This window comes from Anoplolepis gracilipes, chromosome 4 (assembly GCF_047496725.1).
Source record: "Anoplolepis gracilipes chromosome 4, ASM4749672v1, whole genome shotgun sequence".
Lineage (NCBI taxonomy): Eukaryota > Metazoa > Arthropoda > Insecta > Hymenoptera > Formicidae > Anoplolepis > Anoplolepis gracilipes.
In genome coordinates, this window is record NC_132973.1 from 17,036,065 (window position 1) to 17,108,153 (window position 72,089).

The window sequence follows — 72,089 nt, forward strand, 5'->3', positions numbered from 1 at the left end:
TTAATAATATATTTATATACTAACAAGTAATTAAATTTTATTTTATTAATATAAACATTAATTTTCATAATCATATAACGTATTAACATAACGATTAATAGGATAAAGCTCCAGATCGCGCCTCCCTCGTGAACAAGAGAGTAGGCTTTGTCCGAGCGAGAGGGGGAGATACTAAGTACCTAAGCGCGAAATGCAAGGGACCGTGAAGCCATCAATTTAAACGTGCATTGGCGCCAGATCGCTAGAGCACTTAAATTTGGCAGAATCGACAGTCGACATTCGCTTGAGGCGAACTGGCGATATCGCGCGAATAAGGAAAGCTCTTCATCCGGCAGACTCCATACTTTGGACACAATTAATTGATTCTGTTAACCGAGAGGAAGAATTTATTATGAACAAAGGATACATTTTTAACGTCGGTTATCTCTTAAGAATGCCTTCAGTAAAACTTGCATTGCAAATATTTAGTTACTCGTACAATTATTACGCAAAAAAGTTTCAGTTGTTTTAAGGAATTTTTATAACAGTGAGATTTATTTTTTTTTTACATTGACGCAAAAAGTTTTAAGTTATTCCATAACATAACAGGGAAAAGATAAAGAATTTTGCAAGAAATAAATGCAAGTCTTTAGTGAGTAGTTTTAGTTGTATTCCACACAATAATATTGTTGATTATATATTCACAGTAATTTCTACAACTCTATACCTCCTATATATATATATAATGTACTTTTGACATATACAGTTATTAAATATTATCAATAGAATAAATTAAAATATGAATTAAAAAATTAAAACATAGATTAAGTCGATCCTCTCTTACTCTTTTCACTCATTTTATAATCATATAACGTATAAATATAACTTCTAAAAGAAATAAAAGGTTATAAATTTTTAATTGAAAATTATTTTATTTTATATTCAAGTGTCATCAAATGTGTATTATCCTCTTTGTATTAAATCTTATCGTGCACTAAGAAAAAAGTCATTTAACTTAACTAAATGTGTTTAGTTGGTCATTATTTTATTAGTTGAAATATTTAATTATTTAAGCCAAAAACATCGTATTGACTTAAATATTTAAATATTTTAACTAAAGAAATGATAACCGACTAAACACATTTAGTCAAATTAATGACTTTTTTTAGTATATATATGAGATAATCGTATATTATATAGGATTATATTAACGTATTATATACGAATATTTTGTTTTTAAATATAAACATATTATATAATACGATTATATAATCATATATAATACGTTTCCTTAAAAACAAAAATGTTTGTATATAATACGTTTATTCAATAATAAAAATCATTTAAAAGAATAATATAGACAACGTATTTTAAACGGGTATTGCAATACGTTTATATATATATATATACTCGTATATATATTCGTAAAAATTATGTATTCGTAAAATTTAGTTTATTCGTTTAGTAAATACGATTTTTATTGGTTGCAAAATGACATTTAAAAAACGAATAAATGTAATTTATGACAACGTATATTAGCCGGACATCACAACTAAAATTATACGGAACTAATATACGTTAAATCCATTACATTTAGACGCCGTAAATCCCAGATTTCAACGTATAATATACTATCGTGTTCTTATTGGGTATAATTCTTTAAAATCTGCTTTACACAAAAATCCTTTGGAAGCTGCTTTCACTGATAAAAATGATGATCGTATTACTTTTTTTAATGATTTCTTGTTATGGTTAATCAGTTGGAAAGCTTTGAACTTAAATTATGGTATTTTAACCAAAGACACTTTTGATGCTCTTTTCCAGAATGTGAATATAATGATAAATTTTATTAAATATTCATAAAATGAATTGAAAATTGTTTACGTATTACCTTGAAAATTGCAAACTGATAAGTTAGAAAATAGATTTAGTCGTTATCGACAGTTAACTGGTGTTAATTATTACATATTATTCACTTAAATTATCGAATCTGAAAAAAAAACAAGAACTAAAAGTGTTTTAGGACTTGATTCAGCTAAATACGGTCAAGTTGCATTCTCATTTGATGCTTTAACAGATACTATAGATGATGTAACTAATAATTCTATAACAGATGATCTCACTAGCTTCTCAGAAATTATTAACAAAAATTTCATTAATATAGTTGATTGTAATAATCCTGTATTGATATATATATTTGTGGTTATGCTGCATTTAATATTAAAGACCAATTATGTTATGATCTATGTCGCGAATTTGTTGAAACTAAGAATTATGATACTTTTAATTCATATTTCTTAGATTGAAACAGAAGTGGTTTAACAATTTCATCAGATACGATACTATTAGTTAATCAACATGTATATGGCATTATGCAATGTTTGATTTCAAATGAGTATGAAAATGCTTTTTTAAGTATTACATATCGACAGCAATTGCTGATAAGATTAACTATAAAAAGTTTAAATTCCAATAGTTTTACTGCAATATAATAGATGACATGTATCTGTGGCCACTCACATGCACAAATTATATTAAACATTATAAAATGTATGACAAATATATTATTAAATAATTATAGCAAGTTAAGAACTAATAATTGTTTAAAACACATAAATTTAAAAAAAAGAAAACTTAAAACATTATTATAATTTAATATTTGAACACGCGTTATTTATAACTACGCACGCACGCACGCACATACATGTATATATCCATTCAAACTATTATAATTAATGTTTTTGCAAGTGCAATATATTATATTAAATTTTATAATATAAATTTAACGTTTATTACGTTTCATTTAAAAAAGTTTATTTTTGTTTTATTAAGAAATGTATTTTTTTATAGTTTTAAAAATTTATTATTTTAAGTAAAAATTATTATATTAAATACAGAATATTGTATTAAATTATTGTATTAAATAGAAAAGAAAGATTTATTTTTATGTCACATGTTGATCTTATGTTTGTATTATATATATGTATGTATCAAAATAAAATATACTGATTCTAAATAATTTATTGTACTACATTTATTATTTATATTCTATTAACGGCGTAAGTAATCGACTGCAACAGTCGGCTACTAGCAGCTGATGCAAAGTTGCCACATTGGGTGCCACGGCCTTTTTTTTTTTTTAACGTAGGGAAAATGCATTCCACATCCTCCGGGGATCGGGAACTCCCTGGGGGTATGTGGGACTCTTCCTATTTAACGGGCATACCCACTAAAACCCCTACGAGTGCCTACGCTGACCATTCGCGGGGAGGGCGGGCCTCGCCAGCAGCATTATCCCGCGATCCTCTCCTGGCCTGAGTTCACCCCAAGGAGGAAACTCCCTTCACTGTGGCCCAGATGTTGTTGGGCCACATTTTCTTCACTGGCCTATTTAACGGTCCGATGGCAGAGTGTGCACCACTCCGCCGCCCTTCACTGGAGAGATTGGATGAAGGGAAACCCAGGTTTCCCTTCTCGAGTTCCCTTCCCTCTCTAGTGGAGGAGGGAGTCGAAGCCCAGAAGCGCACGCTTACGCGTTAGCTCGCCGTGCCCCGACCCCCCCGCCGCACGCGCCGCGGAATGGGTGTTCCGGAAGGAGGGAGACAGGAGGGGACACCGGGATGTGCCTTCCCCAGCGCCCCCCCCCCCACCCCGACCGGCTTTCGCGGCAGAGGGGCGAGGGATCGGCATATTAAATATACCGACCCCATGCTCACGGCCCCGACCGGGCCCTCCCCTCCACCCCCCACACCACTCCAACCCCATGGGACGCCCGCCGAAGTGGGATGCAGACACGTCACCACAGATTAATAGACAGATAGCCAAAGGCCCCTATAAAGATGAGACCTCCATTTTCGTGCGACAGAGTTTGCCCCTTACCGACACACTTTGCCCCTGGTTTGAGTCCGTGCTAAATTCCGCAAAAGACTTTGCCCCTGGTTCGAGTCCGTGCTAAATTCCGCAAAAGACTTTGCCCCTGGTTCGAGTCCGTGCTAAATTCCGTTGACTTTATCAAAAGACTTTGTCCCTGGTGCGAGTCAAGGCTAAACTCCTTTAATTTAGAAATAAATAATAGCTAGTCAGGCGAATCATATATAATAATTATATTGTTAATATTAATGTTTTACAATAAAAATTTTATAAATAACAAATTTTATTATATATTAATAAATATTTTTATTGTACTACTCTGTAAAAATTTATGTGAATATATAAAAGTTACAAATATAAAATATTTATTGTGTTATTTATAATTCATATATTCTTAATATATTTATAACCAAAATATTTTTATTAATATTTTTATTATCTTAATATATTGTATGCCAGCAATAACAAAATTGTAAAAAAATAAGAAATTGTAATTATTTATTTATTGATCATGTTTATGTATAACATAATATATATATATATATATATATATATATATACATATATATAGAAATGACATTTTATATAGGTATACTTAGAGTATTATATGACTATACAGTCATTCTTAAAACAAAAGTGCTAATAATAAATAAAAATATCGCGATAGTTTTAAAATAAGAAAATGATATTTTATGAATGACAGGGCTGAGATTGCGCGTGCTCAGGCACGACAAAATGACAAATAGGTAGCATATATAATAATAACCATTTTCATGATAATTAATATTGATTTAATTACAGCTGAAATCAAAACATATCGCAAATTGCTTGTAGAATCATTTTTATGTGTTTATACATACATTATTTGTAAAAAAATGTACTATTTCATACAATTCGAAACGTGGACATATAATAACAATGCTATTGTAAAATAAACATTATATTATAAAAAAAGCATTATTCATAAATTTTATTACTTGTCATTTCGTTATATCTAAACACACGAAATTTCAATCTTATCATTTGTGAAATATGATCATTTCTATTTAAAAACTATATAGCTTTATTTTTATATTAGAATTTTCGTTTTAAAATATTCTAAAGAATTTGCTGTAAAAAGATAATGACAGCACTTTAAGATATATCCTGTAAAAGAGATGAAGAAAAAAATTAGTCCTTTTAATGTATCAATGTAATTATAAATAAATGATTTAATTATTTTAATTAATGAATAATGAACAATTCAACGGATCGATTTAATTAGATATTATCAATATATGATCGAGATGGATATTGTAAATAAATTTGAATAGATGTAAAATAAATGTTCCTAATAGATTCGAATATATAGATTTGAAAAGAACAGTTGAAAGCGGGAATTAACTCCCAAACAGAAGAAACACGCATTTGCGTGTTGTTTCATTTATCGCTTGTTTTCGCTCAACTGCTCAACACTCATACATGTTCGGCGTTCTCGAGTGATCATGTCGAGTGTCTTATTGTTAGAAGTATATTGTGTTACTGAGCTATAATTTAGTGATTTTCAGTATCTTACAATTTTTTTATTGTAGTTACTGAAAAGTTACTGAAAACTTATCTTGTGATTTTTCTAAGTGTGGTGAAAAAATCACGAGATTAGTAGAAATTCGCTGAAATTTCTTTTTCGGTGTTTTTCTGTTCGCGCCCGGAGAGGTGTTTTTTTCAGATTATTTCAGATATTTTTCGTGAATGAAAATGGATAGTGATAGTGTGAAAAAGATTACGGTATTTGACAGATGTGCATATAAAAACTGTAATAATGTCAAATCAGAGAATTGTAAACTATTTCGTTTTTCACAAAGGACTGATATCAGATTTGACATTTGGATAAAAAACTGCAGTAAGTAAAAAATCAATACCAAAAATATTTAACAATAAATAAATAAAACTGAATTTTATTTTTAAAAAACAAAGAAATGACTGATAAGTCAAAAAAATTTCAAACAATTTTATGTAATAATTTAAACTTTTTAAATACATTTTAATAAAATAACAAACAATATAATTTTGTTAAAAATGTTCTTATTTCGAATTTCTGTGGTAGTATCATGTAGGATTTAAATATAATTGCGTTATACTAATTTTTGATTGTACTAAATTTGTTCATGTTGTACATACTGAGGAGATGTCGCGAAATACGAAATTGAATGAGCTGTAGTACATTCGATAGGGGCAATTGAGGATATAAAAAGTTTGAAAGGATTTAGGTGCATAGGCCTTAGCTTCTAACAAGGAAGTATATGACATGGTGGTCACCGATTAAAACGAGGATTTTTTTATGTGTAGTACTTAATTAGAAACAAGTTCTGTTAAAGCGAGAGAACACGCTTCTCAAGCATTCGTCTAAAAAAATGTTGAAGATTTGCCAGCATTTCTTAAGACGTTGCGATGAAGCATTATCGAAGCGCCCCGGTGACTCGGTTGATAGCGTTCTTCTTTAGTAACCACGAGATCCCTGGATCGAATCTCACCGTGTGTAACTATTTTTTTTTCTTTTATTTTTGTGTAATTTATTTTTTTTTGTTCCTAGGAATATTTTATAACATTAATAAATAAATATTACAGTTTTTTTAATAATTGACATTTTATTTTTAACATTTTTTTCCATATATTAAAAGAAAATTCGAATGCTTTCTGTCAAAAATATAATATAAGGAAATGTTTAATATACGAGAAATATATTACTACTAATAAAATAAATAAGTAAATTTACAATAATTATTTTTTTTCGTTAGCATATTAGTATTAATTGTAAATAATATATACAAGTCGAAATATATAAAGAACAAAAATAAATCAAAAAAATTTGTATAGCATACATTTTTTATTCTTACAACAAACGTTACATATTACAAAATTGTTATATCAAACAAAACTACAAAATTGTTATAAACTTTTAAATTACCAAAATATCCGCGTTATTATTGATAATTGTTATATACTTATTTATTTTATTAGTAGTAATATATTTCTCGTATATTAAACATTTCCTTATATTATATTTTTGACAGAAAGCATTCGAATTTTCTTTTAATATATGGAAAAAAATGTTAAAAATAAAATGTCAATTATTAAAAAAAACTGTAATATTTATTTATTAATGTTATAAAATATTCCTAGGAACAAAAAAAAATAAATTACACAAAAATTAAAAAAAAATAGTTACACATGGTGAGATTCGATCCAGGGATCTCGCGGTTACTAAAAAAGAACGCTACCAACCAAGCCACCGGGGCACTTCGATAACGCTTCATCGCAACGTCTTAAGAAATGCTGGCAAATCTTCAACATTTTTTTTAGACGAATGCTTGAGAAGCGTGTTCTCTCGCTTTAACAGAACTTGTTTCTAATTAAGTACTACACATAAAAAAAATCCTCGTTTGAATCGGTAATCACCACGTCGTATACTCCCCTGTAAGAAATTTGCACATAAAGTTAAAGTTCGCCAAGCTCTGTTTAAATACCTTTGACAGCGTCGTTAAAACGTGAAGCGCGTGACCGACTAGTCTAAGCCGCGCGATCATAATTTTATTCTTTGCAGCGAGTGAATTCAAGACTACGCGGTATCAACTTTTTTTTTAACAACTATTTTTCTATATTTTTTATTTTTCTATTTTTCTATGTGACTTGATAGCACTCAACGTAAAGATGGTGTGGTTCGGGTATTTGGGTCCGTATCAATCACGCTGCGAACTAGATTTCCGTCGCTGCAATTTTTTTTTCTCGTTTTTTTATTTTTTGTATGTAATTTTACTACAAATATTTATTTATCTAAAAACAAATTAATTTGTTTATAGATAAATAAACATTTGTGGTAAGATGTTGTAAGATTATGGGAAATACTACAATTTTTGTATAATATGTCATCTTATTGTAAAAAATAAAATTTTTTTATTGCGCATTTTATCGGTTTGGAAATAATTTTAATGAAATTTTTGTGATTAAAATGATACCAAATACAATATAAATCGGATATTTAATTAGAAAGATATTCATAATTATGACTATTGATTAATTAAAAATTATCCGATGTATGTCGTGTTTGGTGTCATTTTAATCGCAAAAATCTCATTAATCCATTAAAATTATTTTCAAATCGATAAAAGACAAAATAAAAAAAGTTTTATTTTCTGTAGTGAGATATATGATACGAAAAACAATGGATAAAGGAATCCTCGCGAGCAAGACTTCGGAACTCTTTGATGTCGTTTATCTCGCTTACTCCTTATTTGTTCTCTCTCTCGCTTTCGACGACTCACCAGTCTCGTGGAGATCTTATTTTATCTGTAATATAAATATCTTATAAAATAAAAATTCAAAATTTTGTTTCGTATTTTATCGGTTTGAAAATAAATTTAATGGATTAATGAAATTTTTGTGATTAAAATGACACCAAATACGATATAAATCGATATAATAATATTTAATTACGATATAGTAATATTTAATTAGAAAGATAATCGTAATTATGACAATTGATTAATTAAAAACCATCTATCATATTTCTTTTAAATAAATTTTCTCGAACACGGCTGAAGGTTACGCCTTTACTCAAATACTGTTCTAATAGAGTACTATACTAGAAAAAATCCCCGATCAAAATCAGTGACTTTAATTTCGCGCCTTCTCCTTGTCAGCCACGGCAATCTATGCTTTAATGACGCTGTCAAAAGTACTTGAGCAGAGCTCGGCGAATGCTTAACTTTATATACAAATTTCTCATAAATTAAGACCATGCACCCAAACCATCTTAGACTTTTTATATACCCTAGACCCCCGCTCTCTCCCTATCAAATGCACTGTAGCTCATTCAATTTTGTATTTTGAAGTTTGCGGCATTTCCTTAAAATTCTATTTAAATCTAAATCTCTTTATGGAAAATACGAAAATAATAATTTGTTTCAGATATTACATATTTATTTATATATTACAATACAATAACAGAGTGTATGCACACATTAAAAAACAATAAAATTTTTAATTAAGTTTCAATGACATTTTTTAATAAAAATTATTTTATTAATAAAATTAGAGTCATTTACGCAATGTGATTGGAAATATGTAATGTTTTTTCCCAGTGTATATACATCGTACATAAATAATATTTAAATAAATCTGATGTATTTAAACAGGTAATGAAAAGTTACTTAAGTGGTCCCCGGCATCAATTCAGAAAGCAGGATTATGTGCGGATCACTTTAATAAAGAAGATTTTATTAGCCGTACAAGATTGCATATTGGAAAAAATCCCATACCATGGGTTTTACAGGAGACTGCAAATTTTTCTGTCATTTCTGTTGAAGACAATGATAAAAGCATTGCAGAAGAAACTGGAATTATTAAAAAATTTATGCAGGATAATGTCGTTGACCATTCATCACAATCAAATAATCGAGATTGCACTCCGATGGAAGTCGATTACACCGACTTTCAAATAGACACCGCAGAAAGTACCAGAGATAACACAAATGAAGAAGTCGCAACAACAATGACAACTAAAAAGTGTTACCCTTCTGAAAAGGAACTTTTATGCAATTTTGGAAGTAACTTCACAGACGACGAGGAATGGCTCAATAAGGAAAATCTATTTCCATTATTTATTGACAATTACTCTCAAGGAGAAGTGGAAATAAAAACAAATGTGCAAAAGAAGCGAAAAAAACTGCAAAAGAAGTCTGCCCATCAAAAAGTGTATAACGAAGATGACATCACTGAAATCGAAAAATTAAAGAAAGAAAATTTGAGATTAAAAAAACTTCTTGAGAAAAAAAAGAAAACAAAAAAATATCATTGCTATGTTGCAACGTCGCAATTCTGAAGTTCGAAAAAGAAAGAGTGTTTGCAAACATAGTGTTAATGAATTTTTGGATGGAAAGAAGTGTCAAAAGCCACTTGCGAGAACAATGATTAAACTTCAATTACATAAAGGAACGTCAGAATATACAAAAAAAGAAAAAGATCTTGCGAAACAAATGTTTTATTATTCAGCAAGTGAATATTCACGGATGAGAAAGGCTGGATTAAATCTGCCATCAGTATCATCTGTCAGAAATTGAATTTCTGAAACAGAAATTCGACCAGGATTCTGCGAGGAAATATTTTCCAAAATTCAAGAAAGTTTATCTAAACTACCATCTTCTCAGACAGTTTGTTGTTTGAAATTTGATGAGATGTCGATAAAAAAATTTGAAGAATATAGTCGGAAATATATCTCATTGAAGGATTAATAGATCTCGGACCTTTGGGACGAAGCAATGAACCAGCGGGACATATTCTACTATTTTTGATAGCATTAATGCAGAAAATCCTTGGCGGCAAATAGTAGCATACTTTTTGACTAAAAGTTCAACACATAAGGAGATTATTGAACTCACCGAGATATATTTACAAAAATTTAAAAAAGTAGGGGCAAATGTACAGATAATCACATGTGACCAAGGTGGAGCAAATAGAAAAGCTTTTAATAATTGGAAAATTTCTCCACATGAACCGTCTTTCATTAAACAATGAAATTTATTTTGCTTCTTTTGATTGGCCCCATCTTATCAAACGGTTAATTAGCCAGTTGAGATCTCATAAGTATATTTATGTAAATAGCGAAATCATTACGTCTTTTTACGACTTATTTGCAACATGGCAATTTGACAAAAAATTAAATACTTCAAATTTATTGAATCACATTACCTACGCACACTTTTACCCAAACAATTTTGAAGTCATGAATGTGAAAAGAGCATTTCAAATGTTAAGTGCAAGATTTGCTGCAGCAATATCAACAGCAGGTCAAAGCAATACGTTAAAAAGTTTTTCATGGAAAGCATCTGCGGAATTTGTTTACAAAATGAATAAAGTAATAGATGCTATGAATGTATATCACATAAATAATTGGAAAGGAGAAAAGGATCCGTTATCAGATGATAATGCAATGGTTGAAGAATTATTAACGTCTTTCATTGAATGGTGTTCGAAGTGGAGTACTTCTCCCAACAAGATATCGAGACCTCCGTGCTTTGATGGAATGATTACTACTGTGGAAGCAATTTTATCAACGTATCGTTCCATCAAACAACATTATCCGGATTTCAAGCTTGCCACTGCACTATGCAACCAAGATTCTGTCCAACATACATTTGGAAAAATTAGAGGACGAGGAGGATTCAACCGTAATCCAACTGCCAGAATGGTACGGTTAACGTTGCAGCATATTTTATCAAGTGCATATATTTATGGAAGCGACAGAGGAAATGTAACTTGTCAAGAAACGTTTTCATTGACGGATGGTAAACCGGTAGTTCATGATGAAATAGAAAACAACAATATTCCATTACAAGAAGAATTTATTTGTTTAACTGAAATGGATGACGACTCTGATAATATCATTGCGACAGCCTTTGAAGAAATTATTAAACATTCAGAACAAAATTCCGACTCTTCGGATGAAATAACAAAGACCAACAAGGAGAACAACTTAAATTCAGAGGCATATGAAAAAAATGCAATTTCATATTTCGCAGGATATATTGCTCGTTACGGTTACAAGAATACAAAGTGCGACAGCTGCCGTGAAAAAAATTTGAAAACATCGATGGAAGAATTAAACGATAATGAAATCTATATTCAGCTACGTGAATATGAACATCAAGACGAAGATGATCCTGAAATAGAATGGCTATCAAGGCCAACAGATTCATTTTTGAAGATTATTACTCTACAACTTGAAGCAATAAATTTAAGTTACAAGACGTATTGGCATTTTAAAGATGTAAAGAAAAAGCTCTTTAAGATTTGTGTAAAGCACGTCCAGCATGCTGATGAAGATTGGTTTAACCAGAATAATGAGTGTTATCCATATAGAATTCAAATGTTAGACTTTATATTAAGAGTCAAGATATATGCAATTACAAAAAATAACAATGGAGGAAGAGAAGAAATAAATATAATATCTAAAAGATCAAAAGGAATAAAGATAAAATATCAAAAACTGAAGAACATAAAACATATGTAAAATCATCATTACATATATAAATAGATCGCGGCTCTTCGAGCGGTACGATCCGACTTATTTTACATTTACTTGCGGCATTTAATGCGGAACGAGTAAAACGATCGCGGCTCTTCGAGCGGTACGATCCGACTTATTTTACTTTTACTTGCGGCATTTAATGCGGAACGAGTAAAAAATATGTAAAAATTCGCGGCCTTATGACGGATCGAATAAAATGGGAGACAGTTAACTCGAAATTTTTTAAAATTAAAATATAATTTTTTACTTCTTTTATATATTAATTGTAGGTGCAAAATATTTACATTTTTTTATTTTAGCAACTATTATGTTCATATTATAAAGAATTCCGAGTTATGTGTCAATTGGCCTCCACGTGGCGTCTCCTGGAAATGCTCTATGAGCAGCTAACAATTGACACTTTAAGATTATTGTGTGTGTAATATTATACATATATATATATATATATATATATATATATATATATATTCATATATACGTAAAGGAGAGCTAGTCTCCTATGCTAAACCATAAGGAATCACGATAGAAAGGAATTATAAATTAAAATAACAGTACCAAATTGCATTAATTAAATCTTCCATATGGATTCTATAATAAAAGCAGATATGTCAATATAAAATATGTGATACAACAAAAGAGAAAATTAAAGGAAATTTAAATATAAAAGCATAAATTAATAAGAAAAGAAATATTAATGATGAGACATAATAATTTTGAGAATGAATATTAACTCTTGTTATAGTTAAATTAATAAGTCTCTCTTGCTGTAAAAAGAATTATAATATAAGAGTGCGAAATTATTTTATAATACAAAGAGCCTTTCATTCGCATGATGACGCAATAGGCGACGGCGAGAAAGACTCAGTGAAATCGAATATTATTCTTATCTCTTGACGCAGAAAGACTCAGTGAAATCGAATATTATTCTTATCTCTTGACGCAGAAAGACTCAGTGAAATCGAATATTATTCTTATCTCTTGACGCAGAGACCCGATGAAACCGAATATTATTCTTATCTATTGACGCAGAGAAACTAAATATTATAACAACGTGCCTTTTGATATTCATCGCTGAATATCAACTTAAGATTAAGAAGAGCTCACCGCTTCTGACGTCTTCGAAGGCGGAGAGTTCCCTCACCAAGATCTAGTATCCATCTCCACCAAACGAGTAGCCAACCCCGGAAGTCTTGGATCCACCGGACGCCTAGAGGGAGGTGACCCGAAAGTGGGGACGGACCGCAGAACGTCAGTCGAGCTTGCGGACGAAGTGAGTCGCATTATAACATCCGAAGTGAACAGTCGCCAACAACTCATCAACCTAATAAGTCACTTCAACATCTCTCCGAAACGTTAGTCCGAAGTCGTGAAAAGTCGTCTCTGTGTCTTTATACATTCACTGCGTCCTAAAATCAATTTTAACTTAATTTTCGTCAGCTACTTTGTGTCGTCAAGGTAGATCTTTAATAATACTTTACTTTCTCGTCTTCGCGACTCGTCTTGTATTATAATTTAGAGCTTCGACTTACTTTACATTATAATTAAGAATTATTACTTTATTGTTAATTAATTTCCAATTTCTGGTACAGTGCGGTTGTACCTTTTTACACCAACATTTGTAATTACTTGCAGTGTTTGTAAAATCTTCAAGCTTTTAAAATACATAGTCGCTTATTTCGAAATATTCACAAGTTCATTATTTTAATACAGTGTTCCTTCACTCCCAATCAGTATTTACTATATTTAATTTAATATCGATTAAATATTTAAAGTACGTCTGGATCTTGAGCGTTAGCGAGACCCGTGCCTGGGGATAGAGCAGAGTGACGTGCCCCTCGTGTTAGTTCGAGCAGAGCTGAGACTTAGTCGATGAGCTGCTTGAATGTCGCTTGATCCAGATTGTCAAACTGAAATGAATAACTTTTCAAATTAGAATAAAATTTTGATTATAATTTATAGTAAATGCCTGGTTCTCGTCGCGCCGGTAAACGACATAGACAACTACGTGCCGCTTTACGTCGACAGAGACAAATTTCGAACAGTGATAACGGCTTCAGCCAAGTAGAAAAAGACAATTCAATTAACGTACCGGACAATCAAAGGATTGTCGTAGAACTTTTTGATCAGCTTCCTGCATCTAACTCAATCGAAGTTCCCATCTCGCGAAGAACCTTTGAATTTATTGGCTGGCCCGGACCTTTGGTTGAAATCAAGCTGCATCCTGTCTCAACCTCTACCACTGACATCCCTGAGGGAGATCCACGACGTCCAGAGTATGAGGAAAAGGCTCAGGAAAATCAGCAAAACTAGAGACATTAATAAAGGTAAGTCACTATTTTAAATACATACACACACATGCGCATATGATCAATCAAGAAAAATATTACTATTTTAATAAAAAAGAAAACGCACTCATATTCCAACAAAATATAATAAAAAAGAAAAGAATTCCGAATTGAACCACTATTTATAACACATCGTGCTTGACATTTATATGACATCATATTACTTTAACGACTTCAATTTTGCAAAACAATTATAATTACAATCTAGACATATGCTTTTACGACTAATGCAATAAACTGTTCCACCTTCAAGCTCCGAAATAAAAATTTTCTACAGTTAACTAGATATACATACAAGATATATATATATATATCTCACTCTTTTGAATAACTCACAGTTCAGGCTATTGACTCTTATAAAATTACAAATTGACTCACATTCTGATATTACTCTCAAGAATTATAAAGTTAAAATACTATACTATCAAGAAATTTGCAAATTTAGAATGAAATTAAATAATCGATCTATCAATGTAAGAGAATTAACTACTCGTTATACTTAATTTAATAATAAAAATAACGGAGCATCCCTTGCTTAATCTCTTCTTCCTATTTTCCATCGGAGACAGTGATTTTGAAACAATAAATTATATCGCTGGCCTCCACCACACCATATTCCAGTGTACATTTCTTTATATGATACCTCCCTACACAGTGCAAAGAACCATACTCTTATTAATATATATATATATATATATATATATATATATATGAGCAATAACAATTTTAATAATCTTTTCTTATTACATGAATAGATGCATCAACGAAATTCATGAAAAATAAAATCATATTACAACAGTTGACTTTCTCTTAAGGAAAGAGATATCTACATTCAATATAAATCCAAATCATTTAAATTTCACAATTTAACTTTGTTCTTCATATTAAAGCAGTCATTAATTAATGAGAAATTTGCTCTTACATTATACAAGTCGTAAATTAAAACTTTCAAAATCAGTATATATTTGGAATTGCTGCGACGGTGAATTCTACCATACAACAACAGTAAGTACGTAATCCCTCATAATTACTATCACAAACCACCTTAATCCTTATCCCAATTCTAATATAATTGAAAATTAATCACAATCTATTTATAATTTCAAAACTGAAATTTTCTAATCATAATTATTGCTCCAACTTAAAATTGAATAAATTCAGAACTATTGCAGATATAATTTTAGAATTTTATATTTCTTTTTTTTTTTTTTCTCTTTCATCTTTAATTGACTCGAGTGTCATTGTGCGTCACGTTCATTGCATACGCGATAATTGTCATGGTGTCATGGAGTTCTTAGAACTTCCTCAGCTTCTCGTTGGTGCCGAGTGAATTGTATTCTGACCACCAGACTATATCAAATATACAATAACGGAATTCAACGCGTTTGCTTAACATTCTTAATCATTTTCAAATATATATGTCATAAATTTAATCGCTTTATTTTCAACTTTCTTAATTTTTCTTATCAAATAAAATAAAATAAATGAGGCCTCAGACAACTGATTCTGAATTTCAACAAAATCTCTTCGTTGACCCTGAAGTCATATTAGAAACTTTAATCCAATTTATAGAAGAAAACAAAGAAAACATTATTTACAATTTAGATAATATCATAAAAAATTTTTTAAATCAAGCCTCTATTATCATCATTCCTGATCAGTAAAAAAATTCCCCGATTTATTAATTCCTAGTACACATTGATCCTGCTCTCGGCGGAGCCCTGGGTATAGCCGATTTAGACAGATCATCCAAAAAACTAAATAGAGAGTAACCCTGTTATTGACACCTAGGTAGACGATAACAGTGGGTCACAGCACGTGACAGAATGTCTGCAACAGAGATCTCAGGAAGAAATAGTTCAATCTGCGCCAGTGGTCCAGGCCATCCAATGAACTCGAAGGTTCTTCGGGTGCTGACAATGTCAACTGGCTCTAAAGCCTGCGGCCACTCAAAGAGTTCAACAACGATCCTTTGATTATTTGGTATATCTATAGTAAGTTCTTCACTATTTCCAGTTATTTGATTAAAAGCATTAATTTGTTTTTGAAGTTGCCGTTGTTGGCGTAAAGCGGCGCGTAACTGTTTGTACCTTTTACCGGCGCGGCGAGTACCAGGCATCTACTATAAATTATCGTAAATTATTTTTTATTTTGCGAGATTAACATTTGTTAATAATCTGGATTAAACGACGCCCAGACGGCTCATCGACTAAGTCTCAGCTCTGCCTGAACTGTAACGAGGGGCACGTCACTTTGCTCTTTCCCAGGCTCGGGATTCGCTATCGCTTTATCCAGATAGAGTAAATGATAAAATTCTAATGGCTTTGATATTTAGTTAATATTGTAGTAATAATTTGTATAATATCTAATTGTTTATAGTAAATGTTGGCTCGGAAATGTAGGAACACTGGATCTAACAATTCACTTAAAGTAATGCAAGAATTAGCTGATATATTTCAAATATCAAAATAATTTTACAAAGTTGCAAGTATATAAGTTGCTATAATAATGTTATTAATTAAAACGAGAGTTACATCCGCACTGTATTGAAATTAAAGGTATCAATGGTAATATAGTATTAAATCTAAGTTAATTTAAAATGAGTCGCGGAGAAAAATCTTAAAATATTTAAAGACTCTACCTTGACGACACAAAGTAGTAGTCAGTAAAGCTAAGTTGAATTATATTTTAGGACGCAGCGAACAAAGACTCAGAGATTCTACAACTTAGGACGACTTCTTCACGACTCCTGAATTACGACTGTTTGCAGTCCATACGCTCAACTGACTCCTGAGGTTCGTCCCCACTCTCAATCTCTCCTTCCACTAGTTATCAGAAGGACTCAAGTTCCTTCTGGTTGGTTGATCTTGTTCGTATGGAGATGGACTTTGGTTTGGAGAAGGAAGTCTTTTCCTCTGGAGTTATTGGAACCGAGTGAGTTCTTCGATATCAATTTCGATAAGATGATACGAACTTTATAATTAAGTATCCGTTGTTATATTTCGAGGAAGCTCTCGCGATTATACTCAAGCGATTTCTTTATAATCACTTGCTTCAACTAAAATGGTAATCAAGTATTGGTTTATATATTCGATTAAGAAGAAGCTTCTTCGCTGATCGTCAGGATGTTTAGGCTACTTGATTATATGTGATTTCATGAGTCTTTGTGTCGCTGTTATCGCGTGCGTCATATTAATTATCGATTTTTCATACAACGCTAAGACTTATTCGTATTGCAGCGAGAGAGATTTAATGACTATTATGTTATATATATTTTATTCCTCAACATAATATTACTTATAAGAATTTTGAATACTTTCTCTCTCGTTGCATCACATTTGTTTTATTGATTAATTTTACATGTTTGAAAATATTTATATGGGAGACTATATTCTTATTTCTAGTATATTTTATTGAATTTATTTTGACATATGGTGCTTTTGTTTTTCTAATATTGATTTTATTCAGCTGCGAAAGTTAACTCTTGAGCAAATATTTAATTTTAATTTTGATAATACCCTTTTGACACCCAGTATATAAGATATATATATAAGATTTTTAATTTTAGTTCCAACAACCATTGCTTTGTAAAAAAAAAAAATAAATCTTCCATATAAATTTACATTTTTAGTGGACGCGGATTAATATCGGTAGTATTTATATATTTTGTACATATATATATATGTTTTATATATATATGTATACGGATAAATGTATTTTATTCGAGTATCGTCAGTGCGTCGTTTTTATATGTATTTAACTACTGGTTGTCCTTTTGAGAATAGGTGATTTTTACATCTAGTTTGATAAGTTTGGTCTAATTTTGTGAGAAGTTAATTTGTTTAAAATTTATATTTATCAATATAAATATATAAAAATATATATATTTAGAATATATATATATATATATATATATATATATATATATATAACCGTAAGAGACTTTGACTTTAATTTTTAATTAATACTTAATATAATATAATTGAATAACTATGATTGTATGATTAATTTTTATATTCATTAAGGACAATATTACTTAATTATGATTTTGTATAAGCAAGCATTTGGTAATATGCCGAATTGTATATATATATAGCGTACATTTTATAATTGAACAGTATATTTGTGTTTTTGAAAATTTTATTTTTGGCGGGACGTCACATCCCCCCCTCTTATTTAAGAACGAATTCCCGATGTTTTTCGTAGGGATTTGTTCTATATCATTTAATCGTTCGCGTAGATCGGTATAGACAGTGGGGATAGGGGTGGTCGTGTTTACCGCTGTGGTGTTGTTAATAGTGTGTTCGTCTTTTGGTGTTGTTGGTGTTGCTAAAAAGGATTCCGTCTGCCCTGGGGGAGATTGTCCTTCTTCCGGTTGTAGCTTTCGCCGATTTACGAGTCCTCGTGCCAGATGAAGTAAAAGATGTGTGAGGGAACTCCATACGGCGCCCAGCAGGTGCAGACTGCATCCATATACGGTGTGTAGTGCATAATCATGGATTGCCGTGTCGATAGTCAACTTAATAACTCTTATGACTATAAATACTCCGAGAATTCCGGCTGTCGCTGACCCGAAGGTTACGAATCCGCTCTATATCCTTGAGGCGGTATTTGAGGCTATTTTTTGGAGTGCCTTTTTGTCCAACAGGCTGTATAATGAGACTTCTCCTGGTACAACTGCTTGTCCTGTCATCCCACGAGCTACGAAGTTGAGAAGCGCTGGTTTCTCAGCAGGAAACATTATGTGATCTCGTAGCTTCTCTATCTTTTTCAGTGTATATTCCACTAATCGCCAATGGGCCTGGAGTGAGATATTTCCAACTCAAGGAGGTCATCGGATGTAATCGTTGTGGAGGTAATTGTCTGACTTGTGGATCGGGAGTAAGTTGAATCCATGTATCGTCTATGCGATAGAGTGTTGGTAGTTCGAAGCTACATTCCTTTTGAGTGCCAAATTTTGTGAGCACTCTAGATTTTGGCGTTAGAAATAATGAAGTATTTCTTACTGTTACAGGAAGTTCAGAGTAGCATTCCTTTGTTCTTCTGACTGTGGCGTCAACAGGAATATATTTTACTACATGTACTGCTTCTCCAGCTGTGACAGCCATGAATCCTGGTCCTTTCATTAATCGATGAGCAAACTCATCAGGCTGTAAGGTGGCGATTGATAAGGTGTTAGTTATTACGTTCTTTTCTAACTCGCATCTTTGTTGAATAACATTATGATAAAGAGATGTCATTTGATGTCTTATATGTTTTTCGACATATACGAATTTTGAATTCATATATGCAAAGATGTCGAGGTTATCGATTGGAATTGTTCCTCCTTCCGCGAAAACATCTCCCTTCTTTGTTTCCAGGATGAAAAGCTTGGGATGCTCTGTACGAAGAAGAGTATATCCGCACAATGGCTGTTCCCGGGTCTTTGTCAGTGCGAAGGTTATGTCTTGTGTTGTCAGACTATACACGATGGGTGACTTCCCTGCGCTGTTGTCGTCTGTAGTTTTGGTTGCAGGTCCTTCGTACAATACATCATATTGATGAAAATTGCATGAAGAGGTAGGCATTGGTTCCCAGTAAGTATATCCATCTTCTGAGTCAATGTTTGCAGGATTTTGATCCTTCGCTAAGTGTACAGACTGTTCCTGATTTTAACATTATCTTCCCTGTGTTTAGCTTAACGGGGACATAAGCTGTCTTCAAAGATATTTTTGCGACTGCTTGCACGACAACGTCGTCCCACGTTCCATAGAAGTCGGAGTACTGCGTGCCCTTACATTTTCCATCGTTGCTTATGCTTCCAGCCATGGTGATACTATAGGAGGAAGTCTGATTGACTCGGATCCCGTCGATTAAGACTCTCGCTCCAAGTGAAAGAGTACCGTCACGAAACATTCTTGTGCACTGTGCATGTCCGGTTTCATGCATATAATCGGCTCGTCCATTATGTACGACAGAAACGTGTGAATGCATGCCACAATAATATATTATTCTTGAAAGTTCAACTTTGCATTGCATTATATACGCATGATTATAGTCGGAATGCAGGAGTTGGATATAAGTTTCCGTGGAGTTAGGAATTTTATGCGGAAGGTTGCACTCTCCAACATCCAACAGCGATATCGAGGTTATATTTAAATGCCGCCTGCCGCAATCAAACCCGAGAAGAGCAAGGGAGGTTTGCGTAGTAATTAACAATATTAAATGATACATCATTCTGTAAGTAAAGAAATCAGAGTTTATTGTTTACATGTTTTCAGATTTCTGTTTCATTTGTTGTATCATACATTGTTATAGTCATTATTTTTTTATCAATACAGTCATATAAGAGTTCTGCTATGTTACAGGGATCATGTCCTTTGTTTCTTAATACAATACATATTATTAAATAATCTATAAAGCAAATAGTGCAATTTTTAATTGAAGTGTTTTCGACTATGTCATTTCCACAATTATGACATTTTTTCTCTTCGAATTTATCACTGAATATGCCGTGGAATTTTATAATTTCATATGTTTGAAATCTGCCCATAATTAATCGGAAGCAAGTTACACAGTATCTATTTTCCTCAGCCTTAACATGATACGTTTTATAGCATTGAAAAGTAAAGAATCCGGGGCAGTGTGTTAGAAAATAATGCAGTTTTGGTTTATAAGGTTTCGGCCTATACATTTTTATTGATTTTCGTGACTTATTGCGAATATATATATATGTGTGGTGTATATAAATGTGACTATTAATAAAAACCTTGCGACCAGGCCAAGCTCAGATCTGCAATCCCTCCAAGGAGTGGATTCTTCTACTGAAAAGATATGCAGATCGTGATATATATATATATATATTTTCTTAATTTAAAGCTTACGTATAATGTGATCTTATAGTATGTTCATATTAATGTGTTTACTTATATATGTATGTTTGTATTTCTTATATATATATTTATATATGTATATCTGTTTAGCTGCTAACATTAATACGGGCCTTTATAAAGGTTGTTTTGGTACAGTCGGACCCGAGTAAAGCAATGGAAATTTGTTTTGGGTGATAATATTGAATAATACATAAAAAGTGAGTAATTTTTTTTTTATATATATATATATATGTTTTTTCTTAATTTTCCATTTCATCAGTGTCGTCATATATTGTTAATTTGATAGTATCTTTAGTGATACTATCATATAATATTTCCTTAATATTGTTAGGATCAAACCCCCTTTCTCTTAATATTATACATATTGCTAAGTAATCTATAAAGCAGATTGTGCAGTTTTTAATGGATGTATTCCTCAGTAAATCAGTTCTACAAATAAGACACTGTTCCGTTTCAAATGTTCGATTACTTATTCCGTGAAATTTAACAATAAAAAACGTACGGTAATTGCCCTGGATTTGTGCGAAACAACTAGAGCAATATCTTTTTCCTTCTGCCTTAATATATAAAGCCTTATAGCACTTATAAATAAAAAGACCGTGACAATGAGTTAAAAGAAAATGGGGTTTAAATTTATATGGCTTGGGTCTACACATTTTTAATGATTTATAATAACTATATGGATATATATATATGTATTAACAAGAGTTGAATGACCAAGTCAGCGATTTCTTCCAAAAGTGGATTCATTCACTGAAAGAAAAATACATGTATATATTTATATTAAAGTATATGTATATGTCTAAGTACGTTCTATTAATGGGATGATAAAACTTATTACGTTCTAATTTATGATTGTAATCTTATAATTATTACTCTTATTGTATAGTATATATTCTTTATGTATTAATTTATTTTTATGTTTTATTTTTAATCATCATTTATTATTAGTATCACGGGGTCTTCATAATCATAAATATTATGGTATTGTTGTTCTATTTCGATGATGAATTCAAGATATCGATTGGCACATGGATTGCAATGAACTATAGGTCGAATTGTTTCTAGGTAATTTTCACAAATGTAGCATTTACTTCTATTAAATCTTGTGCCATCTACACAATGGTGTTTCTTGAATTCTTCGTAGTAAGGCTTTACGGATTCCAAAAGCAATGTATCGTAGCATCTAGGGCATAAAATGACATGCATATTATCTATTTTTTTATAAAAGCGTGTTTTGATACATTGTACTATATATAGTCTCTGAAGCGCTTCTGCAGAACGAGATGAGGAGTGTGATTGTGAAGGGGTTGGGGAATTCTGTGACGAGTGACACATCTTATATTCTTTTATTAGGGTACTAATAGTATCGAGAACCGCTCATGTGTAATATGAGTGGATTAGGGATAGTATTAAGGTCGATGTGTCTCTCATCGCAGTTTAACAAAAATTCTAAATATTTTAGAAGGCACTCATTGCATTGGTACATAAGTCTGGTTATTGTGATATTGGCGTTGCAACGTGCACAAATGATTTCGCGAAACCGTTCACCAGAAATCATGTGGTGTGACACTATCCATTCGTATTGACTTTGATATTGCGGTTGGAAAAGGCTATAACATTGAGTACAGTATGCGAATCCTGAGGCTATGTGTCGGTACCCAAGGGATTTAGTGCATCGTGTGATCGATAGTAATGAGAATAGGTCGGTATTAGGCTGTAATGCTGTGCTGAATTGTAGCCCTGTAGATTGACCTTGCGAGTTCATTCTATAAAGAGAAAAAGGGTAGTGCAGAAAGGGAAATTGACCGGTTTTTATTTATTCAAAGTATCCATGTATACGAACTAACACAGATTCTTCTGTATCAGTTTGTTCCTCATCTTCTAAATTTGTTAAGTAAGAAAAATATGTATCATGACATAGAGGGCATTCTCTTAATAATCTAATGTGACTAAAGGTACCTTACATATTTTGCATATTATTGGCTCATAATAACTTGTGATTATAAGATAATGGCATTTAAAATATTTATAAAACCATCTATAATATTCAGAAGGTAAAAAGTGGTAGCATTCTGTACAAATCAGATTTCCACGTTTGATATGGGAAAATCCGATAGCTCTAACGCACCATGTAATGTCTAATCGCTGTTGTACTTGTGAGAAAGCAGGTAACGATTTGTATATGGGATTTATTGTTGGTCGTTGGCGATGCCAACACATCTGAAACCAAAAATTTAGACTTAATGTATTTCATTCTGGCTCTATATGAGCGATTTTCAATTTGTCCGCGTGGACAATCTTTGTAGTATTTTTGAATAAAATTTTAATATTGTTTTTTGGTAGTAGTTCAAGTATTTCAAAAGGTCCAATATATTGGTTTGAAAATTTACCTTTATTTGGTTCTTTTAATAAAAATACATAATCTCCTGGTTTAAATTCTCATACATGAATACGTTTGTCATAATAATATTTGCTTTTGGTTTTAGATTGTATTAAGTTTTGTTGTGCTTCTTCTTACGTGTCATGCAATCGATTGAATAGGTTTGTTAAATATTCAGTGTATGTAGGGTCTATATTTTCTTCTATAATAGTATTAGACGAAGGTAATCGCGCTATTTTTCCGAAAATTAGTCCAAAAGGGGAAAATTTTGTGCTTTCATGTATACTTGTATTATATGAAAACGTGGCTAAAGCGATATGATTATCCCAGTTCGAGTCTTTATTAATTTGTGTTTTTAAATATTCCGTTAAAACGTGATGAGATCTTTCTATCGATCCGTTAGACTGGGGGTGATAAGCAGTTGTGCGGTATTGTTTAATTCTGAATTTTTTTGCTAAGTTCTTCATCAAGGCAGTTAGGAAATTGGATCCTTGATCGGTTAGAATGGCTTGGGGAGCTCCATAAATACAAATAAAATTTTTCGTAAAGGCGTCGGCTATGGTTAATGACGTGGCTTCTTTTAAGGGCACCGCGACTGAATATTTTGTTAATAAATCTTGTATCGTGAGTATATAAATATTTCCGTTATCGGATATGGGTAATGGACCTACAATGTCCATTACCCAATGTTGATATTTTGTCGAAAGCTGATCCGGGAGTGTCGGTTATTATCATTGGTTATTTTGTTTTTATTCTTGTTAATTTTTTTAATTGACAAGTCCGACAATTTCGAATAAAATTTTGAATGTCTTTTTTCATCGTATTCCAATAATAATAAGATCTTAATCTGTTATAGGTTTTAGTTATTCCTTTGTGGCCGCCAATTACTGAGTCATGATATTCACAGATAAGGGAAGATCTTTCTTCTATATTTGGCGTTTGAATAAGGTCTTTACATATAGTTATGCAAATATTTGTGTCATTTATATGTTTAATTAATTGTGATTCTACATAAGCCCATGGGACATTGTCAAAAAAATTAGTTTTCTTAATTGAAATGGATTCTAATTGCAATTCTTGTACGACATCCAGCAATGATTTGATACAGTTTTTTATATTATCTGGTTCTATTAAAGTGCGGTGGTTAAGTTTTAGGGGTAATGATATTAGAGTTTTTGAGCGTGTTGTATTTATTTTTGCCCTTTCATAAGTTATATCCTTATACATGGGTAAAAGGTTGGCTTCCTGTGTAGTTCTTTTGCTCCGTTATCGAGAGGTTCACCTTTCAATGTTATAAAAATTATATAGTTATCATTATGTTTTAGCAATCTTATTCGGGCTTTGACTTTATGCTTGGTAGGTACTTCCACGTAGGGTATATTGTCAGCGGATATTAATTCATCGTCACTTTCTTTGCTACTTGTTTCCAGGTCTTCATTACTAATTACGCTTTCGTTTTCGTCACTATTATATTCTTCAATAGTTAGGGGTTCCGTTACAGATATATCTACGTGTGTTAACAAGGAGGTATCTTCGTTTATTTCCTCTTCGGTCACAGGTGAAGGATTATGGGGGTTAATTTCTACATTGGTTTGAATCAGGGGTTGACGGGCTGAGAATAAAGATTCATCAGAATCGGAATCAGGGTCTGGAGGAAGAGGATAAGTTTTCTTAAAAGGTAAGATTTTAACAGTTGGGTTTCTAGATAGTGCATCGGCATTGTTATTTAGTGTTCCCTTTTTATATTGTATATTGTAATCATATTCAGCTAATTTAATTCTCCATTTTAAAAGTCTCAAAGAAGGATCTTTAATAGAATGTAGCCATACTAGTGGTTTGTGGTCTGTCACGATAATAAATTTAGTACCGTATAAAGTCTAAAATGGTTTGTACAGTATACCATTGCTAAACATTTCTTTTCGATAGTTGAGTAATTTTGTTCTGCTTTATTAAGTACTCTTGATGTATATGCGATGGGAAGATCTTTTCCGATTGGTCCCTGACTTAATACTCTGCCGATTGCATATCCGGATGCATCGGTAGTTAAATTAAAGGGTTTGCTAAAATCGGGATATTGTAATATTGGTTTGGTACATAATTGTTCTTTGAGATTATTAAAAGCGTATTCTTGATTTTTTGCCATTTGAAACAGTTGTTTTTCTTAAGCAAATCAGTTAAAGGTTTAGCAATTTTTGAGAAATTTGGGATAAATCGCCGATAGTATTCAACTAATCCGAGAAATTGTTTTATGTTTTTAGGATTTTTGGGGGGAGGAAAATTATGTACAGCTGTGACCTTTGTGGGGTCAGGTCGTACGCCGTCAATAAATTCACATTTATCGGATTGTAATTTTAAATTAGCTTCGCGCAATCTTTTCATTAGTTTGTTAAATTTCACTTCATGTTCTTTTAAAGATCGTGCATAAATAACTATATCGTCCATGTAAACGAAAAGTTCATTACCTTGTAACCCAGATAGGACATTATCCATTAATCTTTGTTGCAGGGGCATTTTTCAGTCCAAAAGGCATTCGTTTAAATTGATAATGGCCGTAAGGGGTGGAGAATGCTATTTTAGAAGCGTCATTTGGATTCATGGGTATCTGGTGGAATCCTGAAGCGAGGTCAAGAACGGAAAAATATTTAGCGCTTCCTAATTGATCAAGTATGTCGGTTATATTAGGAAGAGGGTAAGCGTCTCCTATTGTTTTTTCATTTAGAGTGCGGTAATCAATAACCATTCTCCATTTTTTATTTCCAGATAAGTCGGGTTTCTTAGGAACTATCCATACTGGTGAATTATAAAGTGAGAGTGAACATTCTATCATGTCGTCTCTCAGTAATTTAGTAACTTGTTTATCTATTTCTTCTTTGTGCATGGGAGGAAACCGGTATTTGGTGTGGATTGGAAAGTCGTCTGTAGTGTAAATGGAGTGGTGAGTCACGTGTGTGGTTCCTAGCTTATCGTCGGGCAAGTGGAATCTGTCTAGATTATTGGAGACTAATGTTTTAAGATTAGTCTTTTCTTCCTCATTTAAATGTTCCAATCTTAGGAGTTGTAGGGTAAGTTTCGCACGTTCTGGCGGCGTTTCAAAAAATATTTCTTCTAACTGAGACGGATTTTGGTTTAAAGGACAGTTCGCGCTTGTCTGATGCTCTTGTCACGTGCTGTGACCCACTGTTATCGTCTACCTAGGTGTCAATAATAGGGTTGCTCTCTATTTAGTTTTTTTGGTAATCTGTCTAAATCGGCTATACCCAGGGCTCCGCCGAGAGCAGGATCAATGTGTACTAGGAATTAATAAATCGGGGAATTTTTTTACTGATCAGTGATGATAATAGAGGCTTGATTTAAAAACTCTTTTATGATATTATCTAAATTGTAAATAATGTTTTTTTTATTTTCTTCTATAAATTGGATTAAAGTTTCTAATATGACTTCAGGGTCAACAAAAGGATTTTGTTGAAATTCAGAATCAATTGTCTGAGGCCTCATTTATTTTATTCTATTTGATAAGAAAAGAAATTAAGAAAGTTGGAAATAAAAAGAATAAATTTATGGCATATGTATTTGAAAATGATTAGGAATGTTAAGCAAACGTGTTGAATCTCATTATTGTATATTTGATATAGTCTGGTCAGAATACAATTCACTCGGCACTAACGAGAGGCTGAGGAAGTTCTAGGAACTCCATGACACCATGACAGTTATCGCGTATGCAATGAACGTGACGCACAGTGACACTCGAGTCAATTAAAGATGAAAGAAAGAAAAAAAAAATAAAAAAAAATAAAATTCTAAAATTATATCTGCAATAGTTCTGAATTTATTCAATTTTAAGTTGGAGCAATAATTATGATTGGAAAATTTCAATTTTTGAAATTATAAATAGATTGTGATTAATTTGACAAATTTTCAATTATATTAGAATTGGGATAAGGATTAAGGTGGTTTGTGATAGTAATTATGAGGGATTACGTACTTACTGTTGTTGTATGGTAGAATTCACCGTCGCAGCAATTCCAAATATATACTGATTTTGAAAGTTTTAATTTACGACTTGTATATAATGTAAGAGCAAATTTCTCATTAATTAATGACTGCTTTAATATGAAGAACAAAGTTAAATTGTGAAATTTAAATGATTTGGATTTATATTGAATGTAGATATCTCTTTCCTTTAGAGAAAATCAACTGTTGTAATATGATTTATTTTTCATAAATATCGTTGATGCGTCTATTCATGTAATAAGAAAAGATTATTAAAATTGTTATTGCTCTTATGTAATATATATATGTTAATAAGAGTACGGTTCTTTGCAGGTTCAGCACTGTGTGGTGAGGTGTCATATAAAGAAATGTACACTGGAATATGGTATGGTGGAGGCCAGCGATATAATTTATTGTTTCAAAATCACTGTCTCCGATGGAAAAAAGGAAAAAGAGATTAAACAAGGGATGCTCCGTTATTTTTATTATTAAATTAAGTATAACGAGTAGTTAATTCTCTTACATTGGTAGATCGATTATTTAATTTCATTCTAAATTTGCAAATTTCTTGATGTAGTATTTTAACTTTATAATTCTTGAGAATAGTACCAGAATGTGAGTCAATTTGTAATTTTATAAGAGTCAATAGTCTGAACTGTGAGTTATTTAAAAGAATGAGATATATATATATATTGTTACGTCCTGGATCGCGAGCGAGGTGCGGTTGCGGTGGTTGGTGTACGCGGATCGCGGTGGCCGAGCGGTAAACCTGTCACGATCAGCGTAGCGGTGCACCGGAAGCTAGCGGTCGGGACGTAATGGATAATGGGGAGGATGTGAAGTGAGTAGACAATGAGTACAGATTGTTTACGTATACTAATTTTTATATATTTATCATTATTTTATACTAAACATATACGTACAGTTATATTTTATTATATGTTACAAGACGATTAGACAACTAAATCACGGACGAGTATCGGGAGGCGAACTGATAGGTGCTTCAGCGGCCGGCAGGATGCATACTCGCCCGAAGAAAGGCTGGGAAGAAATGATCCTCGGTTGCGTAATCCCGAAGTCTATCAACGGCGGGGGCACGGGCCACGGACGGTATTCGATAGGCGGTAAGGGCCTATGTGAGGAAGCGACGGCCCCGCTATTGGATGCCGGTGGAGTGACAGCGTCGTGGAACGGGTCAGGAGCTGACGACTCCGCTGTATGGTTTCCCGGTGGAGGGTATGTGAAGTACCCGACGGATGCTGGGTTCTGACTATCTGGTAGAGACGCAGCCGTTCGGACCGTTAGATAGGAGCCGCCTTGGTATAGTGACCGGATGAGGCGCTTCAATTGATGAGCACGCCCTGCTCGACGTGACCGACCCATGACGCAGCTAAGGAGGTAAACGAAATTATAATCAACGCCATGGTTGAATACGCGGAGGGATATAGACAGGGATTAGAAATAGTAACGCCAGTGATGAAAAAGGAAAAAGAAAGAAGAAAAAAAAAACATATACGCGTTAACGTAAATTGCTAAACGAGTTGACCTTATCTGACGGGTTGCGGGGACAGGGTAAGTGATTAATGAGTTTACTTTAATTTAATATTTATTTTATATTTCAGACCAAGAAGAGCGATCGGAGGAATTGTGAGAGACGCTCTGAGAGAGGCGCGGTTCGTGGACTGAGAGGAGGCAGATCGCCCTGAGAGAGGCGCGCTGCACGCTAGGAGGCGGAATGCCCTGAAAGAGGCGCTCCTCGGAGATGAGAGTCGTTCGCCCTGAGAGAGGCGTGCGACATAGATAGAGGTAGTCCGGCCCTGAAGGAGGTGCACTACGAGGGATGAAGGCAGAGCCCTATAAGAGGCGCACTGCTAGAAGGGACGTAGAGTCGCCCTGAAAGAGGCGCACTACGTAGGAAAAATATAGATCGCCCTGGAAGAGGCGCCCTACGGTGTAGGTAAGGATGGTTATCGCTCTCTGTCTAATGACACTCCCTATGAAGACGTCCGAATAAAATATTAATCTCTTCAATTATAAGTTACAGATATCTGAGGCTCTGGGTATGTCAAGGCGGACGTCGCGGACCTTGCCACTGGTGAGCGGATAAGGAAAAAGAAAAGAAAAAAAAATAGAAGAAGCTATAAGGAATACAAGAACGCCCTGGAGGAGGCGCGCACCGACGCAGGATAACCGGAACACCCTGGGAGAGGCGCGCGTCGCCGCAGGATGAAAGAGAGAGCCCGATGTAGGCGTGAAGGAAGGATGACCTCGTCAGATAAGTAGCACTAATTTGCCCGATAATTTCAGTATTAAAATTAGAATAGAAAGCTTGTCTCTATATTTACAGGTGTGGACACGAGAGATTAACGGCGAGAAAAATTCACACCGAAAAGATGACTGACGCCCGGAATGGACAGGGGCCGCGAACTGACACAGGTATGTATATTTCGAGTAAATTACACGTAAACAATATGATTAATGATCACACGAATATATCTTAATAATAACGACAACGTACTCACTTCACTAAATTATTATGTGTTACAGGAACCACTGGGGAACACACTGTCACGCGGGTGTACACGAGAATGTGGATCTACAATAATGTTAGGGTTACAATATCAGTTAATAGAACCTTCCTTTGACTATAATTTCACGCGAGGACAGGTTTCGGACGCTTAAACGATATTAAATAGGCGGCATTAATAGTAATCTGATTGTCTGGAGAAGAAAAGATATAACGCTTATATTGTTGAAAGAGGTAATTTACTGCGAATGAAAATTAAGATAAAATGTCTTTGAAAGTGATAGAAGAATTCGATATGTATTGTGAGCGCCGTGAAAATCGAAAAAGAGAAAGAAAATATAATAGTGACAGTGGAAACAATTAATCAAGAATAAATTTATACGACAGTAAACGCAAGAAACTGAAAGCTAATTAATAGTATTCGCGATATGCTAGTCTCGAAGTCTCTCTGAGTTAATGATTTTGTGTGAATAATACCGAGTAATGAACTAGAAACACTGATTCGAAGATATAATATTAATTACACTGTGTGAAAATTTGCAAGAGTGTATGTATGACCGAATGCTATAAAGATAACCGATTATCAAATCGTATGAATGACTGTCTGTACAATGAATTTACTGAGTACTGTATGAATCGAGTATGAATACTGGGTAAACTGTCTAATTGATCGAATATTGACTGCTGATCGAATACTGACTATGCCGAATGAACTGTATGAATTAACTGTCGAAGCGTAAACTGAATGATCTGAACTGTCTGGGCGAGAACTGAATACTCAATATGAGCTGACCGAATACTGACTGAGCGAAAACTGAATTGTCAAAACGAACCGTACAAACTGATTTTACTGTCGGGGCGAAAGCCGAATAGTCATTGTTGAGCGCACTGTGCTCCCGTTTATATACCCGTGGTCGCTGAGGGCTCCCACCTTCTGAATTGTAGCGCGCGCAACGTGGTCCGATCCTGGTCACGCTTGTTTGTCACGGGTATTACGCGCCGGGCAATAGTAAGCGGTCACGGTGTTTGTCCGAAATTTTCACGTGATCCGGCGGTTCCTGAATGTTCTAGAAGCTTCGGGACCCAGCATTATAATATAATATTTATATCGTTATTTCTAGATATATCGCAATTATTACTAGCGTTACGATAACTTATCTGATTAATTACTTATCGCCGCATTGTATTATAGCGTTGTACTTAAATAATTGTAGAGATATGAGAGCATTTCGCTAATTAACTTATTAATTAACAATTATCTATAATGTCGCATAAAGTTATTCGTGGATTACAAGGTCTAAATTAGTCTACAGACGTTAAACTCGCTATTATATAACTATATGTATGTATATCATTATAACTAGTAGTAAAAGTTTATATATATATATATATATATATATATATATATATATATATATATACATATATATGTAAGTAATAGTGGTATAAATGCACATGTAATATGCCGGGATATATTTACAATGAATGGATGAGGAGTGTGTAAGTGTGTATAAATGCATAAATTTATGACAAGTTTATATTGTGAGAGATTGAGTGTGTAATTTAAATAATGCGTATGGAATATGTATGAATTAGCTATAAGATCCGGAAATATTGTGTTACCGTGTATATGATATGTTGATTATGCGTATGTTAATATATGAGTATGCCTGTAATAAGTTTATAATAGGTTTATTGAGAATGCGTCGTTTGTGCGTACTAATGCGTCACTATGTATATAAATTATTTATAGGGTGTGTGTATTTGCGTGTTACTGGGTGGATAATATGTCTATAATAGTCAGATACTGATTAAACATTGTGTAGATGATAAGTTTATAACGCGCGTATTTTTGTATCACCGGGTATATTAGGTGACAATTGTTATATAATTTTATGGTGTGTTTAATAAGGAGCGTGTATCTATGTAATTATTTCTGGGTGTTCATTATGCGTTTATACTTGGTTTATGTAGTGTATGATGTGTGTATTATTGTACCACCGTATATATATAGGTATAGTCATTTTGTTTATTATGCATATGTATACTGTAATTATCATTCATCCTCAATAAAATGATAAAGAAGTTTTGAGAATATTATCACGTTCAAGTTATTTCAGACACCTTGTATAAGTAAGTTTTTTTTTTTTTTTTTAATTAAGTAATTGTATATATTTGAGTGTGACTATCTAACTTTAGTTATCTTCCAGAGCTTTATTCGTTTTAAACTCTTTATGGGATATTTATATTGTTTTCACTATAATATGTATATATATATATATATGTATCATGAGTGGTTCATTTTAATTATTATTGGTTTTAATTGATCACTTAAATGTTGTCTGAGCCTCGAGGAGTTCTTGTCAGGTCATTATAATTTGCCTTTAAAACATCTGTGGATTATGATTTCTGCAGCGAGTCGCATATATATATATATATATATATATATATATATATATGTATATGTGCATGCACCGAGTTATCTCCATGGTTGATATATGAAATAATTATCAATGATAGCTGACCGGATTTTTATTGGCAAACCAAATTGGATTCATGGTAAGGAATTATTATGCAGATGATGGGTTTGATCGAATCTTTTATTGTTGTTAAAATTTGAATTTACTGAAATCACTGTGCTGCGGTGGAGTATGAGTAAAATTGACAAGTTATTATATTTGGGTGACAGAATCATTAGATATGTACGTTATTGTGGTATTAATTCGGCTTTGGGATATTAAACTGCATTTAATAGTGAAGGCATAATTATATATTGGAGGTGCGGATTAAAATAAATGAATTATTAAAGTTAAAAATATGAGGTGTTCCTGGAGTAAAATGGGTCTACAACAATGTGCGCTTAACTTTTTATGGCGGGGCTGTAGCCCTATAAGTTGCTACTTTTTTTGGTTTCTTATGAGTCAAGACGCCAGGAAATAATTAATTAAGGTCACTGGGCGGGTTTTTTATGTGATGTTTAAACCGTTAAAAATTGGGTGCTTTTCGATGTTGCGACAACTTTTGATATATTGAGAAAAGTGATTTAGACTGTGCATAGGAAGTTGCAATTGCACATACGAGTTACTTGGCTTGCTTAGTTTTAATAATTAATGAAAGTTTATATATAGGGTGTCCCAAAAAGTACCGATCGGAGTTTATCATATGAAGCTTATAGAATTTAACCAAATGAATCGGTCGGTTGTTAAACACTATTTTATACTAATGTTTGGATAATATGACAATGTTAGTTTATATACCGGGTGTCAATTTATTAAGGTGAACATATGTCCGGAGTTGTATTTCCGCTTATTCGCAGTTATGATCTTTTTCCTTGCGTGATTTTAGCTTGTTATATAGATTTTCTTTATATTTTTGTTATACCGGGTGGTGGTTAATTCTCGATGCGTGTCTATGGTGATGTGTACACGCACCGGCATAAATGGTGTCCGTCGGTAAATGTGTATGTACGTACGTGTATGACAACCGAGAGCGTCACATACACATGCAGCGCGTACGTACGTGTCACTTGAAGCGCGGCGGAGTTCATGCAGCGGAGGAGAAAAAAGTGAGAGGCAATTCGATGTTGCATCCTTAGCGCAAGCCGCACGATCGAGAGAGAAAGCATGACAAGACGTGATGCCGATTAGTGGTGTCCTGTAGCACTGCCTCACTCACTCTACGCTTGAATGCAGGAGGAATGAGCGAGAGAGCTATAGGACACCGCGTTGTCTCTATATGCGTCTCGTTCGCTCTCGCGCTTATGTCATGCTTTCTTTTTTATTCTTTCAAGAAACGTGGCTGAACTCTGCGCATCGAATGCCGGCATTCGTAAAATTATAATTATATTATATTAATATTAGAAGTTCGGTTTCACATATATCAAAAAAATATGATTATTCTAATTAAATATTAATTTATTTATGATTGCGTATTTTTTTTTCTATTTATGTAAAAAAATTTGCTAAAAAATATATATATACATGTATCATTATGAGTAATTTTGAGATTCACTAGAACAGTAATTGTAAACTTGCATCCGTTTGTAATTAAATTTATAATTACTTATAAATAAACGTGTAGAAATGATAATTCGTGATATAAAATATTTTTCGTAATTGTATTATTACAAAACTCAAATTTTAAATTCCCGATAAAAAATTTCTTATGTATAGTTATACAGAATTGAATATTATTATACAGGATTCAACACAATTGTGTAAAAATATGTATAATTATTATAGATGACACCGTAAAAAACGTTACGTATATTTATATATAAATGGATTGATAGCTACAATTAGAATTATGTATATGTAAGCTTATACATACTTATACACAATGCCTGCAACATTTTATTTATAATTATTAATAATTATATATAATCATATATAAAATGGACAAATTTCGTATATAAATTTGTATAATTAGATACGACTATTTTTGTCTGATTATATATAAAAATTTTTTACCGGGTTTATAACACAATATCGATATCTGATCGAATTCATGGTTTGTCACAAATGAACCAACGAGCATTTAACTGTAAATTTACAATACTTATATAAAAATGTAACTAATTTAGGGAAGATAACGTTATGCTGCGTAATATTACAAAAATTTAGATATCTTCATAAAAAAGTTTTTTAAATATTAATGATTAAATTATACATATATTAATATTAAATATTAATTTAAAGTAAATTAAAAACTCTATTTATTTTCTCTCTTTTTTTATTTATTTTCATAAATACATATATATATATATTTTTACATATAATTATATATAAAATATAAAATAAAAAAAAAATATATATATATATATATATAGAGAGAGAGAGAGAATTTATATATAAAAAATAATACGAATAAAATAATTACGAATGCCGGCATTCGATGCGCAGAGTTCAGCCACGTTTCTTGAAAGAATAAAAAAGAAAGCATGACATAAGCGCGAGAGCGAACGAGACGCATATAGAGACAACGCGGTGTCCTACAGCTCTCTCGCTCATTCCTCCTGCATTCAAGCGTAGAGTGAGTGAGGCAGTGCTACAGGACACCACTAATCGGCATCACGTCTTGTCATGCTTTCTCTCTCGATCGTGCGGCTTGCGCTAAGGATGCAACATCGGATTGCCTCCCACTTTTTTCTCCTCCGCTGCATGAACTCCGCCGCGCTTCAAGTGACACGTACGTACGCGCTGCATGTGTATGTGACGCTCTCGGTTGTCATACACGTACGTACATACACATTTACCGACACCATTTATGCCGGTGCGTGTACGTGTATGTTTGTGTTTAGTAAGAGTGATGACGGCGAGGTGGAGTGAACATTGACTTATATTATCGCTATTACTTAATTTATGCTATTCTATTGACGCGTACTTAATATTATGTTTCCTTTTTATTTTTCACGTACTGCAACTAGAGTGACAAAACTAAATGGGTAATTATAATAAAATTAAGATGTTCGACCGATTTGGCAGGCCGTTTCTCTTCCCTTTTTCAGGTGCTGAGGATGCGGACTAGAAGGTGATATACCGGGTGGCCGGAAAATAGGTAAGAATTTTCATTAGACAACTAATTAATTATTTTCCTTTATTTTTAGGTAGGTGATAGGGGAGAACCAGTGATGGGGATAAAACAAGAAAAAGAAAAAAAAATGTTCTAGCCGGAAACATAATAAAAAGGTATTTATCGGCTTAATCTAATTTTGATAATAACTATATGTATATATATATAAGAAGAAAAAGAAAAAAAATTTTTATAGGTGCTTAACGCTTACTATGTCTACTTAACAGGTGGCGTATGGAGTCAACGGACAGCGACTGGTGTCAAGCGGAGGCGTTGGACGTGACATACATATACAGGGTGTCCCAAAAATGTCGGTAATATATTTTAATGGCAGGTTCTTTAGAACATTTTAAGGCGAAAAATTTAATACAAAAATGTCGAGGCTACAATAGTTTTCAAATTAAAAAGATTTAAAGATCACGAATGACAGGACTAGAATTTCGTGCGCTCAGGTACGGCAAAATAACAAGTGATAAAAGAATTAGATAAATTAGATATATTCATAGAAGCACTCCTGTCATTCGTAATCTTTAAATCTTTCTATATTGAAAACTATTATAGCCTCGACATTTTTGTATTAAACTTTTCGTTTTAAAATGTTCTAAAAAACCTGCCGTTAGAATATTTATCGGTCATTTCGGGACATCCTGTATATAAAAGAAAGATGTAAGTTGAAGAATAAGAGATTAAATTTAAAAAAAATTTAATAATAAAAATCCACTCTTGGCCAATATACACGTTTTTTTCTTGTAAAAAATTATTTACAAATAATATTAATAAAAAAATAATATTAATAATAAATACTCTTAATAATTTTAATAACAAAACTTTTCTAATAATATCTATCAATTTTATATGGGCAACAACGTATGTATATGTTGTTGCTCAACGGAAACCGCGAGAAGGTGGTGGTTTCCGTCAAGAAGAAATATAAAAAAAATTCCTTTCATTATTATATTAAATATAATAAAATTACACACACACGCACGCACGCACGCACACACGCACGCACATATTATATATGTAAGTGCCGTCTGTCTGTCTGTCTGTATGACCGCGAACTACTTCCACATTTGTGGACCGATCTCCACGAAACAGGTGTCAAAATGTTCCTAATTCTTCTGGGATTATGACGATGTGGTTTTTTTTAATTTTCATTCCACCCACGCGTCCACTCACGCATCCACCTATGCGCATTTATGGACCGATTTTCGCGAATTTGGTACCAAAATTTCGCAAATTTTTTGAAGAAAGTTGCTGTGTGTTTTTTTTTAATTTTCATCCAACCCACGCGTTCACCCACACATCCACCTACGCTCACATATTTATGGACCGAGCGAGCGCGCATTTATGTTACCGATTTGTACGAAATCGGTACCAAAATTTTGCAAATTTTTAGAAGGTTGCTATGTGGTTTTTTTTTTTAATTTTCATTTTACCCGCGCATCCACGAACTACTTCCATATTTATGTTTTCCTCAAAAAAAATTTTTTATTTAATTTTTTTAAAGATTTTTGTGCAGATGTGTTTAAAATGTTTCGAAATATCGAGATATATCACATTTTCATATATATAATTTTTTATTTAATTTTTTTAATTATAGGAGGCTGTAAAAAAATTTTTTCTAAGCACTCACAAATTTAAGGCACAAAATAACGTCTGTATATATAGATGATATCAGTTATTGATTAGTAATTTCATAAATAATTATATGTATATATAAGTGTATATATACAAATGTATATATACAAGTTGATAAATTCAGACAGTAAATATCAGTTGATAATTTCAATACTAACTGTCATATGGAAGTGAATAGTCAAATAAAATGGAAAACGGTATGATTAATAAAAAAGAAATAAATGGACAACATGGGAAAGAAGTGGATGAAAAAAAAGGTAAACTATTATTAATTGTTATTAATAACTATTAATAATTATTATTTTAAATCTATAATAATTTTTATTCTTTAAAATTTTAGTACCTGAGGATGAAAATCATTCAGAAATAAATAGAAAGCAAAAAGAAATAGACGAATATAAAAATGGTAAATGACTTTTATAACAATAAAAATTAGAATAAAAATTAAAATGTGATATATATATATATATATATATATATATATATATATACAGGGTGGACCATTTTAATCCATCCAGTCGAATATCTCGAAAACCAAGCTTGGGAGAGAAAAATGTTTCAGACAAAAGTTGTGTGGTTTCGAGGGGACCATAAGATGGTACCATTGGTTTGACCTTGAAAAGTCATTTGAAGGTCATGTAAAGGTCACTTTAAGTTTTTTAAATGGAACGCCCTATATATTTTTACATATTCTTGTAGCTCATCTCGAGAGCTTTCCAAAACATTTATGACAAAGTATTTTTCATTAAGTATTTTTTGAGTTATAAGGCTTCAAAGTTGCAGTATTTTGACATAAAATACAAGATATCTCATAAAATATTCATTTTTTGATTATCTTACTCTAATACTTTTATGCACAGAATAACTGATTTTTCAAAAAATTTTTTGTAAGTGATTTAATGCTTGAACATGTTACGATATATGTAAGATTAGTGGATAAATAATCCATTATACTCAAACTTTGTTATTTATTTTATCATAGATTGAGTGTATTTACCTTAGTCAGGACACATTTTTGCTCTCTATCGCCGTTTACATTTTATACTTTAGTTTATATTTAAGAGAGCACTGAATTTATTTATTTAATAAATTTAATGTTGTCCTTTCGAAAAATCCTCAAAATAATCAAAAAAGATACAATGCTTCACAAGTTAATGAAATAGCTGTAGTTTTTCAGAATGTAGATGGTGAGCCTCCATTTGAAAGAGACATTCGGATTTATAATAAAAATTCGAACGATGTTCAACAAATATCAATTTTGGATAAAAGATGTGATCCAATGTGTTAGGTTAGGTTAGGTTAGGTTATCCGTTGTTGTATCCATACGGATGGTATTCAGAACTTAAATCATATAATCCTAAATATCCAGAAACTCAATCGATTATTATGCTCACCTGTTAGCACCAAAAGCTGAATTTAGTCAATTTAATCATTTAAAAAAGCAGGAAGGTTGAGGTATCAATTTATACTTGATGCCTATATGAAAACTGAAGCCAATAGACTTAATTATATTAAATTAAATCAACCTCAATTAAGAGCAGAACTTTATTCAGGATTAATGGATTGTCTTGATAATCGAGCAGAAAATGAGGGAATTAAAATTGGTGTACCTGTTATATTATTATCTTCATTTATGGGTAGTCATGGCAAGGAACATGCAAGAAAGTTACCAAGATGCCATGTCTTTGGTGAGAAAGTTTGATAAACCAGACATTTTTCTAACCATGACTTGCAATCCTCAATGTCCCGAAATTAAGGATAACCTTGATGGATGTCTAATAGAGTTTCGACCTGATTTAATCGTTAAAACATTTAATTTGAATGTAAAAAAGGTTTTAAAAGATTTAATTCAAAATAAAATTTTTGGAAAAATTATAGCTTATGCAGGTGTGATTAAATTTTAAAAAAGAGGACTTCCACATTTGCATTTACTTGCAATGTTAAGCGATGAAGATAAACCTTGACTTCAAGAGGTCATCGACTGATGATATGGGCTGAAATTCCTAACGAAAAAAAATATCGAAAACTTAATAAAAAACTTTTGGAACACATGATTCATGGTCCATGTGGAGATCCCTCGAGGAGATATCCTTGCATTGGGGATGATGGAAAATGTTCTAACGGTTTTCCAAAAGAATTTTGTGATGAAACTAATGTAAATGTAAATGGATATCCTATGTATCAACGTAGGAATACTAGAAAAAAATACATCGTTAGAAATAAAGAGATTGATAATCGATGAGTGGTGCCATATTCACCATATTTAATCATGAAATATAATCGACATATCAATTTAAAAATATGTTCATCAGTGAAGAGCGTAAAATATCTATATAAATATATTCATAAAGGATTTGATTGTGCTGCAATTGAGGTGCAAGCACGAGATGGTACAAGATTCATTAGAATAGATGAGGTTAACTCATTCCTGGATGCAAGATATGTTGCTTCAGAAGCAATGTGGAGATTTAACGGATACGATCTATTCATGAAGTCTCACACAGTAATAAGATTGGCAGTTCATTTGCCTGATCGCCAAATAGTTTATTTCCGAGCAGGAAATGAGGAATAAGCTGTTCAAAGAGAGCTCAATCGAGATACTACATTGACTGCATGGTTCAAACTGAATCAATATGATGAAAATGCAATGCATTTTCTTTACACAGATATTCTTTATTATTATGTTTATGACAAGAAAATTACTAAGTGGAAGCCACACAAAAAAGGTGGTGAGAAAATAATTTCAAGGCTATATACAGTGAGCATAAAAAATAATGAAAGATTTTATCTACGTCTCCTTCTCCTACATGTGAGTGGAGCTAAATGTTTTGAAGATTTAAGAACTGTAAACAGAGTTATATATAAAACATTTAAAGATGCAGCAATTGCGAAGAATTTAATAGAAACTGACGATCTATGGGCACAAACATTAGAAGAAGCAACAGAATAAAAAATGCCTGCACAAATTCGAGAGCTATTTACCTATATTTGCATATTTGGAAATCCAACAGATGTACCAACTTTTTGGAATAAATACAAAGATCAAATGAATGAGGAGGATTGTAAACAACAATGTTGTCGACCCTGATAATATGGCTTTAAATCATATACAAGAAATTCTGAAAAATAATGGAAGTAGTTGTGAAAACTTTGAATTGCCAAATCCAATTCCAGTGAATATTTACGAAACAGAATATAATGTGGATGAAGAAAAAAGACGTGGTGATTATTTATTATCAACATTAAATGATGAACAAAAACACGTATATGATATAGTCATTAGAGCAATTTACAATGAGAACGAACCTCAGCGGTTATTTTATATTGACGGGTTTGCAGGAAGTGGAAAAACTTATCTATTTAACACATTTTTGAGTGTTATTCGAGAAAAAAACGAGATGATTATTCCATGTGCTTCAACTGTCATTGCTGCAACACTTCTTAAAGGAGGAAGAACTTATCATTCTCTGTTTAAACTTTCAATTCCAATTGATGATGGAGCTAAATCAAATATCAGAGGAAACTCTCAGGCTGCACGAAAATTGATCTCTGCAAAACTCATCATATGGGATGAAGTGAATATGACTGTTGGACATGCCTTAACAGCAGTTGATAAACTCTTGAAGGATCTAATGAAGAATCAAAGACCATTTGGAGGAAAAGTAATTTTATTTGCAGGAGATTTCAGACAAAATCTTCCCGTAGTGCCACATGCACAAAAAGCAGTTATAATTGAATCTGTAAAATACAATCCTATATGGAGGAATGTAACTGAGATTAAATTAGAGCAGAATATGGGGAGCAGAGAACTGGAGAAGAAAAAGATTTTGCATATTGGCTAATGCAACTCGGAGATGGTAAATTATCAAATATTGATGGACTAGATCTCGATACAATTGAAATACTCCAGGATTTTATATCAAAAGAATCTCTTAGTACTGAGATTTTTGGTGATAGAATCACCATGGAGCGTATTAGAGAAAATCCAGATCGAGCAATTCTTTGTCCTAAGAATGAAGATACTTTCATAATTAATGACGAAATTCTTTGTCTAATGGAAGAAGAAAAAAAGAATATTTATCAATTGACTCTATTGTAAGTGATGATCCACAGAAACAATTAAATTTTTCAACTGAATTTTTAAACTCTGACACCTTCTGGAATGCCAATTCATCGGCTTAAAATAAAAATCGGTGTTACAATAATCTTATTAAGGAATTTAAATATTAAAAAAGGATTATGTAATGGAACAAGATTCATTGTTACTAATCTGAAAAATAATTTAATTTATGCGGAAGTTTTAACAGGTCCTGCTCGAGAACAGATTGTTATCATTCCAAGGATAGATTGAATTACAAATGATTTTGAACTGCCATTTAAATTTAAACGAAGACAGTTTCCTATTCGATTATCATTTGCTATGACAATAAATAAATCCCAAGGACAAAGTTTAGAAAAAGTTGGAATTTATTTACCACATCCTGTATTTGCTCATGGTCAATTTTATGTGGCATTTTCTAGAGCAACCAATAGGGAAGTGTAAAAATTAAGATTGATGAATTGAGTAATCAAGGACATCTAATTGAAGGAAGTGAAAAATGTTTTACAAAAAATATAAGATACAGAGAAATTTTGTAAATTGAGAAATTAAAAAAAATTGTACTAATTAAAGCAAGTGAAAAATGTTTTAAAAAATATGTTATATAGAGAGAAATATATAATAATATAATATAATATAGTAATAATATAATATAGTATAATAATATAATAAAAATATATAATATAGAGAGAAATATTATACGCTTTGCGCGGTCCAAATAAAAAGGCTTTGAGGACCGCGTCAAGCGCGGTCCGAAAAGCTAGTATATATATATATATATACAGCTATTGATAAAATTATTAGGCACCCTTAAATTTTCCGTGTTTCTTATTTTGTTAACAGTATATAAATACTAAAAAGATTAAAAAATTTTTAAAAACTATCGATAGCACATTAAAACTGAAATTTCAAGCTTTAAAATGTTTTTCTAATTTTTCGACGAGTATCGACACATATCTGAAAAACACGGGCGGGCGTGCGTGTATGTGTGTGTGTAATTTTATTATATTTAATATAATATTGAAGGAAACATTTTTTTACATTTCTTCTTGACGGAGAAAACCACCACCTTCTCGCGGTTTCCGTTGAGCAACAACATATACATACGTTGTTGCCCATATAAAATTGATAGATATTATTAGAAAAATTTTGTTATTGAAATTATTAAGATTATTTATTATTAATATTATTTTTTTATTAATATTATTTGTAAATAATTTTTTACAAGAAAAAACGTATATGTTGGCCAAGAGTGGATTTTTATTATTAAATTTTTTTTTAAATTTAATCTCTTATTCTTTAACTTACATCTTTCTTTTATATATATGTATGTACATATATATATATATATATATATATATATATATATATATATATTATTATATATATTGTGACCGTGTAGACTTTTTCGGTTAATTACCGCGTACGCTCCTTGATACAATTTTTGGCCGACTGGCCTACGGCACACCTTCGGCGCGATCGCTTAATTGATCGTAGTTCGGCTCTATCGGAACGATAATGTTTGGGCGCCAGGCGCGAAAATTCGCGCCGTCTCCAATTAAGACAATATTGGCAGGTAACTCAAAATCGTGAAGCAATTACGATCGCGACGGTAACTAAAGTGGCTAGTCGATACTTAAGCGGCAGAGGGGGGGGGGTTGCGTAGGAGCTGAACGGGATCGAGAATCGATATTTAGTAAGCAAGGAAATCTCCCGGAAAACAGACACAATTATTAAATTTAAGAATAAATATATTTGACAAGCATTCGGGAAGTAAATATAGTATACAAGAAAACTCTCGGTGTGGAACAAGAAAGCCTTCCGGAGAAATTATTATAAATGCGACAACTAGACATGTACGTCGCACGCTCGTCGCATACGAAGGGCGCGTGACGGCGCGATGTCGCGACCGAGGTATCGAATTATGCGTGATTTCAGAGGAATTTAGACTTCTTCACAGATCGCTCGCGACTTGTTAAGGTCGTGGCGATCGTAAAGATACATTATTCAATAATATGCGGCAGATCTCGACCACGAATCGCCCTCTAATCGCGCTAATCGATTTACGCTAAAACTTCGGGAACATACGTAAACATGCGCGGTCGGCACGCATCGACCTCCGCCATCGATCACCACGGTACTTATAGCATGTGTTATACGGCGTGGGAAATTCTCCCAATAAGCGGGATGCAGATTCGATGTCCTTGTACACAAAATTATACTCGACGAAATTACGTTACGTGTATTGTTCCCGGATCGCAAGTCGATAAATGGCGCGGAACGTAAAGTCGCACGCGACACGCGGTATACGAGCTCGCTTCCCGACGGATACAATTTATCATGCGGTAACAAATTTCGACAACTAAACGATACGTAATACGGTAACACAATAATGACTATCGGCGGCGACTATTGAGAGAGACGTTATGCCCTTTTACGACTCGGACGAAATGCGGCCCTCACAAATCTCAACAACGATACGGCAACAAATACGCGACGGCAGAATAAAATCTCCCCGTGAATCGCGACAACTAAAATTACGATAATTATAACAGGGCGCTTTCGTCCGAATCGTACGAGCTACCGGTTTGGCGGTCTTTCAATCCTTCTTCTTCTCCGTCATCCGGTCTCGCACGATGATCTTGGGTAGTCGGGTCGATAGGCCTGTCGTCCTCGATCGCTCGCCGAACAGTGACGAGCGTGAGGCTTGCGGGAGACACGCCGGTGACCTCGTACGTAATCAGGCCACCTGCGGCGCTATCGTGGTCCTTAGGGCCAATCGCGGCCGCTCCTTATCGCGGCCCGTTCGATTCGGGTTATCGACCTTGTGATCCTTCGGTCTCCGCGAGACAACTTCTCGGTGCGGCTTACCAGTAGCTTCCGGTCGGCTCGGTCCGGTGCCCTTGGCTTCCCCGGACCCCATGGTTGAGTCCAACCTTCTAGCTCCATAGTCGAGGCTCCGATGTTCAACATATCGGGAGTGGCCATCCCCTTGACCGTGCCTTTCCCGGTCCTTCGCTCTCGGTATGCTCCTGCAGATTTAAACCTTTTAACGGCAGTCGATGTTTCCGCCGATTTATGAATTATCAGATAAAATGTACGGTCCTTACCGGGCGTGATCTCTCCGCATTCCTTCACCTCCACTCGCCGTCATAACCAGGCTCCTCGGACCCGCGTAGCTGTCGACTAGAGGTTGTTGTCGCCAAACTCGCAAATAACGCGCGAAAATAAAAAGTAAATCTCGCAGGGCGCTCTCTCTATTATTCGAGGACGCAGATCCCGCGAAAATCCTTCCCGATCGGGCCTTTCGACTCTTGTGATGGACGAAAGAAAACGTCACGTCACAATATATATTAAATACGGAAAACATTTTTTTTATCGTGATACTCTTTCTTCAGACATATTTATTTATAATCTTTATACAATTAAAACTTTGATAAATATAAGATATTGCATAAGTGAAACTAATTTTTCTATTATTATATATATAATTAAAAATAATTTTTTATAATTGAGACTTTATTAATTCTAGTTTAATTAATTATAGTTGAAAAATTTACTTTGGGAGGGCAAAAACATTGTTCAAAGTAACATTTCATTATAATTAATTAACTTAGAATTATCAAAATCTCATATTTAATAAATCTTAGTTTCAATTACATAAATTTTAAAAATGTCTAAAGAAAAAGTATAAAAGGTAAAAAATATTTTCTGTATTTTATTATATCAATAAAAAATAATTTTATTATATTATTTATTATGATAATAATACAATATATTTTTTCAAATTATGTGAATATAACAATATGTGTATGTATGTACATGTATAAATTCTCGAATCTCGAGCCACTAGCCGCTACTGCTAACATCATTCTAGAGACATTAGCTATAGCTCTCTCTCTCGAGAGAGAGAAAAGGACAGATCGTATGTCTGTCCTTTCCTACTTCTCGAAGTTTGCCAAGCGCCGGGCGACACACGTACACGACTCTTTTGTTGTGTGTGTGGCCCTACCACGCGGCCCGCTTGAAGGCAATCAGCCAAGAATTGGCATCTCTGGAGGGGTTGGCTATAAATCTTTTATTTATTAATTCTCTGATGGTAGCAGGATTTATTACTAAGGAACGGGGACCTATATCGGTATCGATAGGATGTATGGAATTGTCTTTACAATCTATTATATAAGAAGGATAATCTTGATTAGAAGAGGAAGATTCGATAAGGGGAGTTTGTTCAGAATCTTGTTTAGTATTAAAATATTGAGCGATTATTCTTTGCATTAAATGTTTTCCTACCAGCACGTCGGGTTTTTGGCATAACTACTTTTAATGGTGTTGCTTTCACAAGTCTTTAGTATGAGATTCGCTTCGGCAGACAATCTGAATTTAACACCGGGGATTGTGTGTCGTAAGATCGTGCGGCCTGGACGTATGTCCTTATCCAGCATCTGAACTCACTACACAAATCCGGTTTATTATTGCTGAATACATTTGATTCAATAAGCTGAATGAACTGGGTAGATTGAAAGAATTTAGGGATTGAATATTCTGTTGCAATTATTTATTCTAATTTTGGTTTATGTTGCTTCCGCTAATCTCTATATACGAAGTTGCTTTGGCGATCACAAATCGAATTCTATCACCGGAGATTATGTGCTTTCACAAGTTCAACTATTTGATTGAAGCTTGCTTCCGTCGTGAGATCGTGCGGCCTGAACGTATGTCCTTATCCAGCATCTAAACTCACTACGCAAATCCGGTTTAATGTTGTTATCTAGTTAAGGCTGAATATGCCGTGAGATCGTGCGGCCTGGATGTGTATCCTTATTCAGCATCTAAACTTACTGCGCAAATCTAGTCAAATGATTTTAGTTAATCTTGAACGAGTTGGATAAGTTCGTATAAGTATAAATCGAATATTCAATTATTTGATAAGTACGTGTTATAATAATAGAATTTAGAAAAGAAAAATCACTGTCATTCGGTATTGCAATAAATCTCTGTTATCACCAAATAGAGAAGATGACCCTATGAGGAAAAGCGTAAGTCACTGCTAGTCAGTAACGATTCAGGAACTAGTATCTCGAAGGCCTGCAGGCGCAACGCCACTGTAGGAGCTTACTCTACACCTTTTTATTGCTTAGGTGGATGCGACACGCTGAATCAAATCTCGTTTTTGTATGTTTGATATAGGGTGGTCAGAATACAATTCACTTGGCACTAACGAGAAGCTGAGGAAGTTCTAGGAACTCCATAACACCATGACAAATATCATATATACAATGAACGGACGCACAGAAGTGACCTTAAGACAGGATATCATTGAAATAATTTAATAATTCAAAGGTTGAGTTATATTCAACTGTGAAATAATTTAAAGTAAACCAGAATAATTTGAAATTATGTTATAACGACTGAAAAGAAAAGAAGGTGATATTATGTTATAAGGTAGATGGTAATATAGGATAAGAGTATAGGATACAAGTATCGACTGAAGATCAGTGAAGGCTGAAATATTATCATGTATGATGTAAAGAATAAAATAATATAAGTATCGGTATAAAATACAAGTATTAATCGTAAAAATGTAACATTGAATCTATAAAATTAAAGTATTATTCATGAAATAATTCTATCTCAGAATTATTTTATCAAAGGAGTCAGTCAAATAGTATAAGTATAAGATTCAATGGATTCAGTGGCATAAAACAGTATAACTATTAGCATGTATGAAAATATTCTAAGTCCGAAGAGTATAAAATATTTCTAAGTCCGAAGAGTATCAAAATATTTCTAAGTTCGAAATATGAAAATTTTATAAGTCTTTATTCAGTATAATACTTAGTACAATTTTACTTACAAGTATTTAGCTGCTAAGAGAGTTCTACTGCTGCTGGTTAGTTGTTGCTGTCTTGAAAATTTTTAACTGAATGTTCTGGCTAGGTGTTTCTTCCTTAGTTGCTGTCAACTGAATGTTCTTCCTAGTTGTTTCTTGTTCAAAATTTGCCGACTGAATGCTCTGGCCGTCCGCGGACACGCCTTATATTCAGATGAAGTGTAGGCCGCGGGGATCGGAGGGTCGCGAGCTAGGCCCCTCGGTATGTGCAGAGGTAATTCTTAGGACTAAGCGCGGCAGCTTACAAAGGGATGCCGCCGTCTAATCAATCTCGCAAGATAATGCTCGTGCAGCATGTAACCTGATACCTTTTCTCGCACTAAGGCCTTATAATATTTAATACATGATTTCTTTTATAACGCTAATTTTCTTTTTGTATTAGCAGGGAAACCGTTAATAATTTTATAAATATATATATGTATATGTATAAAGTCAAGAATTTTTACTCTACATTTTGATATAAAAATTAAATAATTATTCCGACATTTAATGTTTTGTAGTATACTGAAGGTTATTTGTTATAAGCATATAATATTTTAGCATGTGAGTTGTTTTTATAACTCTAATTTTCTTTTTCTTATATTAAAGTAATTGTCAGTTATTTTATGAACATATATATATATATATATATATATATATATATATATATAAAGTCAGGAATTTTTACTCAACATTTTGATATAAAAATTAAATAATTATTCCAACATTTAATTTTTTGTATTGGGATGTTGAATAAGTTCTCGCTGTTTTTTCGTGAAAATTATTGCTTTATTTAAAAAAATCAGTAAAAAACCTGTCACTGAAAGTATTGTCCATCGTTAGCCACTACTTTTTCCCATCTTTCTGGCAGCATTTGAATTCCACGTCGGAAAAACGATACGTCTTTTGAGGTTATCCAAGAGTCGACCCATTTTTTGGCATCTTCATAAGAATAGAAGTGCTGCTCAGCCAGGCCATGTGCCATCGATCGGAACAAGTGGTAGTCGGAAGGGGCAATGTCCGGTGAATACGGCGGGTGGGGTAGGACTTCCCATTTAAGCGTTTCCAATTAGATTTTCACCGGTTTTGCAACATATGGCCGAGCGTTGTCATGCTGCAAAATCACTTTGTCGTGTCTCTGCTCGTATAGTAGCCGTTTTCCCTTCAATGCTCGGCTCAAACGCATCAATTGTAGTCGGAAGCGATCTTCCGTGATGGTTTCATTCGGTTTGAGCAGTTCATAGTAAACTGCACCCAGCTGATCCCACCAAATGCAGAGCAGAAGCTTGGATATTCGGCTTTGCCGACGATGTTGATGCATGGTCAGGCTTACCCCACGATTTTCTTAGAATTATCGTAGTGTATCCATTTTTCATTGTGTCACGTCCATCGCCTCCGCTTGACACCAGTCGCCGTCCGTTGACTCCATACGTCACCTGTTAAGTAGACATAGTAAACGTTAAGCACCTATAAAATTTTTTTTTTTCTTTTTATATATATACATATAGTTATTATCAAAAATAGATTAAGCCGATAAATACCTTTTTATTATGTTTCCGGCTAAAACATTTTTTTTTCTTTCTTTCTTGTTTTATCCCCATCACTGGTTCTCCCCTATTACCTACCTAAAAATAAAGGAAAATAATTAATTAGTTGTCCAATGAAAATTCTTACCTATTTTCCGGCCACCTGGTATATCACCTTCTGGTTCGCATCCTCAGCAACTGAAAAAGGAAAGAGAAACGGCCTACCAAATTGGTCGAACATCTTAATTTTATTATAATTACCCATTTAGTTTTGTCACTCTAGTTGAAGTACCTGAAAAATAAAAAGGAAACATAATATTAAGTACGCGTCAATAGAATAGCATAAATTAAGTAATAGCGATAATATAAGTCAATGTTCACTCCACCTCGCCGTCATCACTCTTACTAAACACAAACATATACGTACACATCACCATAGACACACGCATCGAAAATTAACCACCACCCGGTATAACAAAAATATAAAGAAAACCTATATAACAAGCTAAAATCACGCAAGGAAAGAGATCACAACTGCGAATAAGCGGAAATACAACTCCCGACATATGTTCACCTTAATAAATTGACACCCGGTATATAAACTAACATTGTCATATCATCCAAACATTAGTATAAAATAGTGTTTAACAACCGACCGATTCATTTGGTTAAATTCCATAAGCTTCATATAATAAACTCCGATCGGTACTTTTGGGACACCCTATATATGAACTTTCATTAATTATTAAAACTGAGCAAGCCAAGTAACTCGTATGTGCAATTGTAACTTCCTATGCACAGTCTAAATCACTTTTCTCAATATATCAAAAGTTGTCGCAACATCGAAAAGCACCCAATTTTTAACGGTTTAAACATCACATAAAAAACCCGCCCAGTGACCTTAATTAATTATTTCCTGGCGCCTTGACTCATAAAGAACCAAAAAAAGTAGCAACTTATAGGGCTACAGCCCCGCCAAAAAAGTTAAGCGCACATTGTTGTAGACCCATTTTACTCCAGGAACACCTCATATTTTCAACTTTAATAATTCATTTATTTTAATCCGCACCTCCAATATATAATTATGCCTTCACTATTAAATGCAGTTTAATATCCCAAAGCCGAATTAATACCACAGTAACGTACATATCTAATGATTCTGTCACCCAAATATAATAACTTGTCAATTTTACTCATACTCCACCGCAGCACAGTGATTTCAGTAAATTCAAATTTTAACAACAATAAAAGATTCGATCAAACCCATCATCTGCATAATAATTCCTTACCATGAATCCAATTTGGTTTGCCAATAAAAATCCGGTCAGCTATCACTTATAATTATTTCATATATCAACCATGAAGATAACTCGGTGCACACACATATCATATATATATATATATATATATATATATATATATATATATATATATATATATACATATTATAGTGAAAACAATATAAACATCCCATAAAGAGTTTAAAACGAATAAAACTCTGGAAGATAACTAAAGTTAGATAGTCACACTCAAATATATACAATTACTTAATTAACTCTTACTTATACAAGGTGTCTGAAATAACTTGAACGTGATAATATTCTCAAAACTTCTTTATCATTTTATTGAGGATGAATGATAATTACAGTATACATATGCATAATAAACAAAATGACCATACCTATATATATACGGTGGTACAATAATACACACATCATACACTACATAAACCAAGTATAAACACATAATGAACACCCAGAAATAATTACATAGATACACGCTCCTTAATAAACACACCATAAAATTATATAACAATTGGCACCTAATATACCCGGTGATACAAAAATACGCGCGTTATAAACTTATCATCTACACAATGTTTAATCAGTATCTGACTATTATAGACATATTATCCACCCAGTAACACGCAAATACACACACCCTATAAATAATTTATATACATAGTGACGCATTAGTACGCACAAACGACGCATTCTCAATAAACCTATTATAAACTTATTAGGCATACTCATATATTAACATACGCATAATCAACATATCATATACACGGTAACACAATATTTCCGGATCTTATAGCTAATTCATACATATTCCATACGCATTATTTAAATTACACACTCAATCTCTCACAATATAAACTTGTCATAAATTTATGCATTTATACACACTTACACACTCCTCATCCATTCATTGTAAATATATCCCGGCATATTACATGTGCATTTATACCACTATTACTTACATATATATGTATATATATATATATATATATATATATATATATATATATATAAACTTTTACTACTAGTTATAATGATATACATACATATAGTTATATAATAGCGAGTTTAACGTCTGTAGACTAATTTAGACCTTGTAATCCACGAATAACTTTATGCGACATTATAGATAATTGTTAATTAATAAGTTAATTAGCGAAATGCTCTCATATCTCTACAATTATTTAAGTACAACGCTATAATACAATGCGGCGATAAGTAATTAATCAGATAAGTTATCGTAACGCTAGTAATAATTGCGATATATCTAGAAATAACGATATAAATATTATATTATAATGCTGGGTCCCGAAGCTTCTAGAACATTCAGGAACCGCCGGATCACGTGAAAATTTCGGACAAACACCGTGACCGCTTACTATTGCCCGGCGCGTAATACCCGTGACAAACAAGCGTGACCAGGATCGGACCACGTTGCGCGCGCTACAATTCAGAAGGTGGGAGCCCTCAGCGACCACGGGTATATAAACGGGAGCACAGTGCGCTCAACAATGACTATTCGGCTTTCGCCCCGACAGTAAAATCAGTTTGTACGGTTCGTTTTGACAATTCAGTTTTCGCTCAGTCAGTATTCGGTCAGCTCATATTGAGTATTCAGTTCTCGCCCAGACAGTTCAGATCATTCAGTTTACGCTTCGACAGTTAATTCATACAGTTCATTCGGCATAGTCAGTATTCGATCAGCAGTCAATATTCGATCAATTAGACAGTTTACCCAGTATTCATACTCGATTCATACAGTACTCAGTAAATTCATTGTACAGACAGTCATTCATACGATTTGATAATCGGTTATCTTTATAGCATTCGGTCATACATACACTCTTGCAAATTTTCACACAGTGTAATTAATATTATATCTTCGAATCAGTGTTTCTAGTTTATTACTCGGTATTATTCACACAAAATCATTAACTCAGAGAGACCTCGAGACTAGCATATCGCAAATACTATTAATTAGCTTTCAGTTTCTTGCGTTTACTGTCGTATAAATTTATTCTTGATTAATTGTTTCCACTGTCACTATTATATTTCCTTTCTCTTTTTCGATTTTCACGGCGCTCACAATACATATCGAATTCTATCTATCACTTTCAAAGACGTTTTATCTTAATTTTCATTCGCAGTAAATTATCTCTATCAACAATATAAGCGTTATATCTTTTCTTCTCCAGACAATCAGATTATTATTAATGCTGCCTATCTATAATATCGTTTAAGCATCCGAAACCTGTCCACGCGTGAAATTATAGTCAAAGGAAGGTTTTATTAACTGATGTTGTAACCCTAACATTATTGTAGATCCACCTTCTCGTATACACCCGCGTGACAGTGTGTTCCCCAGTGGTTCCTGTAACACATAATAATTTAGTGAAGTGAGTACGTTGTCGTTATTATTAAGATATATTCGTGTGATCATTAATCATATTGTTTACGTGTAATTTACTCGAAATATACATACCTGTGTCAGTTCGCGGCCCCTGTCCATTCCGGGCGTCGGTCATCTTCTCGGTGTGAATTTTTCTCGCCGTTAATCTCTCGTGTCCACACCTGTAAATATAGAGACAAGCTTTCTATTCTAATTTTAATACTGAAATTATCGGGCAAATTAGTGCTACTTATCTGACGAGGTCATCCTTCCTTCACGCCTACGTCGGGCTCTCTCTTTCATCCTGCGGCGACGCGCGCCTCTCCCAGGGCGTTCCGGTTATCTTGCGTCGGTGCGCGCCTCCTCCAGAGAGTTCTTGTATTCTTTATAGCTTCTTCTTTAATTTTTTTTTCTTTCTTTTTCCATATCCGCTCACCAGTGGCAAGGTCCGCGACGTCCGCCTTGACATACTCAGAGTCTCAAATATCTGTAACATATAATTGAAGAGATTAATATTTTATTCGGACGTCTTCATAGGGTGTGTCATTAAACAGAGAGCGATAACCATCCTTACCTACACCGTAGTGCGCCTCCTCCAGGGCGATCTATATCCTTCCTACGTAGTGCGCCTCTTTCAGGGCGACTCTACGTCCCTTCTAGCAGTGCGCCTCTTTCAGGGCTGTTCTGTCTTCATACCTCGTAGTGCGCCTCCTTCAGGGCTGGACTACCTCTATCTACGTCGCACGCCTCTCTCAGGGCGAACGACTCTCATCTCTGAGGAGCGCCTCTTTCAGGGCATTCCGCCTCCTAGCGTGCAGCGCGCCTCTCTCAGGGCGATCTGCCTCCTCTCAGTCCACGAACCGCGCCTCTCTCAGGGCGTCTCTCACAATTCCTCCGATCGCTCTTCTTGGTCTGAAATATAAAATAATATTAAATTAAAGTAAACTCACTAAGGCTCACCCTGTCCCCGCAACCCGTCAGATAAGGTCAAGTCAACTCGTTTAGCAATTTACGTTAACGCGTATATGTTTTTTTTTCGTTCTTTTTCCTTTTTCATCACTCGCGTTACTATTGCTAACCCCTGTCTATATCCCTCCGCGTATTCAACCATGGCGTTGATTATAATTTCGTTTACCTCCTTAGCTGCGTCATGGGTCGGTCACGTCGAGCAGGGCGTGCTCATCAACTGAAGCGCCTCAACCGGTCACTATACCAAGGCGGCTCCTATTTAACGGTCCGACCGGCCGCGTCTCTACCAGATAGCCAGAACCCAGCATCCGTCGGGTACTTCACATATCCTCCATTGGGAAACCATACAGTGGAGTCCTCAGCTCCTGACTCGTTCCACGACGCTGTCACTCCACCGGCATCCAGTAGCGGGGCCGTCGCTTTCTCATATAGGCCCTTACCGCCTATTGAATACCGTCCGTGGCCCGTGTCCCCGCCGTTGATAGATTTCGGGACCGCTGAAGCACCTATCGGTTCGCCTCCCGATATTCGCCCGTGATTTAGTTGTTTATTCGTCTTGTAAAATATAAGAAAATATAACTGTACATGTATGTTTAGTATAAAATAATGATAAATACATCTAAATTAGTATACGTAAACAATCTGTACTCATTGTCTACTCACATCACATCCTCCTCACCATCCTTACCCATTACGTCCCGACCGCTAGCTTCCGGTGCAACGCTGATCGTGACAGGTTTACCGCTCGGCCACCGCGATCCGCGTACACCAACCACCGCAACCGCACCTCGCTCGCGATCCAGGACGTAACACACGATACGATGCAAAAATCCTTTCCTTTTCTGCCGTTGAAGCAGCTGTTTACACGTGAAAAGACGCCGTTCGACGTCTCTCGGCTTCAACTGGTATGGCACCCAATGACCTTGCTTTTGAAGCATTCCTAATGCTTTCAAACGTTTAGAAACTGTTGTGTGATCAACTCCTAATGATTCTGCAAGTTCAGCTAGCGTCTGACATGAGTCTTCATGAAGTAATGCCTCCAATTCTTCGTCTTCAAACTTTTTCGGTGCGCCAGAGCGTTCTTTATGTTCAACATCAAAATCATTATTTTTGAAGTATCTAAACCAATCTCTGCATGTTGTTTCCGACAGAGCATGGTCGCCGTAAGTCTCAACAAGAATTCTGTGTGCTTCAACTGCAGATTTTTTTTTAATAAAATAGTGCAGTAAAGTTCACCGCAAATACTCTTTTTTTGGCACGAAATTTTACATGTTTAACACTATGAAAAACAAAGTTGTTTACACTTTGGCGAAATGACATACAGTGATGCCAGAAGTCCGACGAGAACAACGCACAACTACAAGCGAAAACAGCGTACGTGTGAGCTCGGCGCTTCGGCTAGCTTCAGATCGTAGAAGAAGATAGATATATCGTTTTCTATCTCCTTCTTACCAAGCCTTCGCGCGTCGCCCGTCGCTTTCGTGTCGGCTTGGTAAGAAGGAGATAGAAAACGATATATCTGTCTTCTTCTACGATCCGAAGCTAGCCGAAGCGCCGAGCTCACACGTACGCTGTTTTCGCTTGTGGTTGTGCGTTGTTCTCGTCGGACTTCTGGCATCACTGATGACATACACTGAATTTCAAGCTTGCTTTTAGTACTTCTATATAGATGCGTCACCATCTTAAACTACACGCAAGCAGTTCTGGTAACGCCATCAGTTGGAAAACAGCGAGAACTTATTCAACGTCCCAATAGTATACTGAAGGTCATCTGTTATAAGCATATAATAGTAGTAGTAGTTAGTAGTAGACGCTTATTTGGGTCCCCTTGGGGTTTCCAACTCATACAACTTTACATGTGTGTTTTCTGGGGAACACCAACCCCTTACAACCTCCTTCTTATTCTCCCTTCTATACATTTCCTCGTCCTATTTACATCTATGTATAATTCTATTTCTCATAAATCCCCCTCGCACCTCATCCCCTCTCACTATATACCCTCTCTCTTCTTACCTTCTCTCTCATACTTTCTTATGTCTAGCCACCCACTCCTGCATACATACATACGTTTAAAATCTCCCCACGCGGTCCTGGCCTTGAGCGACCTCACATTTTGAAAACCCCTCTCTCTACCCCCGTTCTGTTCCTCTCGCTCTTCGGCCCTCTCTCTACCCTCTCCCCCTGCATTACCCGCTTCTCTCTAGAAAACCTCTCTCTCATATCCCATCTTCCTCCTCTCTCTCCCTCTCTCCCTCTCTCTCTCTCTCTCTCTCTCTCTCTCTCTCTCTCTCACCCTCTCTCACTCCTTTTCCTCTCTCTCCTTCTCTCTCTCACTCTCTTCCACATTCTCTCACTTTTTCTCCCTCTTACCCTAGCTCATCCTCACGTTCACCTATCTTGCCCATTATAAACCATAATTACGCCCCTTTCCTCTCCGTGTTTGGCCCTTTTTCGACCTTACATACTGATCCCCTCTCCCTCCCTTCGGCCCACCCTTTCTCTATCGTTTCTCTATCCCTTCCCTTCTCCCCTCCCTTCTCTCCTCTTTCCCTCTCACCCTTTCTCTCACACTACCGCTCCTCATAACCTCTCATCACATGCATCTCCTATCTGCGCCTGTCAGCTCCCATCCGAATTGTACATTTTGTATCAATGATGAGATCATAAAAGATCGAATATATGTAAGAGACTTTAGACAAAGCAAATATTAAATAATATAAAATTAATTTACGTATTATTTGTAAGCAATGATAATGTTAAAATGAAGAAAAGTCATTGCACGAGAACTTGTAATGTTTAAAATTTAATTACACTTGGGATGCGTACATAATAAACAGTCTTTTCGATTAAGAAATCTTCAAATAATTTGAAAAAGAAATCATAAAAAATCTCTTACGTAATAAAACAAACTTTAAAACCGTTAATTAGGCTAATATGAAATATTGTAATATATAAACACTTTCACTGTGGTTACAGAAAATGAAAAATAAAGAAGCAAAGCAAAATATATCGAATTACTTTTTCTTTTTTTACATTATTGGCTCGGGTCAATCCATTCTATGCGTCCATTATGAATAATAATGCTCATTAAATAAATGACGTTAGAGCAAGATGATAAAGAATAATAGATAATAATAGAAGATATAATAATATAAAATGCTAAGAAATTCTTTCAAGGAGGAATGAACTTAAAACAATGGATGTACGCATGACGAGCTTGGACACGTCCGAACTCGAGCAAAGCAACACGTCCCCCCTCCAAACTCTAAATATAAAAATATAATAAGTTTTTACCTTTGGAACTGCTGTTGAAACTCAATCACTCTGATTTTTGAGAATCGTACGAATCTCCAACAAATACAATGGCTGCAAACTCACTCGTTCCTTGTCTTAATAGGTTAATAGGCTTAAAACGATTTCTTCACTCTCAATTCACTTCACGAATATTAATGGAAAATGCCAAAATGCACAAATACACTTATACGACACAGTTAAACAAAATAAAATATAAAATCCAGCAAAATTTTAGGCTTTAGGAACACTTCGATGCAGAGATTCTGAGCTCTACCTTTACAACGCAAAGCCGCCGTGCTAATACCATTGCCGTTGTGATATGGAAGAGACAAGAGAATAACGCACACAGCAAACTGCGTACGCCGCGTATATGGCGCCTAGCGACAAACTGTTCTGTGCATTATTGTTCTCGCTTGTATGCGTTAAAAATTTTTTTTATAAATTACATATGTTTTTAAACGTTTTTTCATTACATAAATATACGATTACATAAATATACGATTTTAAGAAGTAAAATAGACGTAGATTCAGTCTAGAAATTAAATTTTTTTTCGTATACTTGTATACTGTTTTTCAACGCATAAAATCCGTTTTGTATTATATATAAACATAATAAAAACCGATAATGGTATAATTTATATTTATAAAACGGCAATTCATTAACGTTTTAAAAACATAAATTATACCATTTGTATAATAGTATTTTTTAAACGTTTATAAATAAAATTTTTTTATAAATTATATACGTTTTCAATAAACGTTTTTTAAATTACATATATACGATTTTAAGAAATAAAATAGGCGTAGATTCAGTGTACAAAGTTAAGGTTTTTTTTCGTATATACGTATACTATTTTTCAACGTATAAATTCCGTTTTGTATTATATAAACGTAATATAAATATATATCATTGTCGTATATTATACAATAGTATAAAAACCATAAAAATTTTAACGTTTATCTAATATACTTATACCATTTTTATACTAACTTTATGTTTAATAAACGCTTAATATACCATCATGCGCTTATTGGATATTAACATTCACTATTGTCCACCACTTTAATATAATTTCCAAAAATTTTGCTGTTCCTGATTCAAAACCATATTTTTGATTGATCGCAGCAAGTGTAGTTTCATGAAATACATTATTTACTAAATTTACTTTTTATCGTTCTAATGTACTTGGAAAAATAGTTTTAAAATTCAATTTAGGTGCTAACTTAAGTAATTGATTACATTCTTTATGATACAATTCTTTTATGTGTGAAAATTTTGCTCATAGAATGAAGGAAACACGTGTGTATAAAGCTGGCGTATTATTTCGTGGAAACTCATAAATAATTAAAAGTTCTGACTTTATTTTCAATAGTTCTAGAGTTCCTGATAGTTTAAACAAATAGTCCTGGCAATTAAAGCAAAAAAAATGCCTTCGGACAAACTGAGATGCCAACTTCACGCAGCATCTCACTTTGTCCTACGACATTTTCGCTATCAGTAATTATAAAAAATTGAAAGATAAAATAAAAATAAAAAACAAGTCCCATAGATACAGATATCGAGGTGAAACGTTGGTCGATTATTAAGAGTTCTGCTCAATATAAAACAGTTCTCATATAATTATGGGCTTGTACAATGCCTTTTCAAAGAGTTCTGACATTTAAAATAATTAGATAATTTTTTTATTAATTATTTTACCCGAAAAACGCATAATTTCATATATAAAAATGAGATGCCGGTGGATTATCAAGAGTTCTGCTCAATATAAAATAGTTCTCATATAGTTCTGGGCTTGTACAATGCCTTTTCAAAGAGTTCTGACATTTAAAATGTTTGGATAATTTTTTAATTAATTATTATACCCGAAAAACGCGTATTTTCATATATAAAGGTGGGGAAGGAAAGATGACGGGTAGAGAGCGTGAGCGATAGTGAGAGAGTGGAGAAAATTTGGAGTGTTTTAAGAGGAAAGGGAAAGTTGTGAGTGGAAAGAAAGGGTGGAAGGAAAAGTGGAGGGCCAGTGTCATGTGAAAAAGTGGAGTGGAGGAGGAGGGTGAACGGAGATGAGCAAGATAAGGTCTGGAAATTTGGAATGAAAAGATGGGAGAGGATGACGTGGGAGAATTGGTGACGGGAAGAATGAGAAAGCTAGTAGGGCGAGGAGAGAGACGGGGATCAGAAGGCGGAGGGACGATAGTGAAGAAGAGAATAGAGGAAAGAGGCAGTGAAGAAAGGAAGAGAAAAAAATAGTGAATGATGTGATAAAGGAAATAAGTGGAGGAACGGGGTGACGAAGAGAGTGGAGTGGATGGCAGAGAGCGGTCGGTACGCCGAGAGCGGTGTGCTGGAGCGGGCGGCAGAGAGAAAGGAGTTCAGGGTGACAGATGGCGGCAGGTGGGAGATGGAAGGCGTATCGTCGAAGAAGATAACTGATAGATCAATATCGGAAAAAGAGGCTGGCCGAGATATCGATTTGATAGGGGCGAGCAAGCGTAATAAGGAGGTGCACGTGGTAACAGGTGCAGGTTAGGAGAGAAAGTGGTTAAGGAAAAGAGAAGGAAGGATAAGAGTGGGAGAGCAGAGTAAAAGAAAGAAGAAGGGAAGTGGAAAGAAAGAGGAAAAGGTCAAAGAGAGATGGAGGAATTAAGACAGATGAAGAACGAGGTGAAAGAGATGAGAGAGTGTATGGTGGAAATGTTGGCGGTGATGAGCAGGATTTACGAGGAATTAGAGGCAATGAGGCAGATAGCAGGCAGATACTCCTCTACGGTCCTGGTAGAGAGTAGATCTGCTTTAGGGACACGCCCCTGTCTATGCGAGCCATGGTTTTCCTCACAACACCAAATACCTCGTGAGGGAAGTCATGTCCCAACCTCCCTTCCTCCAAACCACCACATACATCCCTACCCATCACAAACCACTCTTCCAACCCGTCCGGCCAACGTGGAAGAAAACTGGCTAAAAACCTCTCAATATGGCGATTTTAAAAAGAAAAGGAAACATACCCTAGGTGGGTGGATCAAAGAATGATAAATCCCACACCTCGAAAAGGGTCTGCCTCAAGGATTTTGGGGGAGGCAAAAAGTCGCCTTTACCATAAAAATACCAAACCGTACCATCATAAAAAACACCTAATATATGTAGCAACATACAATGCTAGAACACTTTCAACAGATGACAAATTACTGAAACTAGAAGAAGAACTTTCAAATATCAAATGGGACATACTAGTCTTAAGCGAAGTCCAGCGCATAGGAGAAAACCAAGTCACCTTAAATAACGGGAATATCCTCTACTATGCAGGAGAAGAAAAGGCAGTAAGAGGGATAAGATTTTTAGTCCATAAAAGACACGTCACAAGAATTGCAGACATCAAAAGAATAAGCTCCCAAGTTATATACATGACCATTCAACTCAACAAAAAATACTCTCTGAAAGTTATTTAAACCTACGCATACTTACAAACGATCACTCAGAGGATGATATCGAATGCTTCTACGAAGATATAGCCATAGCTATACAAGACAGAAAATCACACTACACCTTATTAATTGGAGATTTTAATGCTAAAATCGGAAGTAAAATTGATGAAGCTGAAACCGCGGTAGGACAACATGGATTGGGCGAGAGAAATGAAAGAGGAAACACTTTAATAGATTTTTTACACAGTAACAACCTCTACGCAATGAACACCTTCTTTCAAAAAAATGACAACATAAAGTGGAACATGGGCAAGCCCAGACGGTAAAACTAAAAACGCTATTGACTTCATATGTAGCAACAGGAAAGATACTGTCAGCGACGTAGATGTCCTGAATAGATTCTCGACAGGCAGAGTTCACCGCATCGTAATAGCCAAAGTAGAATTAAACATAAGAAAAGAAAGAAAAAAATATAGTCCTTAAAAAGAATCGCAAAATGTGGAGTGCTCCTAAAAACACAATGCTCCTGAATGCACAAATATGAAGAACAAATATCTAAGTCCCTAAACGTAAATAACAATACGACTATAGACACAATATATGAAAACATTACAGGAAGCGTAAATACAGCAATCGAAAAATGCTGCAAAAGCAGAGACAAAGATCAAAAACTAAATATAAGGACAAAATCTTTAATGAAACAGAGAAGAGAAATGACAGACAAGACTACCGAAGAATATAGAAATATCAACAGGGAAATAACTAAAGAAATAAGAAAAAACAAAAGAGAAAAGAATACAGAAACCATAAAAATTACAATAGAAGAAAATAAAAGTTTAAAAGTCTTAGCAAGAAAAAATGCGATAGGGAGAAGCAATATAAGTCAAAAACAATGGTAGCACGGTAACGAACAAAAAAGACATAACACAAGCCATAGAAGTTTTTTATAGACAGTTATACTCAACACCGAATAAAAAACCAAATGTCAGTATCCCGAAAATTCTAAATCAAGGCTCAAAAGATCTTCAAGAAATCAGTGAGGAAGAAATTACATCAGCTTTAAAAGATATAAAAAACAATAAAGCACCTGGCGAAGACGGCCTCCTGATAGAAAGCCTCAAAATGGGTGGACGAAACATCATTAAAGCCCTTAAAATCCTATTTAACAAATGCCTTATCGAAGGAACAACACCATCTCAATGGGAGAGCGCATAAATTGTCATTATACACAAAAAAGGGGATAACACCAACCTCGAAAACTATAGACCAATCAGTCTTCTCAGTCACATATACAAACTCTATACAAAGATTATAACGACTAACGAATAAGCTCGAATTCTTTTTTTCAAGAGAACAAGCGGGCTTCCGAACAAAATACAGTATCAATGATCACTTATTTACAATAAGACTGTTGATCGAAAAATGCATAGAGTATAATAAACCATTCATGTTAATTTTTGTAGATTTTAAAAAGGCGTTCGACACAGTGGACCAACAGAAAATATTGGAGGCACTCGCCGAATGTCGAATCGATCACCGTTACTCCACAGCTATCAACTACATATACATGACATCCACAGCACACGTAAAGATAACGGACAATCAATAATTGACAGGTTCAAAATCGAGAGAGGACTGAGACAAGGCGACGCGCTTTCCCCTAAATTGTTCGTTACTCTGCTGCAAAGTATGCTGAACAAAATAAACTGGGATGACATGGGAATTAATATCGATGGAGAAAATTTAAGTCCTTTGTTTTTTCGATGACATCGTCCTAATAACAGACGATATAACTAAGGCACAAACAATGTTACAAAACTACATAAAGCGGCAGAAAAGGTAGGCCTGGAAATAAATTTGTCAAAGACACAATATATGACAAATCTGGTCCTAAGCAACCCCCTTAAAATTAACAACAAAAATATAGAACAGACACATCTATACACAAATATTTAGGACATAAGATCAGTATCGGGCGAGACAATCAGACACACAAAATTCAGCGCCGAGTGAGTCTGACTTGGGCAGCATTTGGAAAATTAAAATCAGTATTTCGGTCCAATCTCGCAACATGCTTGAAAAAAAAGTGTTTAATCAATGCGTCCTTCCCGTATTGACATACGGCGCAGAAACACTAACAATGACAAAGAGGAACATCAAAAAAATACAAGTGATGCAACGGATGGAAAGATCAATGTTAGGAATCACTTTTCGAGAGTCTCGAATACAACTATAAGACTCAAGACAAAAGTGAGAGATGCTGTCGAGGCTATTTTGCATTCAAAGTGGAACTGGGCAGGACATGTCGCCAGAATGACGGATGGCAGGTGGACAAAGAAGATAACACAATGGCGTCCAACACAAGAAGCATATCGAAACAGAGGACGGCCGCCTGGTAATTGTTAAGTTTAACTATTGTTTTCCTAGCTTTATTTCTAACTAACATTCTTTTTTCTACAGAGAGTTTTTTTAAATTGTTTTCTATATCTTTTATGTACTTAATTATTAGTTTGTTTGTGTTGTTCTCAGGTAAATTAAAATTGTGGCCTAACTGTAATAGGGATTGTACGTCTGCAAGAATATAATGGTTAGAGAAACAATTAAAAGGTTCTCTTCGGCAAAAAATAGCTGGCCATTTAATAGATGCAAGAAAACCAGCAACAATATGGCATTTAGAAGAGGCAAATAAAATTATGAAATTTGGTGATCAAAAGCCACCAGTTTTATTTTCACTTCGTGTTTTACGTAAAGCCAAGCAAAATGAATTAGACAATCGTTTAGGTATTACTGATTGTAATCCAATAGGAAATTTACAAATATATAAATACACTAAAAGACCCGGTTCATCAATACATGGAAATAGGCTTAGATCCATTTTATATTACGTATTGGTCTGAAGAGCAAATGACTCTATACAAAATAATTAATCGTTAAAAAAATACATATTTTACCATGGACGCTACAGGCAATATAGCGCAAAAATTGTCAATGCCTGATAGCACAAAATCTGCCCATCTTTTTCTATACCAATGTGTAATTGTGCCGAAAGACAAACGTGGTATCCCAGTTTTCTAAATAATATCTGCAAAACAAGATGCATCTCTTTTAATTTACTTTCTACTGGAAATTCGGAGAGCGGGTGCTACAGTGCCGTTTGTAATAATAACAAATTTTAGTCGCGCAATACTAGTTACTTTAGCACGTGCATTTGCGGATAGTACTGACCTTAAACATTATTTATAGCGTTGTTATGAAATCGCTGTAAATAATAAAGATGTGGCTCTACCAGCCTCATATTTAAGGTTGGATGTTAGTCATGTAATAAAAATAATAAGTAGTTGGGAATATTTACGACATTTGCCTAATAAAGTACGTCAGTTTTTCTGAGATGCATTGCTCAAGCATACCAAATGCAATCTTTGGACGAATTATGTTCTTTTTTAACCTCCGTACTTGTTGTAGCTTTGAGCGAAGACGTTGGTTACACTGATGGCTGTCTGTTCCAGCTGAGACATGCTTACGATCTGTAAATAATTGTGTTAAAGGTGTACATGTTGAGGATTTTAATCCTCAAGATCTTAAAGATACATCAGAATTATTTAGATTATTTCAATTCTGAAGACACTCTGTTACATTTTAAAACTGGCACTGAAATTGCAACGTCTTCTTCAATCGAATCGCTTTTTGCTGAATATAAGACACGAGTTTTCAAAGGATGCATACCGATGAGGGTCGATAAATTTGTAGCCAGTCTTCTGGATTATCTCGACGGCAGATTATGTTTGGATAATGCTGCAAATACTTTTTCTGCAGAACAAGAATGCAAAACATCCCCGAAATAATGATCGACACAAATAAATTGTAAATCTGAGGATGATAAATATTCCGACTTTTCCAGTAAGTCGCATTTTAATTCAACATCGATTTCTAACATTAATGATAACACTATTGCAAACAGCGTAAATTCTATTAGAGAGTGGATATAATTTGCCCATGTTCGAAATGGCCACGATTAAATTTGACCACATTCGAAACAGCCACGTTCGAAACGACCATGTTCGGAATGACCACGGAAAATATTGCATGGAGTTCAATTTTCCCACGTCCAAAATGGTCATGTTCGAAATGACCACGTTCGGAATGGCCACGGGAAATATTGAATGAAGTTCGATTCGACTACGTTCGTAATGGCCACGTTCGAAACGGACACGTTCGAAATAATCACGTTTAGAATAACCTAACCACGTTCGAAATGGCCACGTTCGAAATGACCACAAAAAATATTGCACAAAGTTCGATTTGGTCACGTTCGAAATAGCCACGTTCGAAGTGACCACGGTCCTGATTGACTACGTTAATATTAACCACAATAATATTGACCACGGTCTCAATTGACCACGTAAATATTGACCACGGTCCCAATTGACCACGTAAATATTGACCACACATACACACACACGAGGGGAGGTGCAAGGGGGGCCTCCGGCCCTCTCTCTCTCCTACACCCACCCCGCCCACCTCGCTTCGCGTAGAAAGTTGCAACCCATGTGAACTTTGCTTTGTCTTGCAACGTACATTGCACGTACGTCAATATTAACGTGATCAATCGGGACTGTCGCCATTTCGAACGTGGCTATTCCGAACGTGACCATTTCGAACGTGGCCGTTTCAAACGTGGCCATCACGAACGTGATCAAATCAAATTTTATTCAATATTTCCTGTGGCCATTTCGAACATGACCATTTTGGACATGGCCATTCCAAATGTGGCCGTTCCGAACGTGACCGTTTCGAACGTGGCCGTTTCGAACGTGGCCGTTTCGAACGTGGCCAAATCGGACGTGTCCATTTTGAACGTGGGTAAATTGAACTCCGTGCAATATTTTCCGTGGTCATGCCGAATGTGGTCGTTTCGAACGTGATCAAATTTAACCGTGGCCATTTCGGACGCTCCTATTACAGACAGTTTTTACGATATACAAAAGAATCATTCAGAAGCATCGATATGCTCCATTTCTGACGACACTGTAATCCATTAAATTTTTAAGAAAATTGGAGGGGTTTAAAAAACAAAGATAAATTTACCAACATTAAAAAAATCATACTTGAACAAATGTCCCGAGTGGGAAAGTATCGAATCAACAGATTTTTATCCCAATAATGAAAAATGGTAATTTATGCCAGCCAGTTAAATTACAAAGACACTATAATGATACAAAATACATACGCTTTTAACTCTCTTTTACATATAACTGCACACATGATAGGTGTCATACAGAGTACAAACGTATTGTACAAGATATGGATGATTCTTTCATGCAGTTAGCAACAAAAATTGTATTTAAAGGAAAAATAACTAAAAACGAGTACACTGAAAGAGCATCCATCCTCAATAATTTGTTATTATTCCAACAAACAAAGTACACTAGACATTTCCAATCGTTAGACGCTATGTGTAACGCTGCTCACCTAGCCGAATATACTTTCGCCTCGTAACCCAGTCTTTGCAGAAGCAAAAAATGGGAAATTTGTAATTACTCCAATGAGAGAAACTTCGCGACTATAAGTATTAACGTGGATGTCTTATTACATAAAGGGCTTGAAGATATCCAAGATGCCATTGATGACGTAATTATGTCGAAACAAACTTGCATAAAATATAATAATTCATGCTACATTGCAGAAAGATATGGTCCGCAGATTATAATAGATACAAGTATTTTAATAGACAAAAATTATTTAAAAAATATAGAATTAGAACCTAAAAGCTATAGTTTACATAGTATTGCAAAAAACATTATAATACGTGATAACAAATACGCATTGAGAGGAGTCGTCAATTACATAAATCATGCACAACATTACAGTTTTATTATTTACTAATGTCTCGTAGTATGAATATGACAACTTAAAATTAAAGAGAACACAAGTGTCTTCAACGAAATATATGATAGTGCCACACGTGTTAATATATGCACAAATAAAATAAAATACAGCTAATTTTATTTTTTATTTATCAGTTTTATTTTTAAGATATATTTATATATATATATATATATATATATATATATATATTCATTCATGTAAATTTATGTATATTTTTATTATGTTATATGTTTATAATAAATTATTTTTATGTATCCAAGAGTTGTGCGATTTATCAAGTCCCAGCCATTTCACAAAAACTTCATCGCCTTTTTTGCGTATCACCTTTTCCACGAGATACACGTCGGGATTAGCAACACGTTGTAGTTCGTATTCGTAGAATCCTCCGGCTACTGGATTTCTGCGCGAATCTTCGAGTAGATATGTCGCGGGATTAGTATTTTGTATTTTGACAATTTTAAACACTTCGGCTGACCAATTTGGTGTGTAATCTTTATCAAAAATGGTCTTGAATTTACTCACACGTATTGAATCACCCACTTTGAATCTCGCTGGAGCAGCAATTTTTACATTGTTGTATACTGTATTTAAAAGTCTATCAGCGATTGTTGGAGTGACATCGATAGGTCTCATATTGATAGTGCGATGTTTTCGCGCGTTATATTCTGCAACGAGTTGGGATAAAGCGTCGATCCACTTGTAATTACCATTTAGCGTAAACAATTTCCACATATTGTTCTTTAAAGTGCGGTTGAATCGTTCCACGATCGAGGCTTTCATGATGGAATACGTTGAATAATGATTAATGTTATGTTTCTTCATGAGTTTTTGCACATTTGCATTATAAAATTCCTTTCCTCTGTCTGTTTGAAAATTTTTCGGACATCTTCCACCATCTCGAATTAGTTTCGCAATCGTTTCAGACATTTTGTTTCCGCTCTTACTTTTGAGCAATATGGCCCACGCATACTTGCTCAACACATCGATAACAGTAAGTATGTAATTGAAACCTTTGTTGACTCGTGCATAAAGACGCATCTCAACCAGGTCTGCCTGCCACAGATCATCGAATCCGCGTACTATGACGCGTCTACGCAGAAAATTTTTTCTCGCCGGAGCGTGCAATTCTTCCACGAGTTTCGCTTTTCAGAGTTGTTTTTCTTTTCTTGTATATTTGATCGTGGCATATTTCATAATAATGTAAAAGTTCATGTATAATTTTTTATGTATCTTTTCCTGAGTCGGATGTAGTTTGCACATGTGTCTGAAGCATTTTCGGCATTTCATGCATCATTATCTGAAGCGTTTGCACGCGCGTTTCGAGCGCAATAATTGTTTCCTCAATTTCTTTCTGTCTATTCCTCAAAAGTTCAACACTCATTTCAACGTACCGTTTGTTAGCAGCATCGTTGTCATCTTCCGGTTGCGCTACACATCGTATCTTGCGCAACCTTGCGTCAAAACCGGCGCTAATCAGACACAGAGTGTTATCTCGCACATACGTTCTTAGTAATCCGTTCCATTCATAGTATGCATTATTCGACGTACCAAGCGATACTCCAAATTTATTAATTGACATTTCAATACGAAATGTTTTGACAGAATGACTAGTATCGTCAACATGTTTAATTTATAATAAGACCTGCCTCGCAAAACTCTTGGATAATTGACATAATTTCATTGCCATGAGCATTGTTAGCTGCTCGACGTGAAGCTTCCAGCAGCCGCAAACGATCTACCAATTCGTTGGGATCGTTTCAATGCACGTATTCAATATTATTCTCACTCAGTGTCATAGTGCGTGGTAGGTTTATACCTTTTCCAATTTTTCTCTTGATAGGAAATAATGAAGCGATTATATATTTATATTTGTATCCTTTGTTACCTAATACTGGATTATGCACACTGCTATCACGTCTATGCGCGTTTGTCGCCAGTAATATACTTTTATATTTATGCATATCGTTCTCTGTATATACAACATCGTCGGGAATTCTCTTGAAAATTAATTCGTAGAGACCCGGCGTCCCCGCATATTTTACTCCATTGATAATTATATTATCATTCTTATCCATTTCGAAATGTTTATCGCCGAGTATCATTCCTTTGTCGGAAAATTTAACACCATATACGTAATCCATCTCGTTATTTACATCTTGACCCAAAATTGCTCCGATATATCTTTGTCCGAGCAAAACAAGATGTTCTCACAACATTCTGACTCTCGGATGTTTGTAATTGACGTTGAACCGACGTCACAACCGTTTCGGGTGTGGTCTCAAAAATTTCTTCGATGGAAGGAGACAAGATTATTTGAGGTTGTTGTACAGCTTTTATCGGAGTCGATTGTTTCATTCGCTTTGATTGATTTGGTGTAGAAGTTATCAATGAATCGTTTGATCGTTTTTGTCCTCCATTTGATTTTTTTTCATAAGTCAGTGTTTGATCGTTTCTGCTTTATGCTCTCTTCTTCTTCTCTGGGTATACCAAACGACTCCACTTTCGATGCATCAGATTCTACATCGATGGTATTCTCAATAATTTGTTTTAGAGGTTCAGTGATCGACTTAAAATGTTTCCAAAGCGACGTCTTCCTCAATTTTACCAGTTTTTAAAGCGTGATATTTTTTGCAAATTGATTCGCTCGTTTTTGCAATCTCTCACAATCTTTTCACGTTCATCATCAGCATCATTGTTGTTTATCATGATGGATATTTTGTAGACGTTGTTAGATTGATGTGTCGACAGCGACTAACCTCTACGGTATTGCAAATTCATTAAATCCTTTTCTATATCGTCCATTGGTCAGCGAGCTGTCTTTATCAATAACTACGAATCCATACTTGTGCTGCCAGCATTTCTGGCATAATGCGTGAAAATCGTCGTATGACATGTCAGTATTTACATGATCGTTGTACACATGTTTCAGGTTTGTACTATTCTGTTGAAATAAAATCAACAGATTCGCATTGTCGCGTATAAGATGCTTGGATATCTTGGCATACGTTTGACAAAGATAGAAACAGTCGACGCTCGAGTGTCGACCCATTGCAAAGTACTCTCTTATCGTATCTTGTTTATCGCACGCCACGTCATCAAAGATAAAAATGGAATTCGGAAGCGCCTCGCTTAGAGCAACGACTTCACTATTATTAGAAAATGTGGAATAACCAATTTCATCTATCGGTGTCAATAAATATTGATTTTTCGGTTGTTGAAGCGATTTTGAATAACAGGTTGTCAAAGCGAACACCGTACGGACTTTCAATTAGACTTATCAATACATTAGTCTTACCACAATTTGAAGGACCGCAAATAATACCTCGTATAGTAATTGGTAACATGTTTCCATGCTTGCGTATTTCTTTTTCAAGCATTAGTCTATTATCAAAGTTTATAACTTTGATTATCGTTGCTTGCCGCACAAACCGCATTTTGAGAATGAGTCATGAGACCTATTTATAGATGTGCATCGAATCGAAATCGCTCAGTATTGAAAATGTTTTTTCATCTGTCGGACGACAGTCATATTTTCGAGCTTACCTCTGAACAGTTGCAATATATACCAAAGATTATTTTATTGAGACAGTTTAGCCGCTACGTGGAACGTCTGTGGGACAAACTTCCCGAACATATAAAGGCTGATTCTGAAGTACAATGATATCGTAGATGTTTGCGACATTATAATTTACCGTGGCAGCAAACACATATCGACGGTCCAGCACCATTTATTAAAGACTGCTACGAATGTCAGCGAGAATTATAAGAGGTAGTGGTCTATTGAATCGTGCGATAAACGCGCTTCCTATCGAATTACATATTCCTGGATATCAGTTTTGCGGACCGGGAAGTCGTTTAAAAGAAAAATTGGCTAGAGGCGATCGAGGTATCAATCCATTGGACGCTGCGTGTCGCGACCACGATATAGCTTACTCGCGAAGCAACGACCTCGGCGAACGACACGTTGCGGATCGTATACTAGCTGTGAAGGCGCGGGAACGTATTACCGCGAGGGATTCGACTCTTGGTGAAAGAGCGGCTGCTACGGCTGTTTGGACGGCCATGAAGGCAAAAACGAAATTTGGTATGGGAATGAAGATGAAAAAATCATTCAAAAAGAAAAAAATGTTGAAAAAACGAATACTTCCAATAGCAAAGCGTGGTGGTATTTTACCGATTTTACCATTGTTGGGAGTAGTCGGTTCTTTGGCTGGTGGAGCAGCGGGAATCGCAAAGGCTGTAAACGATAGCAAGGCCGCGCAACGCCAATTCGAAGAAATGCAACGTCACAATCGTGCTATGGAAGGTCGTGGACTTTATCTCGCTCCGTACAAGCGTGGACGGGGGTTCTCAACGACTGCTAAGAAAAAAAACGTTAAAAATGCCTGCGGGTGTAACAACTAACGTACAATTGGAACAACTTATAAGACGTATGCGCATTCCTTTCTTTAGAGGTGTTTTCATGCGCAATAATTTACCGATAAGCGGCGTGCGACGAAACGAGAGCTACATTGTCAATTTAGACGACGTTGAGGGTCCTGGTACTCATTGGGTAGCATATGCAAAGAGGGGAGATAATGTTGTGTATTTTGACAGTTTTGGAAATCTTCAACCGCCCGAAGAATTGGTGCAATATTTTGGACAGAATGTAACAAAAATTGAATACAATCATGCGTCTTATCAAAATTATAATCAGAGTATTTGCGGACAATTGTGTCTACAATTTCTTCAAACGATTAAATTTAAAGCCTAACATTCTACTGTCGTGACTCAGTATTCGACATGTCACTGACACTTACGTTGACTGGTAAGAGTAGCATTCTTGCCGTAAGCTACTTTCCAGCCATAGATTTGAACGATGATGATTACGAACTTGGTTTAACGGATTTTGAAACTTATCATACGATACCGAACGTGAATTCCTTGAATAATAAATTTTACTTTGACAACGACGACACGGAAATTACGATTCCCGAAGGATCGTACGAATTGCATGGTATAAATGAATATCTAACGCATGCAATTTTACAATACGATTCCCACAACATTGTTAATAACAATGATGAGAAATATCCAATAGTGATTTGCGCTAATCATAATACGTTGAAAAGTGAAATTAAATGTATATACAGAATAAATTTTAATAAGCCTAACAACATAGGATCGTTGTTGGGATTCTCCAATCGTGTATTGCAGCCGCGGAAGTAGTACGAATCAGATGTGCCGATAAATATTATTAACGTAAAGATTATTCGTATAGAATGCAGTGTGACCGCTGGTGCATATAGCAATAGTAAGCGTGTACACACGATACATGAATTTTCTCCGAGCGTACCACCAGGATATAAGATATCGGAAACGTCCGCGCAAATTATTTATCTACCGATCGTCGTGCGAAACATTACTGATTTAACGATACGTGTTGTGGATCAGGAGGGTCGATTGCTCGATTTTCGAGGAGAGGAAATTACCGTACGATTGCACGTACGACAACGTCAAAAATAGTATGCTCGTGTTGAATGAAACGGAGCACGCGAGAGACAATATTTTTACGAGGGACAATACTTTTGCGAGGAGGCGAGCAGTGTCTGGTGACAATAATCAGATGTCTGGTTACGCTAAAAAGAAGCTCAGCGTTGAATCGTGAATTTTTAAAGTCTTTGGGATTTGTCGTACGAAATAATTGAAAGAATGATTGACATTTTGAACATTGGAAACGAACCGATCTTTGACGACCGTATAGTAAAAATTGAAACTCATACGTACAATCCATACGCAAATACAACACTTGGATATAGCGATGAGATACGGATACCTATACAGCATCAGGATTTGTACACGTTGCCGTGCGAGAGTTTCCTTTACGTCGAAGGAAAATTGACGATAAGGGAAAAAGGATGAACTAATGATATTGGGAAATAATTGTGTTGCATTCATGTTTGATGAACTTCGATATGAACTCAACGGTGTGGAAATTGATCGCAACAGAAACGTTGGAATAATTTGCACGATTAAAAACTACATTTCCCTTACACACAAGACAAGTAAAATCTTGCACAATGCTGCGTGGAATATAGTTGCAAATAATGG

At 34.5% G+C, this 72,089-nt stretch overlaps 1 protein-coding gene, 1 long non-coding RNA gene and 1 pseudogene across 2 annotated transcripts; 2 read left to right on the forward strand and 1 right to left on the reverse strand.

The window, feature by feature from the left end:
* Positions 1–13,070: 13,070 nt before the first annotated feature.
* On the forward strand, positions 13,071–17,063 carry LOC140664896 (uncharacterized). Its single transcript, XR_012046509.1, has 3 exons — positions 13,071–14,235; positions 16,048–16,250; positions 16,949–17,063. It is a non-coding gene; the product is annotated as an uncharacterized lncRNA (long non-coding RNA).
* Positions 17,064–18,016: 953 nt separating this feature from the next.
* LOC140664971 (uncharacterized) lies at positions 18,017–19,914 on the reverse strand (annotated as a pseudogene).
* A 20,418-nt stretch (positions 19,915–40,332) lies between these two features.
* LOC140664972 (ATP-dependent DNA helicase pif1-like) lies at positions 40,333–41,082 on the forward strand. The gene has a single exon (XM_072890613.1). It carries the CDS (start codon positions 40,333–40,335, stop codon positions 41,080–41,082), a length of 750 nt encoding a protein of 249 aa, XP_072746714.1.
* The last annotated feature ends 31,007 nt before the right edge of the window (positions 41,083–72,089 follow it).

Coding starts and splice junctions, on each gene's coding strand:
- LOC140664972 (XM_072890613.1), top strand. CDS start 40,333: ATGGCTTTAAATCATATACAAGAAATTCTGAAAAATAATGGAAGTAGT.